Below are 72,089 nucleotides of genomic sequence, written 5' to 3'. Positions count from 1 at the left end.
CTTCACAGAGAAGGGCCAGGGGCCTGCCCAAGTTTCCAAAAGCAGGATGGACTCCAGGGCAGGACCCCCGCATCATGGCCAAACTCAAATCCCATTCTCTCTCCCCTTTCTGGACTGAAACTCTTATGAGTCCCGAACTTTTCAGACACTGGAGCTTCTAGAAAAGGGTCTTATCAGGGGTGTCCTGGCCTGAAGCTTGTTGGTGCCCCCAATCACAAACTAAAACCCAGAGTACAGCTTTGCAGATAGGCATCTGGGCAGTGCCCACAGATGGTTCTGGTTGTGACCGGCCATGGGCCAGGCTTGCCTTCCCTGCTGGCTGATGTCATGAGCTCATTAGAGCGGTGGGGTTTATTGTATGAGGCAACTGTCCAAACAATAAATTAAGCTGCACAGTTTAGCACTTAATTATCCTCTCTCTCATCTACTTCACTCTTGTTCCCTGGGTGTCTGTCTGGGCCCTCCAGCTAGATGGTAAAATCTTCCCGCGGCCTCACACCCCGCAGTCAATCCATCACGAAGCCCCGCCGGTGCCATCCCGGGAACATCTTTCAAATACTTTCCTTTCTCCACATCCCCACGGCCTTGACCTCACCAGCCCTCACTCTCTCCGCTGGATCATTGCCACCCTGGTTCCTCCCACTTCAATTCCCCTCGCTGCTCTGCCCAAGTGATATGAAAAGCTATAGAGAAAGAAGGACCGAGTTAGAATCAGGTGTCTTGAGTCTCAGTCCAGCTGAGCCAAGCCGGTCCAGTTAGACCCCTACCAGCGTCCGTGCTCCTCTTGCTTCTCCCGGGACCCGCTGCCTCCATCCTCCGAGCCCTCCTCGGGGCCAGGGTCTCTGCTCTCGATGCAGACCCAGAGGGCTCCCATCTGCCCATCTGTCTGCTCTAGTTAGGCTCACCTGGCACAGAGTGAACTCCCACTAAACGTTTGCTACTGAATTAACAAGTGAATAAGTGCCGGGAGAGTAACCCGCCTCTCTTTATGCCCAGAAGCACCTGAAGGAATGGCTAGGTACCCGTCTAAGTGCTTTCTGCCCACAGTCATCTCAGAGCCATCCTATGCGGTCAGGGTCATCCCACCCATTTTACAAATGAGAACACTGAGGCTCACAGAGGGGAAAAGATTTGCCCAAAGCTCTGCAGTTAGAAAGCAATTCTCAGCCACCCTAGGAATTAAAACATTCCCCATGTTATGTTTTTTTAAAAGAGAGGATGTTTTCCTTCTGTTGTGTAAACAGGAGAAGAGCTCCCGGAGAAGGCCGTTGTAAATATCATCACTTCTCCTCGGGGCCCTGTCAGCTTACGTTACTTTGTTTATCAACATCCCACAAGGGGTGGATCCAAGAATGTGTCCTCAAGTGGGACACCAAAGATGTGTGCTTATGGGGTGGGGGGGTGGGGGGCTAGGCAGGAGGGCTTTCTGGGCACAAAGTGACAGGCTGGCAGGAGTCGGGAGCAGGGTCCAGGCTGAGGGCGGGCTGGAGCAGCAGGTTGGAGCTCCGCGGCATGTCCCTCACTTCCATAAGGGGGAGCCTGTGCACAGGAGATTTCCTCTCGGCTAGAGGGGCCTCAGCATCCAGGGACCGGCTCTGGGAAATGGCCATCCAGGTGGCACTGCAGGCGTCTGCCCTGAGCACTGTATCCTGCCCTGGGTGGGGTTGGGGGATGCAGCCACAAGCATATATACAGGATGCCCCTTCCTCATCCACCCACCCAAGGAACCAAGGACAATGAGGGGCAAGGCCCCACGTGGAAAGAACACAGCTTTGGAGCCAGACAGGACTGGGTCCAGACTAGCTGCATGATCTTAGGTTGGTCACCTCTCCTGGACCTCAGTTTCCTGATCTGTAAAATGGGAACATTTTCCACTTTAGGAGTTACACAGAGCAGCAACTACACTGCTTAGAGCACCATACATGTTTAAAAATGAAAGGAATATTACTCTGATGATTGTTGTCTGGATTATTTATGCAGGTCCTCATTGCCACCCTTGCCCTCCCAGGAATCTCTGCTTGTTATTCCCCAACCAAACCTTGGTGGTGATTTGCATAGAGTGTAGCCTCCCTGGGACCAGACAGAGACAAGCCCAGCAGAAAGGCATCTAGGGCTTGGATTTGCAAATGCAAAACCAGGTGCTTCTCTGAACAGAAATGATGACAAAGCAAAAACGTTAGACTATTTTAGAAAGAGGAGAGGGAAAGAGAGGGCAGTTACCGTAGCTTAATTTCTCACCAGATTCAGCAACCAGTTTCTCTTCATTTTGAGTGGAAACCTCCTGGTCCACACAGATGTTTTGGTGGGCTTGTAATCCCAGAGACTCTACCAGGTGCTGTTTTATTCCCAACTTGCTGTGGTCTTTGGTCTGACTCACTCCATCTCCTTTCATTTGGCTCCTGCCAGAAAGCAAAGCACATATTTCACGGTCTCCTCTCCCTGGAAGAAGGAATTTCTCCATCAACCTTCCTCTGCACGCACTCACGAAGCTGTATTTGGGGCAGAAAGATGGGATGGCAACACAGTCTGCTGCCCTTTGGCTGCCTTCTTAAAATTCTTTTTCCCTAAAAATGAAACTAGCAGTTTCTCCCTGGTTATCAAAGTAATACATGTGCATTGTAAGAAATGGGGCAGTTCTGAAAAATTCAAAGGACAAAACTCAACGAGAAAAAAAAAAATCACTGCTAACATTTTTATATGTATTTTCAGATTTAGTTTATCCATGCACATACCAACCTATTTACAAGGGACTCTTACAGGATACATTATTTTGTATTCTGATTTTTTTGGTCTACCTATGTGGTTTTACTTGCTTCTTGTAAACTGCTCTCTGCCATTTTATTGTATGGATAGAACACAGTTCATTTAACCATTCCCCTATTGTTGGACACTTCGGTTATTTCTTTTTGTTTCTTCTTTTTCCGTTAACTTTAGTTGGAAATAATTCTAGGTTCATAGGAAGTTGCAAAGACAGTGCAAACAGTGTCTGTGTATGCCCAGTTTCCCTAGTGGTTATGTAGTAATTGCACAATATCAAAATTAGGATATTGATATTGATACAATCTGTGTGTAGTTCTATATCATCACCTGCACAGATCAGTGTAACCACCACAATTGCCAAGATACAGAACTCTGCCACCATGCTATCCTTCAGAGTCAAACCCAGTCATCTCCCTACTCTGTAAACCCTGGCAACAACTAATCTGTTCTTCATCTCTATACTTTTGCCATTTTGAGAATGCTTTATGCATACACACATATGTGTATCTATCTATATATGTGTATATATATATATACATTTTTCCACTCAGCATAATGCCCTTGAGATCCATTCAAGTTACTGCTTATATAAATTTTTCCTTCATATAGCTGAGTACTATTCCATAGCATGGGTAAACCACACCTATTCACCATTTATCTATTTTAGCACATTTTTGTTGCATCTATTTTTTCACTATTACAAATAAAACTGCTATGAATATTCTTATAGAGGTTTTGTGTGGACATATTTTCGTTTCCTGGAATAAATGTGCATAATACAATCACTGAGTTATTTGGTAGGTGAATGTTGAGTTTTTTAAAAGAGACTGCTAAACTATTTTCCAGAATGACTAGACCATATTACACTCCTACCAGCAATGTTATGAGAGCTCTAGCTTCTCTAAGACCTCACCAGCATTTGATATCACCCTCATTTAAAATTCTACCTGTTGTAATAAGCATGCAGTGATGTCTTGTAGGGCTTCCCTGGTGGCTCAGATGGTAAAGAATCTGCCTGCAGTGCAGAAGTCCCGATCAATCCCTGGGTCGGGAAGATTCCCTGGAGAAGGGAATGACTACTCACTTCAGTATTCTTGCCTGGGGAAATCCATGAAGAGAGGAGACTGGCAGGCTACAGTCCATAGGGTCGCAAAGAATCAGAGTTTTTAATTTCTATTTCCCTGATGGCTCATGATGGAGACATCTTTTCATGGGTTTATTTGCCATCCATATGTCCTCTTTGGTGAAATGTCCCTGTATGTCTTTTGAATATTTTCTTATCAGATTATTTGTGACTGTTGAATTTTGGGTATATATATATATATATATATATATATATATATATATATATATATCTGATATCTATTAAGTATATTAGAATATATATATTCTAGATATAAGTCCATTGTCAGGTATGTGGCTTGTAAATATTTTCTCCCAGTCTGTAATTAATCATTCTTTGCGGCAGATCAAAATTTTTTCATTTTGATGAGGTCTAATTGATTGACTTTTTTTCTTTTATACTGCAAGCTTTTGGTGTCATGTCTAAGAACTCTTCAACAAGCCCCTGGTCCCAAAGATTATTTATGCTGTTTCTTTTAAAAAACATTCCTGTGTTAGAATCATGTTCTTCTAAAGATGTACACACCCAAATCCCCAGAACCTGTGAATACATCACCTTACAAGGCAAAGAGAAATTTGTTGATGTGATGAAGTTAAAAGTCTTTAGGGGGAGATTACCCAATTATCCAGATGGGCCATTTTAATCACAGGGGTCCTTACACAGGAAAGAGTGAGCGAGGCAAGTAGGAGGGGACATGAATATGGAAGTAGTGGTTGGAGTGATGATACTTCTGACTAGAAGGGTGGTCTCTCTAAGCTGGAAGGAGCAAGGCCACAGACTCTTAGAGTCTCCAGAAAGAATGTAGCCTGCTGAACTAGTGTGTTTTAAGCCATGAAGCTTGTGATAATTTGTTACAGCAACAAGAGGAAGCTAATGTACAACCCCTGATAAATATCCTTATACATAAATCTTTGCATACTTTCCCAGCTGCCTCCTTAGGATCATATCCTAGAATTCAAATTGGTGAGTCAAAGGGTATGTACTCATGCATGTGCATGCTAAGTTGCTTTAGTCATGTCTGACTCTTTGAGGCCCCATGGACTGTAGCCCACCAGGCTCCTCTGTCCATGGGACTCTCCAGGTAAGAATACTGGAGCAGGTTGCCATGCCCTCCTCCAGGGGATCAAACGCATGTCTCTTGTATCCTCTGCATTGGCAGGCGGGATCTTTACCTTTAGCACCCCATTCACACTTCATCACTAGCTTTTAAGCTAATTACTGGTATTCATCATTACCCATGTTCCTCATTAGCTTTTAAGGATTCCTGTTTTCTTGCTTCAGTAAATACTGGCTCTTACTAATATAAAACACATATTTGGAATTGCCTTGATTCTCTTACGTATGTGTGTGTGTGTGTGTGTGTGTGTGTGTGTGTGTGTGTAGCTGGTAATGGAAAGAAGAGTAAGAAGGGATAAATGCTTCTTCCTGAATCATCCAAACTTGCCCAGTCCAACTAGTAGCCACTAGCCAAGTGTGGTTCTTAAGCATTCAAAATATGGCTACTTCCCTTGAGATATGCTGTACGTATAAAATACACACTGGATTTTTAAATCTCTGGTACCAAGAGAAAGAAAGACTCTTTAAAGATCTAGATGTAGTAATGGATTATGAAGAATCATTGCTTTTTCCTTCAGATAATAACATTTGTTGAATTTGAAGACATTATAGGGTCTCCATCCTAAAGTCTTTAAATTACAAGTAACTAAAAAATTGTCATTAATATTTATGGTGCAAAAAGGAATTCTTTAACACCAAAACAAAGAAGAACCAGAGAGAGTTCAGAAACACTGACTCAAAGAATGGTCGTCAACACCAGGGTTGCTCTCTGTAAAAGTCAAGTCATTCAACAACTACATTATTAGTATATTTTACAAAGAGAAAAGATTTCTATATGGTAACATGGAGTCTCACTTATGCCCTATGAAGTCAATGCAGACTAAAACTTCACTAATTAAGATTATACTAGAATTAATGAAAAATATGAATTAAAAGGCTAATTTTTAAAAGAGAGAAAGAAAAAAGAAAGGAGGAAGAGAGAGAGGCAGGGAGGGTGGTGGAAGGGAGAGAAAGAGGGAGGGAGGAAGGAGAGAAGAGAAAGAAAGTAAAAGAAATCTCAAAAGTGATGTTCTGTATTGATTACATGCTGAAATCATAGTATCTAGATATATATGAGGTTAAGTACAACATAGTAATAAAATTAGTTTTATTTGGTCCTCTTTGCTTTTTTAAAAAAAATGTGGCTACTAGAAATTTTAAAATTACATATGTGGCTTGCATTTGTGGCTCATTCTGTTTCTCCTGGTCAGCATGGATCCAAACCCTCGCGCCCGCAGCCCTTCCTGATCAGCGGTGGGTGGTGACAGTGCAGTGGCCAGGCCGGGGCTCAGCTCTCAGCACATACAGGAGGGCCCGCTGGGCCCCGTGGTCCTGGCTTCAGCAGCCAGTGCTCAACCACAGCCCTGGGGTCAGAGAGAGCTTGGTTTGAATCCCAGCTTCTTCCTTCAGAACTTTGTTGTATAGCCTTTGAAGCCTTCTCCACTTCAGTTTCCTTATCCACAACATGGGAAAATAACTCTGTAATGTATGGAGACCAGTCCTTTATTCAACCAGTGTTAGGCTCACCTACAGTGTGGCTCAGATGGTAAGGAATCTACCTGTAAGGCAGGAGACGTGGGTTTGATCCCTGGGTTGGGAAGATCCCACTCCAGTGTTCTTGCCTGGAGAATCCCAGGGACCGAGGAGGCTGGCGGGCTACCGTCCATGGGGTTGAGAGAGGCGGACATGACTCGGTTACTGACACTCTCACTGTCACTGTGTGCCAGGCAGCTCCAGGCTCCAGCAGCGCAGCAGCCTGCAACCCAGAAAGAGCCTGCCACGGTGCGCTGACACTCAGGGAGTCCTCTTTCCTGCCTCGCTATTGCTAAAAACAATGTTTTCATAGAACAGGACATCCTGCTCACCACTTCTTATGAGCTCACTGGTTCCCTGAATTGGAGGAACAGCCCTAGGCATGGATGTGAAGTATCTTAACCATCACTTTGTAACTTTAAGAACTTCCTTGCTTGATGAATGATAAAGTGTGGTATATATACACAATGCAACGTTACTCAATCATAAAAAGAATGAAATAACGTCACTTGCAGAAATATGGATAGACCTAGTTATTATTATAATAATAATATAAGTATTATTATGTTTCTGACTTAAGCCAAGTAAGTCAGAGACTGACAAATATCATATGATATCACTTAGATGTGGAATCTAAAATACAACACAAATGAACATATCTATAAAACAGAAACAGACTCAACAGACATAGAGAACAGACAAGGGAGGTGGGGTGGGGGAGGGAAGGATTGGGAGTTTGGGATCAGGAGATGAAAACTATTATATATAAGATGCATAAACAACAAAATCCTGCTGTATAGCATGGGGAAATATAGTCAATATCCTGTGATAAACCATAATGGAAAAGAATATGGAAAAGAATATATATATGTTCAACTGAATCACTTTGCTGTACAGTAGAAATTAACACAGTATTGTAAATCAACTATGTCAAGAAAATTTAAAAAAATAAATTCTTGTTCTGTTCCTCATTTCCCCATCTATAAAAGTGGGGATAATAACATTACTCTCCTAGCATGAAATAAGGCAATGTATAGACAGAGCACAATTTCTGGACCTTTGTAGATGTTCAAAGTAGTGGCTGCTGCTGCTAAATCACTTCAGTTGTGTCTGGCTCCGTGTGACCCCATAGACGTCAGCCCATCAGGCTTCCCCGTCCCTGGGATTCTCCAGGCAAGAATACTGGAGTGGGTTGCCATTTCCTCCTCCAGTGCCTGAAAGTGAAAAGTGAAAGTGAAGTCGCTCAGTCGCGTCCGACTTGCAGCAACTCCATGAACTGCAGCCTACCAGGCTCCTCCGTCCATGGGATTTTCCAGGCAAGAGTACTGGAGTGGGGTACCATTGCCTTCTCCAAGTGGCTGCTAGTAGTAGGAAAAGTACTCATGTTATTATTTTCTTTGCCTTAGAATCCCAAGGATTTCAGGGCACTCCTAAGAGAAATGATCCAGAAACAAAAAGAAAGATCTGGAAAGACTGCTCTTGATAAGTCTTTGGGCCTTTATCCAAGTGACAAATACTAATATGTTCCTGGACATTTTGTGGTTTGTGTCAAGAAGAGCTGCCTAATCTTGGTCACTCTAAGAAGGTCAACGTTTTCTTTGGCTGAAAAGTGCTCCCACTGCTGGCTGCCAACCCAGGCTTCACCCTCTGTTTCTGATGCTGTTGGTGCCTCTCCCTAGCCCCCAGGACCCACCTCCACCGCAAACAGCTGCAGTCTTCTGCCCAAGGGTTGTGTTCCAGTCTACGGGAACTTGCTAGGTTGGTGCTCAGGGCCAGCCAGTGTGCTGAGTTCATGGCCCTGGAGGTAGCCCTGAACCAGTGGGAAAGTGGGTGCTGGTGGAAGAACAGCTTCCTCGGTCAGGCTACCCCGAGACGCATTCACATTGTCCTGCAGGTTTCTCAGTGGACTAAGGTCTAGCTCCCCACAGTGGCGACTATAAAGCACCATCATTGGCCATCTTCCATCTGTGCCCCGTTTCCTCATCCTGCTGCTAACGTGTCCTTAGCAGTTCAAATTCGGCTTCTAGAAGAACCCAACAGAGATACATTTCTTTTCAAGAAAAACCGATTTTGAATCAGTTATTTCCCCTCCAGAGAGTCCTATCCCTGGAGAAGGCTGACAGCCCAGTTTTGTGGTAGCCTCACTGTCCTTGATGATAATTGGTTCAGACTATGATGATTGACCAGATAATGGAGCTCTGGACAGGTCTGTGTGAGGACAGGCTTGCTGCTAGCCATAGTTTTCTCCCTCCAAAACACTGAACTTCAGGAGAGGGACTAGTCCTCTGATGGTTGTTTCTATGTTTGGACATGATGCTAGGGACTCCTGCTGCTATCTTGTTTTGACTCTGGGAATGAAGAATGGAGCGTCAGTGCAGACAGCAAAGCAGAGTCTTTGGAAGAATGTGTGCTTCTGACGACAACATTGAACCATTGACTCAACCCACCTGAAAACCACTGAGCCTCTGAAATTCCTTTTACATAAGGTCATGAATTTTAAGGAAACTTAAAGCCACTCTTCAGTCGGGGATGGGGATTTTGTTATTTGCATCCCTAAAGAAAGTATCCAAACTGCTTAATCTTAATACAACTCAGAAAGTCAGCAATTATTATTGACATCCCTACTTTGTAGATGAGCAAACAAAAACATGCAGATTGGATGCAGATGAGAGCCCTCTCCAGATCTGGGAGGTCTTGTGTCCATACAAGGACAATACGCTTGAGAAATAGCAGGTGTTACAAATGGGAGGTCAAGTTCATGGGTTCTGTGTCCAGTCCCTTTAGAAAGTGGAAAACCCTTTCACAAAGTAACAGTCCATTTCCTACTTTAAGAAATAAAACAATCAGTGAAGGCACAGCCCAGCTATCACCCTCATTTCATACTTGAGGAACCTGAGGCTCAGAGAGGGCCAGTCTCAAGGTCTGAGGGCCAGACTCGCTCAAGGTATTATAATTAGGCGGGTGAAACTTCAACCCTTGGTTGATCCCGGGGCCTCTTCCACCAATCCAGGCTGCTCCTGCAGAGTCTGCTTTAGGCTGGAATGAGGGAATGTTGTGAAAGTGCTTTACAGACATGATGCTCATGCCCCAGTTTTCCTGCCATTGTCCTCCCCTCGCTCAGCCCCCATCCCACCCAACCCAGACTTAGCCAGTCCTAGTGAGCACACCCCAGCCCCTAATCCCCTCCACATTTTCCCCTTTCAGAGCCAAAATTCCTGAGGCCATCTCCCAGCATGCTAGATTCCCGTGTGTTCCCCACCAATTAAAAAATCTACTATTTTAGAGACACTTTTTTGGGGGGGTTGGTTGTCTGTAATGTTCCCTATTGCTTCTTTGGCTCCTTGCATTGGTAGGAACAGGGAGAAAGAGGAAAGGAAAAACCATTATTACCATCTGTAAAAAACACGGCTGTTCTGTTGTTTCCACAAGACAAGGCCTAGCAGATAGCTTTCTCATCAGATCTGTATGGTACTATGCAATTTTTAAAGATAAAACTTGTAAGATGCTGTTCTTTGGGTTGGTACCTTTTGATACCATTAGACATGAGCAAGTGACTTGGCTTTCTCTGCCCTGTAGCCTAATTTGAACAGGGCTTGGCTTCCCAGGTAGAGCTAGTGGTAAAGAACCTGCCTGCCCATGCAGGAGACATAAGAGATGCAGGTTCGATCCCTGGGTTGGGAAGATTCCCTGGAGGAAGGCATGGCAACCCACTTCAGTGTTCTTGCCCAGAGAATCCCATGGACAGAGGAGCCTGATGAGCTATAGTCCATAGGGTTGCAGAGAGTCGGTCACGACTGAAGTGACTTAGCATGCATGTGTTCCATGAAGGCAAACCCCCATCAACCCCGATCAATCTTACAGTTTTTCTCCTAGGAGTCCAGGAGGATGTTCTTCTAGGCAAATGCAGGGAAGGTCCATCATTTCACACCGTCATTCATTTAGGACCATCAATGGTACAGAAGGTCAGAAACTAGTCATCTCAGCCAATGGTTCCCCGCTCCTGGGGACTACTTCCTGAAGGGCTCCTTGATACTGGGATGCCATCAGGAAGCTTGGGGTTCCCGCCTTTAATGTGCTCATGCTCAGTGGCTAAGTCATATCTGACTCTTTGCAGCCCCATATGGACTGGTACCCACCAGGCTCCTCTGTCCATGGGCTTCTCCAGGCACGAATACTGGAGTGGGTTGTCATTTCCTCCTCCAGAGGATCCTTCTGACCGAGGGATCAATCCCGGCCTCCTGCGACTCCTGCATTGGCAGGCGCGTTCTTTACCACTGAGCCACCTGGAAAACCATCCCTGATTTTAAACCCAAATTCAAATTTAAGAAGCAGATAAATGGCGAAGGGATATGTAATGGATTGAATGTCTGACACCCCTAAAAAATGATAGGCCCATGATCTGTGAACCTGTGAATGTGATCTTAATTGGGAAAAAGATCTTTGCAGATGTAGTTAAATTAATGATCTCAAGGTGAGTGCCACCTGGATTACCCAGATGGCTTTAAATTCAATGACAGGAATCCTTATAAGAGAAATGCAGAGGGAGATTTGAGACTCGCAGAAAAGTGGGGAGAGGGACTGCTTACGAAAGAACAAACCCCAGCACAGGTGTTTGCTACACTTCTCGAAGGCTTAGCTAATTTGAAGTCAGGACTTTGTTTTCCACGCTAAGCCTCAGTACTCCATAGCAGAGCCCGCTGTGTGGCTGTGAACACGAAATTTGCCTTCTCTGAGCCTGTTTCTTCCACTGTTATAGCAGGATGATCATGGTGCCCACCAGCCAGGGCCCTGATGAGGATCCAGGAGGCAGATGGCATCAGAGTTTGGACAGCTCACAGGCCATTTCAGGACACAGACATCTTTGATTTGTCCCAAACAATTTCTTTCAAAAATTTGAATTTGTTACCAACCTTCAAGCACCAGGAGACTCCACAAAAAAATCCCATGTGCTCTTGAGAAGTCAAAAAACTGCCAACTGAATGTCACCGTGAAATAATTGGCTGGCGCTGCCTCACAGCTGGCCTGGCAAGGACGCCTCAGTTCCCCGCATCCTCACCCCTCACTGTTATAACTGTGGGCTCCCTGCTTCATTCATTCCTCTCACCTGAATGGCCCCGGCGGGCAACTGATTTGTAACCTCAGTGAATGGAGAGCTTTTTATAAACGGTTTGTTAATCTCATTTCTGTTTCGCAAAAGAGAAATCCCAAGCCAGCGTTCTCTTTCAGGACTGTGTCTCCGGTAGGGAGAGGGGCTGATGAAAACCTCTGTCAGACAGAATTTTTTACTTAATAGAATTTGTTGTAACCAGATCAGCAAGCTCCTTGAATCCCAGTCCTCTGACTTGTGGAAATCTCTTTGTTACCCAGAACTGGATACAAATGATGGTACTTGTTAAAACCAGGCATGCTGGTGGAGAAAGACCTGCATTTAGGCTTGTTCTTGCCAAGATGTTGCTGTTCCAGTCCTTCTCCGGTTTAATAGTTAAGTAAACGTTCATTTTGGATTCTGGTTCAAACCAGTTCAAAAGGCACTTTTAGGAAAAAACAACACCTTTTGTTTGCATTTTGTCACCAAAACTAGTTGTGATTTTCTTGGAGTTTAGGGTTTAGAAAGTGAGTCCAGTTTATGGAATCAGACTTAAAACTTGGCTCCGCCTCCTGCTAGCTGTGTGACTTCAGGCTGTCATTTAACCTCTCTGAACCTCCATCTCCTCATCTTTAGGCGGATCAGAGTAATAACACTCCTATCACAGGATCACCATAGGCATGCAAGATGACGTGTGTTAAGCTTGTAGCAAAGGAGTCAGGACACCAGAGACAATTGTTATTATTATTACAATTGACTACTCTATGAGGTTGCCTTTCTTATAGCTTGGGAAATAGAAATATAGCTTGTGAAGCTTTTATTGTTCACACATTCCTACAGAATCCTACCTTGATCTGCAAACCTCAGAAGTAATAATGATGAGCTTGATCATAATTATGAGGACCAATATTTACTGGATATTTCTAGAACAGACAGAATTCTCCTCCCCGTCCCCTTCTTGTCTCTCTCCCCTTCTCTATCAGTATCTTTGTCACTTGCGTGTTACTTGTACATCAACTAATGTGATATCTAGAAAATCTAGAATGAGAAAATATTCTTCAAGTGTACAATTTGCACATCAACTCATGAACTTTCTAAACGTGGGTGCCGCTTGTCTGGAGTCAGATCAGGAGTTGGTACTAGCAGAGTGCTTTTGGCACCCTGAGGGGCCAGTTCCCCAGTCCTCAGTTCTGTGTCTCACACTGCAAGACGTTTAGCCTTCCTAGGACCTGGTACTAAAGTCAATCACTACAACAACCAAAAATGCCTTCCCCTGCAATTAAATGTCTTCAGAGGAGTTTGAGAACCACCTGATGGGAATATTCAAGCTTTCCTAGGCATGAAAATTTGGGTCAGACCCTCTACGTATCTCTCTGAACCTCAATTTCCTGACCTCGGGGGGACTAAGCGGGAGGGTATATGGGAAATGCCTGGCATGACCCTGGCATAGAGCAAGGGCCCAGTGCCTGGGGTGGGGTGGCAGGCACGGCACAGTGTAATCTAGCATCAGCAGACCTGAGCTCCCTGCTTTCCGCTGTTGGTGTCTCTAAATGACAGGCCAGGGTGGGAAGGTGGTTCAAAGCCCTGCAGATTTCGCTCGCTGTAATTAGAAGTCACTGTGGAACGAAGTCCAGTATTTAATTTGGCCTGTGTTTGACAGATCCTGTGTGCACCGCTAAGAGAGCACACACAGGGCCCGTGATACAGGGGGGATTCTTGGCCTAGACTCAGGGCAGATTGGTGGAGAAAATGTCACATTCAATTAAGGCTGATTGGCCCTGGCAGTTGTCTGGGTGAAGTTTATAAGGTACATCTAATCTGGATGCATCTGGTCATAAAAATGCAAAACAAGCCATTCCCACCCAAGTTCTAACTCCAGATGTGGGTTGATTTTCAGTGATTGACACCATATTTTTTGCAGCTGTCCCACATTTCAAATCTTTTTCTATTTAAAATATATTCATCATAATTATGGAATGCAATAAACAAACTTCAGCCTGATGACAAGCATTAAATATAAGAATGTTTCAGCTTAAAATAAATGCCATGATTTCTCAGCCCAGGATGGAGTGTTCTCCAAAGGAGCCCTGACCTTGTCACCATGAACCAGACAGAGTTATTTTCTCTCCAGTATTGACTGATATTTGGAGGCGGGTAGGGGGAGAAAAATAAAAAAAGCTATTTATATCAGATAGAAAAATGTGCATTACCATCAGAAAGTCACCCCTGTAAGACAAAGGGAAAAAGAGCTGAATTCAACACAATCATGTTTGAGGACTCCCCATTGTGCAAGTTCTCCGAGACAGGGTAGAGCAGGGCAGTGGTTATACGCCCTGGGGCCGGGTCCCGGGAGAAAACCTGAGCTCCCACACTCCACACACACCCTGCTGCCTTGAGCATTCCTTTATCACCTCACCTCGCAGTGCCTCCATTTCCTTATCTATGAAATGAAAGACAATTATAGTACTTACTTCATAGTGCACTTATGAGAAGTAAGTGAATTAAGTGTTTAGAATGATGACTGGCATGCAGCAAATACATGGCAATTGGTATCAGCAGACCTCTTCCCCCGCTTTCCTAAGAGAGAAACCCAAGGTCAGCTGACTTGCACGAGGTCACAGACAGCACACGGGAAAAAGCTGGAATGCAAACCCTGGGAAGTAGGTTCCACGAGCAGACATGCCCACCGAGGTCGGCTTTGTTCGTGTCAGCATGTTTCTGTCCCCACTGAAGGCTTCCCCGTGTCTTAACTGATGCCTATTCTCCCTCCTGGTGGCCACTCAGACGTTCCAGTAGCATCCTGTTAAGCCTGGACAAAAGATCACCTTCTGTTTCTGTTCCTGGGGCTCATCTTTTATTTTTAATGCTCTTTAAATAAGCCTGTAATTGAGATAGTTAAATAAACAAACGCTTAGGTTAATTATAGACGGGTCATCCTACGACAAGCTGTTGGATCTTTCTAGCCACTTGTGGACTCCAGCCACGTCCAAAGGGTTCTCCCACAAACATCTAGGATAACTTGTTTCCTCGAGAAAAACGGGAACTACCGCAGTTTGTGTCAACAATCTGCTCCTCTTTAAAATGAGGCCATAAGTCACAAACCCTCTGAGCTCCCAAAAAAGTGTCTGGAGCTAAATTTGTATCCTGACTCTGATGATTGTTCTCCTATTAAGCTGATGAGAGAATTAGCAGTGCCAGGGCCTTCTGGGGCTGTGCCCACAGCTTGTGCCAAAATGGAAATGACTCTGTGAGTTTTATTTCTGAGATGTGTAAAAGGTTTGTCCATCACTGGGCCCATGGGCACATGTTCAATATCAAAATAATGTGTGCAAACTCTCCCGGGAGATGGACTCTGGTCCTGGCAGGCCTTCTGTTTCCCGCAGGAATGAGAACTCTCCACCGGAAAGGGGGTGGCTGTGTCTTACTTCTCCCAGAGCCCTCTGGGTGGCCCCAGTGAAGCCTCTGAGCCTCGCTTTTCCTTCTAGATTCCTGTTTGGGGGAGGTAGTGTGGAACATTGGCAAGAGCAGGCCCCTGAGACCCAGGTCCAAATAGAAACATTGTTGATTGCAAACTGGGTGAACTGGGGTAAGCAGCCGAGCTGCCTTGCAGACTAGCTTGTGAAATGACTGCGTCTGACTTACTTGTAGGCTTGTCTTGAAGATTAGATGAGATAATATGGGACAAAGATTGGCTCAAAGTTGGCGCTGGGGTTTGACCTGTGGGGTCAAGAAGGTGCTTAACATGGTGCCTGGAACTGGGACGTTTGCTTTCCCTCCGTTGTCAGGATGGCAAATAGGCTGTACCCCTCATTTCAATATCAATTGGAGATGCCTGCTTGAAGTGCAGTGATTGATTTGTAATGTCTGCCACAGTCTAAGAGGAAGTAGTAAGATCCTTCCAGGCTCGGGTGTCTCCCTTCTAGAGTGTAAGCTCTGAAGCCAGGAAGTGGGTCTGAAAAATAGTCTCTTAACTTGTACATGCTATTATCTATCATCTCCTCAGACAGGGTATCCTGTGCCCCTCCATCTCCGGTATTAAATCCTATGACAATTATCACCTCCATCTGATGGATGTGGAAACTGAGGCCCAAAATCAAATGCATGATGTGAGCCACTGATAAAACAAGTTAGATTTTTTAAACTCTCTGTGCTACCACTCCAGGAAACTTCCACTCCTACCATCCCCTGCTGAAATCTTGGCACACACCAAAGAGACATGGGCCTTCTGCCTTCATGCCAACCAACTAAGGACTTGGAAAAGTCACTTTGCCTTTTTAAGTTTCAGTTTGCATGCATGGGTGTTAAGTCATTTAAGTCATGTCCAACTTTTTGTGACCCCATGGGCTGTAGCCCACCAGGCTCCTCTGTCCATGGGATTCTCCAGGCAACAATACTGGAGTGGGTTGCCATGCCCTTCTCTAGGGAATCTTCCCAACCCAGGATTGAACTCGTGTCTCTTATGTCTCCAGCATTGACAGGTGGGTTCTTTACCACTAGTGCCATCTGGGAAGCCCAAGGCTTCAGTTTGCCTATCCGCAAAATGGACATAGTAACTATCCCTTGGAAGAAAAGCTATGACATACCTAGACAGCATATTAAAAAGCAGAGACTTTACTTTGCTGACAAAGGTCTGTACAGTCAAAGCTATGGTTTTTCCAGTAGTCATGTATGGATGTGAGGTGTGTGAAAGTCACTCAGTCATGTCAGACTCTTTGCGACCCCATGGACTGTAGTCCATGGAATTCTAAAGGCCAGGATACTGAAGTGGATCAGTTCAGTTCAGTTCAGTTGTTCAGCCATGTCCGACTCTTTGTGACCCCATGGATTGCGGCATGCCAGGCTTTCCTGTCCATGACCAACTCCCAGAGCTTACTCAAACTTGTGTCCATTGAGTCGGTGATGCCATCCAACCATCTCATCCTCTGTCGTCCCCTTCTCCTCCCGCCTTCAATCTTTCCCAGCATCAGGTTCTTTTCCAATGAGTCAACTCTTGATATCAGGTGGCCAAAGTATTGGAGTTTCAGCTTCAGCATCAGTCCTTCCAATCAGTATTCAGGACTGATTTCCTTTAGGATTGATTGGTTGGATAGTCTTTCCCTTCTCTAGGGGATCTTCCCAACCCAAAGATCAAACCCAGGTCTCCCGAATTGCAGGCAGATTCTTTACCAGCTGAACCACAAGGGAAGCACCAAAGTGAAAGTGAGAGTCACTCAGTCATGTCCAACTCTTTGCGACCCCATGGACTATACAGTCCATGGAATTCTCCAGGCCAGAATACTGGACTCCAGGGCCTTTCCTTTCTCCAGGGGATCTTCCCAACCCAGGAATCAAACCAGGGTCGCCTGCATTGCAGGCAGATTCTTTACCAACTGAGCCACAAGGAAAGCCCCAATGGATGTGAGAGTTGGACCACAAAGAAGGCTGAGCATCAAAATATTGATGCTTTCAAACTGTGGTGTTGGAGAAGACTCTGGAGAGTCCCTTGGACTGCAAGGAGAGCCAACCAGTCCATCCTAAAGAGATCAGTCCTGAGTGTTCATTGGAAGGACTGATGCTGAAGCTGAAGTTCCAGTACTTTGGCCACCTGATGTGAAGATTCAACTCACTGAAAAATACCCTGATGCTGGGAAAGATTGAAGGGAGGAGGAGAAAAGGACGACAGAGGACCATATGGTCGGATGGCATCACTGACTCAATGGACATGAGTTTGAGCAAGCTCTGGGAGATGATGAGGGACAGGGAAGGCTGGTGTGCTGCAGTCCATGGGGTTGCAGAGTCGGACACAACTGAGTGACTGAACAACAACTACCCCATCCTCCCGATATCAAAGGGCTGGGTAAGGATGCAGGAAGCAGTGAGAGTCTGGTAAATCAGGCTTGGTAAATCACTCTTCTTGCCATTGTTTGTTAGAGGTGGGAAATGCTTGTTGAAGGGAGTCTTGGAAAGCTTATTTCTGGGGCCAGCAAACAACCTGCCGATTCCCCCAGACTGCCACGTGGAGTGCTTCCATCCTAGGGGTGCCAAAGCTAGACGGACATTGTGACGTTGGCCAAGTCACATCACCTCTCTGACCTGCAGGCTCTTTACCTGGATGATTGGATGGACATCTTCCTGGCAAGGTGCCTGTGAGGACCAGAGTCAAGTCAGAAGTCACATGGAGTGCAGAAAGCACTCAGCAAGGGCCTGGTTGCCTCTTTCTGAGGACCTGGTTGGATAACCTTGGCAGAGAGTCAAGATACAGAATTTCTTTTCTTTAAAGAAATGGCAGTAAGAAATGTGTGAGTGTGTGTGTATTGGTGGGGTCGGGGAGGGGTGTGCATGTGTGCCAATTGTGTGAATGATTGTGTGTGCAGGAGGAGGGGGTTATGGAGAAATAAAATCATAGTAGGGAATAAACAACAGAACATCTTAGTGACTTGCAGATGAAAGCTTCTTTTCTCTGGATTCATTAGCCTTCTAACACCGGCTTAGCTGTGTTTGGAAAAATACTTAACTTGCCATAGGATGCCAAGTCATGACTATGTCAGAGAGTGAGTCAGTTTTAGAAATCTGCATGTCCTTCTCCTAAGAGAAAAAGTTCTATTGGAACAAAGGGCTTGGGGCTTGTTGGTAACATCTCTTTATTGGTTCTTTGTGTGAGGATGCTGGAAGCAAATCAGGGGTTAAAGGTTTATGCAGATTCTTCTGGGAGATGGAGAGTGAGGAGGCAAAGGGAAAGAAGGAAGAAGAGAAAAGACAGACTGAAAAAGAGCAGAAGAGATGGAAGCAGGGAAAATTGCGAGGGAGGGCTAGAAAGGCGCGAGGAGGGAGCCAGAGCAGGGGCAGGGAAGGGGGCCGGAGAGGAAGAGAAGGAGGCTAAGAGTCTGACAGATGCTCAGGGCGCGGACAGACGGAGCAGCAGAGACGAGCGGGAGCGGGCCCCGCCCACCCCTTTCATCTTGACTGGCTTTGGCCACGACAGGTTGCGGTCCTCCTCCTACAGGCCGCGAAGCCTCTCGCAGGGCCCTGCCTGCTCTGCTGGTTGTAATGTTTAAATGCCCGTTTCTCAAGTGGAGCCAGATGGTGAATGTGAGCCAGCCTACATTTGACAACCAGATGCTGGGCTCACACAAAGGGGTTCTCCAGCCTGGCTGCTGGCGGGAGCTGCCATTCGCTTCACAGGCCACCATCCACTCTCCATGCCTGAGACCCAGGGACAGGCCCCACCACAGCCTCGGTCCCCAGGAGGGCCCCGGAGGCTGGCAGGGCCAGGCTGTGGAATCAGACAGAGCTGGGTTTGAATCATGACCCACCCCTTTCAGTGGCTCTGGGCATGTGGTTTTGAGCCTCTGTTTCCTCATCTGTGAAATGGGTCTAAACCCCCCTCCCCCCCAAAAAAGCAGGTCTAATGAATGGTTAGAAGATTAAGGGGGGAAAAAAATGTAAAGAACCTGGTACAGAGGAGACCAGAGGTGTGGACTCAGGTGGAGCAGGCTGACTTCAACCTGAAAAGGGCTTCAGAGTTTTTTAATTAATTGAAAAACAGTGAAACACCAAACCAACCTAGAAGAGGACTTCCCTGGTGGTCCAGTGGTTGGGAATCCACCTGCCAGTGCAGAGGAGACGGGTTAGACTCCTGGTCCAGGGAGATCCCACCTGCCAAGGAGCAACTTAGCCCATGCGCCACAACTACTGAGCCGGAGCTCTAAAGCCCATACACTGCAACTACTGAAGCCCGTACTTCCTAGAGTCCATGTTCTGAAACAAGGGAAGCCTCACATCGCTGTAACTAGAGAAAGCCTGCACTCAGCCATGCCAAAAATAAATAATAAATAGATTTTAAAAAAATAAATAAATCTCTGGGGAAATTAAAAATTTTAAAAACCCCAGGAGATTTCTTTTGAAAAAAAAAAAGTCCATATTACTGTATTTTTATGAAAAACCTTAGTACCAGAGGCTGGAAATAGGCCCCTTCTCTGCCTCAGACTCCTACCCACTCTATCTGCCACATGCCCCTTCCCTCATTTACAGCCCTGAAGTCTTCGATGAATGTCCAGACTACTTTCTAGGCACCCAAGTTTTATCTGTTTGCATTTCTGCGGTGGTCAACACTGTCTTTCATTGAGAAAAGAAAGCAAACATCCCTGAGAGGTGAATTGTCATCTCGTCTCCAAACAAATCTAGATGCTCAGGCTGACCCCCTTCATCTCCATCAACATAATCTCCATCATCATCTCCCCAAGAGGCTGGACCCACAGGGAGAACACCCCGATTGTCCAAGATTCCAATGAGTGGCTGCTTTTCTTTGGAAGAATATGTTTTGATTTAGTGTTTAAATAACATGGCTCTGAATCTAGTCATTGTCTGGCCTTTCCAAGAATCTAGGCATAAAATAGGTAAAACTACATGCCGCTCCTCCTCACCCCACCACCAAATGGCCACATCCTGTAGCTTCCTGAGTACTGGGGACTTGGGGATCCACATCCAGAAGGATACAAGCAGCCAAGAGGAGGAAGGGGCCCAGGTGATGCAGGAAGTTTCCTCCTGCGGGTTTGAACTGTTGTGTCCTACAGCCAGGGATGTGGCCACCACACGTGACCTGCTCGCTCAGCGTTTCCAGCCTAGCATGGAGAAGATAAGAGGTAAACAGACAATGATGAGTTTCAAAGGAGAGCAGCACAGGTGCCGAGGGAGCCCTGAAAAAACACCCAGGTCAGCGTGGAGGAGAGCAACTTGGCTCCTGGAGGGAGTGAAGCCCAAGATAAGCCTTGAGTGACCAGTGGGATTTGGGGTGGGCAGAGGTGCAGATGAGCACTCCAGGGAGGAGATGAGAAAGATGGAGGAGGTCCATTTGCCAGTCTGGAGAGATTTGGGGACGCTGGAGGAAAATACGAGAATTACTGAGGAGGGATGAATGCACAGGGTCCGATAAGGAAGTGTTTGGGCTGCCGTGCTGAAGGCTTGGCAGTTAAATTGGAGATAATCCGGTGAGCAGGGAGCAGCCACAGATAGCTTTTTAGATCAAGAGCGGCATGAGCAGATTTACATGTTACAGAGATGATCTTGGAGGCTGTGTGAGATCGCTGGGAGAGGGTGATCCTGCCTGTAGGAAAACCACAGAGAAGACTGGTGGTGAGGAGGACAAGAGTGGAGGCAGGAGGCGGAGGAAATCCGTGTTGCTGGAAAAGCCGCTAAGACTTGGTGACAGCTGCGGAGTCCCCCAAAGACTCTGATTTGCATAAACTCAGGGTCTCTGCCACGTTCCACCCCCAACCGACGGGTAGTTAATTGCATTCATTCATCCAACAGCAAACATGGATAGATGCTGACTTTGATGAGAGCCCCAGGCTGGGTGCTAAGAGGAAGAGCAGACTTCTCTTTCTATATAGACAGTTTCAGAGGGGAAAGTCAGCACATCTCCAGTCCCAACCACGGACAGGGTGGTTCACAACGCAAATCCCCAGGCCCCATCTCAGATTGTCAGAGCCAGACTCTGTGTGTAGGCTCAGGGTAACGTGCACTCTAAGTCCTGAGGGTGACTCACCCTGATATGTAAGAACTTGGTCTACTGGCTTCTTGTGCGTGCACGCTCAGTCACTCAGTCACGTCCAACTCTATGAGACTCCCTGGCCTGTAGCCCACCAGGCTCCTCAGTCCATGGGATTGTATGGGAAAGAATACTGGAGTGGGTTGCCATTTCCTACTCCAGTGAATCTTCCTGACCCAGGGATCGAACCCAAATCTCTTGATTCTCCTGAATTAAGAGGAGCATTCTTAACCACTGCACCATCTGGGAAGCAGCTTTTTGTGAAAATTAAATCAGCATGCAGTCACAGGACTGTAGGTGGCATACCCATGATTTATGGAGCAGTCCCTAGGAGCAGCACTATTGACCTTCATCCAACCATTGTGGCGACCGGGGAGACAGTGTTACTTTCATTCCCATCTTACAGATGGTACAACTAAGGATGTGAGAGATCCAGATGCTTGTGTGTGTTGGGTAGGTTACCACTGGCCTGTACACAATAGCATCTGGTTCCCCCCCTCTTCGCTTTCACAGTGGGGGCAGGACAGGAGAGGGGCTGTATGCAGCTGTGGGCCAAGGCCAGAGGGCCCCCTGAGGGAAAGTTCAAGGGCTGAAGGGGAAAGGCCATGTACTCATAGGAAATTGCAGAGAAGGGGCCACCCAGGAGGACCTGGTAAGTTCATTGGGGCCTGTACAGCCTCAGGAGGGCTGCACAACCTCTGCTAAGCTGTGAAATCTCAGTGGGTCGTGTTAAATCAGCCAGGGTGTGTAATTCACATGAAAGGATTGCAAGCGCAAAACAGCTTTTCTTCCTTCTTCTTCTTTCAAATCAGGCAATGGGATTTGTCCATGACGAGGGATCCTAAATACCCTGAGTCCTTCTGAGAGGGGGAAATGTGTCTCGGTGAGATCGAGGCTTCTTTGACTGGCATCTTTGTGTGGAGGTACCTGGAGATGTAATTTTTAAAGCTAATAAATCATAAACCTTGTTTGAATCCCAATCCAGAACAGATGTAATACATATGGTCAGTAGACTTGGAACTGCAAATAAATATGTTTGGAGACCAAATATTTGAAAAGCAATTCTTCTTCTCCATCTTCTCTTTTTCAAGTGCCACTGCCAAGATCGGTTCAAGGATTTGGTTCCCCCCAAAGCTGTTGCCACAGCACTTCACTCCCTCAGCCAAAACAGAGATAGGAGAGCACCGAGGTTTTAGCTTGGTTCAGGTTGATTAGCTGTGGCTGCCTGGAGTGCTGTGCTGATAAGGGATCTCAAGCTCAGCTAGAAAGAGGGCCATGATTGACTAACAATGTCTGTCTTAGGACCAGCAGTAGAAAGTGGAGGTTTAAGTGCTACATATTTACCATCCCTGTTCTGTGTTTTGGGATCTGCTAACTCTGGAGTATCTGCTTCTCTAATAAAACTGTGCTTTATTTTGATTGTAGCACAATGAAAATTTTAGGGCACAAAAGAACCAGGGGCATTGGAGGGTCTCGACTACCCTTTAAATGTTAACTCCGAAGTAATATCAAAACGCTCCTCTTGCTAATTCAGCCCTCTGCCTGAAGATAGGAATCTTTAATCATCTGAAGAGTCCTGGGACACAGATGTGGCACTTTTCACAAATAACGATTCTTTTGTTTATTTACCTGTGTGCTTGGTTATTGCCTGCTTCTCCCCATGGTATGAACTTCAAGAGAATCTAGACTTTGTTTTGTTCATTGGTTTATTCCTCACATCTAGCTGCAAGTGTATTGCACATAGTAGGAACTAGATCAATCTTTGCCAAATAAAGTTAATTTCTTTCTTTGCATTCCCTCTTGCATATGCTTGTTTATGCCGCCACTACACTGGGCTCGGCAGGGCCGGGTATGTAGATCCAGATATAATAAAAGAAGTGAGGACCCTCCAGCCTGAAGGGGAAGGCAAATGTATAAACTGATTATTCTAAAGAAAGAAAGAAAAGAAAGTGAAGTCGCTCAGCCATGTCCAATTATTTGCGACCCCATGGACTGTAGCCTGCCAGGCTCCTCCGTCCATGAAATTTACTGGATGTATAGTATATTGGATGCAAGTATTCTGGAGTGGGTGGCCATTTCCTTCTTCGGGGGATCTTCCTAGCCTAGGGAACAAACCTGGATCTCTCACACTGCAGGCAGATTCTTTACCATCTGAGTCACCAATTATTCTAAAACAGCATGAAAAAGGCAACAATAGACACAGATCCTGAGACAGAGGTGATCGACATTATGGAGAGATGATGAAGTTGAAGCGCAAAGAGCGATTCCATAGAGGCTTCCCATTGACCTAGGGTTTTGAAGGATGAATAGAAGTTTTCTAAACAAAATGTTGGATGTGTTCTGCTTTTTTTTTTTTTTTAAGGATGTAGCAGATTTTTGCCTTGTGTGAGAAGGACCGTGTGATACATAATGCATTAGTGAGAAGAGCAGTGTTCTTAAAGAGTCAGACATGAGTAGCTGAGTCGTGGTTCAGCTGTGTGACCTTAGGCACATCACCTATCTTCTCTGAGCCTCAGTCTGTTTCTACACAACAGACTGGGAATTCAGAGGAAATGGAGGCGAAATGCCTGGCACTGGCCCCAGTACCTCACAGACCCTCAGGATGTCACAGCTCTTCCTCTTAGGATGTGATTAGAAACCCATTCTTACCCCAGTCTTTGGAGACAGACTTTGAAGCTTCCCTGGGGGCGATTCAGAGGAAGGCAGGCCTTTCTGGACCTGGCACAATGGGTTTAGTTCAGGACATCCTTTAAGGACCTTGTTAGCAGGAGAGCCTTGTCCCCAGGGGTTCTGCAGTGAGCGTGCCTCCCCCTCCAGCCCTCCCCGCCCCCGCCCCGGGGACACTGTCCTGGCGGCCTCCCTGCCCCGCCCAAGGGCACGTGCAGCCTGTTTTTACAGCTTTGCCCTGAGCTGAGCTGTGGGAAAATGCCAGCTTGATCCATTTTTCTTTCCTGTTCTTCAGACACATGCAGCCAGAAACGCTGGCTCAGCAGACTGCTTCAAGTTCAGAATCTCATCATTGAAAAGACCTGCTGTCTTCAAACATAGTGATAATAAAAATACAACAATTGCAGCTACCACAGATGCCAAGCTTGCTCTGGGCAGGCATTTACACACACTGTTTTGTATAAGTCTCATCAGGGCCCTGTGGCAGCTATTAACTTTCTCTAACACCATCAGTCCAAGTTTATAGACTAGGAATGACATGGCTAGAAAACCTAGGTTTTCAGTCTTCCAAACCGATACCTCCCCATTCCATGATCTGTTTTTCATTTCTTGACTGATACTTTCTCCTTTCAAAAAGATTTGAGGCAACTAGTGGAAACCCAAGCAGCAAAAAAGAACAAAGCCAACCGAGAAAATCAGAATCAAGAGACTCTGAGACAGTCAAGTAAGATGTTCCCCGCCATGGGAGGGTGCAGTGTTCCAAAGACAGCAGATTGCTCGGGTTTGTTGATCGTGTTATTCAGATCTTCTCAACCTGTAATGATTTTTGTCTGCTGGTTCTACCAGGGCTTCCCAGGTGGCACTAGTGATAGAGAATCTGCCTGCGATGCAGGAGACGCAGGTTCAATCCCTGGGTCAGGAAGACCCCCTGGAGCAGGAAATGGCCACTGACTCCTGTAATCTTGCCTAGAGAATCCCATGGACAGAGGAGCCTGGCCATGGGGCTACAAAGAGACAGACACAAGTAAGCACATGCATGCATGCACCTTCTCCCAGTTACTGAGAAGTGCTAAGGCCTGTGTTAATATTAAGGTCTCCCACTATGATTCCAGATTTGTCCCTTTTTCTTTTTGGTTTTTAGCATTTTGCTTTAAGAATTTTGTTAGTAGGTGTGTGCACATTTAAAATTATTGTGTCTCCAGTGGAATGATGCCTTTCATCATTATGACGAAGAATATCTGGTAATGGTTCCTCCTCTAAATCCTCCATTGCTGATAACATAGTGAAGCCTAGATGGCAGATGATTTTTTCCATTTTTACACAATCAACTTTTCTGGGTCCTTACAGATGGGCTTCCCTGGTGGCTGAGATGGTAAAGAATCAATCTACAATGTGAGAAACCTAGGTTTGATCCCTGGGTGGGGAAGATCCCTTGGAGGAGGGCATGGCTTCAGTGTTCTTGCCTGGAGGATCCCCATGGACAGGGGAGCTTGGTGGACTATGTCCATGGGGTCGCAAAGAGTCAGACACAACTGTGCGACTAAGCATACACACATATTTAAGATGTGTCTCTTGTAAGCAGCATATAGTTGTCTTCTTAAATCCTAGCTTGACAATCATAGTCTTTTTTAATTTTATGGAGACAATAATTGATACACAGCACTGCATATGTTTTAGGTGTACGGTTAGGATTTGATGTACGAAATGGTTACCACAATAAACTGAGTGCAGTTCATCATCTCATTTAATACAGAAAAGAAAACAGTTTTTCCTTGTAGTGAGAACTCTTAGTTTACCCTCTTAACAACTTTCACATATTCAGCAATGTCTATTACATTAATCATGTTGTGCATTACATTCCGAGGGCTTATTTATCTTGTACCGAGAAGCTTGTACATTTTTCCCACTTTCATCCAATTCCTCCCCACTTCCCATAATCTTTTTAAAGGAATATTTAGTTCATTCATCTTTAATGTAATTACCCATATACTTGCATGTAGATGTGTCACTATATTATTTATTCTCCACTTGTCCCATCTTTTTTATAGTCTTCTTTTTGATTAATCTATTATTATTATCATTTAAAATTTACCCTCTATTATCTTGTTAGTTTACATTTCTGGTGTTCTGCAGTCCATAGGGTCACAAACAGTTGGACACATCTTAGCGACTGAACGACAACTGTCTTTTGAGGAGTGGTTCTTAGCATTTACAGTAGGCATCCTTAACTTATTTAAAGCCTAATATGTCAGTACTTTTACCATTTATGGACAATAAAATTAAGACCCTTTAATTTATTTAAATCAAATTAAGTCTAATTTTATCCTCTTTGAATTTATATGATACTGCTGTCAAATTTTTTACATGCATTTTAAACTCTACAAAACATCATTATCATTATTTTATACAAACTTCATTTAGATTTATCTATGTATTTATTTCTTGCAGTTCAGTTCAGTTTAGTTCAGTCAGTCATGTCCAACTCCCTGTGACCCCATGGACTTCCCTGTCCATCACCAACTCTCAGAGCTTGCTCAAACTCATGCCCATCGAGTCAGTGATGCCATCCAGCCATCTCATCCTCTGTCATCCCCTTCTCCTCCTGCCCCCAATCCCTCCCAGCATCAGGGTCTTTTCCATTGAGTTGGCTCTTCACATCAGGTGGCCAAAGTATTGGAGCTTTAGCTTTAACATCAGTCCTTCCAATGAATAGTCAGGACTGATTTCCTTTAGGATGGACTGGCTGGATCTCCTTGTAGTCTAAGGGACTCTCAGGAGTCTACTCCAACACCACAGTTCAATAGCATCAATTCTTCAGTGCTCAGCTTTCCTTATAGTCCAACTCTCACACCCACACATGACTACTGGAAAAAACAGAGCTTTGACTAGACAGATCTTTGTCAGCAAAGTAATGTTTCTGCTTTTTAATATGCTGTCTAGGTTGGTCATAGTTTTTCTTCCAAGTAGCAAGCGCCTTTTAATTTCATGGCTGCAGTCACCATCTGGAGAGATTTTGGAGTCCCCCAAAATAAAGTGTCACTGTTTCCATTGTTTCCCCATCTATTTGCCAAGAAGAGATGGAACCAATGCCATGATCTTAGTTTTTTGAATGTTGAGTTTGAAGCCAGCGTTTTCACTCCCCTCTTTCACTTTCATCAAGAGGCTCTTTAGTTCTTCACTTTCTGCCATGAGGGTGGTGTCATCTGCATCTGAGGTTATTGATTTTTCTCCTGGCAATCTTGATTCCAGCTTGGGCTTCATCCAGTCCAGCATTTCGCATGATGCACTCTGAATATGTTAAATAAGCAGGGTGACAATATACAGCCTTGACGTATTCCTTTCCCAATTTGGAACCAGTCTGTTGTTCCATTTCTGGTTCTAACTGTTGCTTCTTGACCTGCATACAGGTTTCTCAGGAGGCAGGTCAGGTGGCCTGGTATTCCCATCTCTTTAAGAATTTTCCACAGTTTGTGGTGGTCCATGCAGTCAAAGGCCTTGGCTTTATCCTTTGCATTGCTTATCAATAATCCTTCCTGCATTTCTGTGCCTCTTTCTTGGATGATATTTCTTTTCCTTGAAAAAAAATCTCCTTTTACAATTTCTGTTACTGCAAATCTTTTAACAACAAATTTTCTGTTTATCTGGCAATGTCTTTAAGCTACATTTTTAGAGGATATTTTCACTGGGTATGAGTGCCATGGGTTTCCCTGGTGCCATGCTGACAGTAATTTTCTTTCAGCACCCTCGACATGTTATTCCATTGTCTTCTGGTTTACATCATTTCAGTTTATCTTAGTATGCTTAAGTGTCATTTTCACTCTGCCTGATTTTATAACTTCCCATCTTTAGCTTTCATCAGTTTTACTGTGATGTAATAAGTTTTTTCCTTATATTTATGCTGCTTGGGATCTGTGGTTTGAATATTTTTACCAGCTTTTTAAAATATTCAGTCATTATTTCCTTAAAGAAAACTCTGCCTTGTTCTCTCTACTGCCCTTTCAGGACTCTGATTACATGTAGGTGAGAACTTCTCACTGTATTTATATATACCCTATGTTCTTTTTCCATGTTCCCACTCTTTTAATCTTCATGCTTCAATCTGATATTTTCTATGAACCCACTTTTCAGGTCACTAAACTTTTCTTCAGCTGTGTCTAGTCTGCTGTTAAAACCATTAACTATTCTTAATTTTAATAGTTGTATTTTTAATTTCTAGATTTTTCCACTTGACCCTTCAAAGATTCCTGTTCTCTGGTGAAATTTTTCACTGTGTCATTTATTTTCTTGAATATATATTAATATCAATTTTTTAAACACCATGTCTGATAATTTTCATATCTGGATTACCCATGTGTCTGTTTCTGTTACATTTTTTTTCCCTCATGGTCTTGTTATTGGTTTGCCTGATGAATTTTTATTAAATACTAGAAATATTATATAAAAATTATAGAGGCTGCAGATGATGCTATTTTCCTCTAAAGAGGATTTTCTTTTCTTTTCTTTTCTTTTTGTTTTTCTTTTTCCTTTTTTTCCATTTATTTTTATTAGTTGGAGGCTAATTACTTTACAACATTGCAGTGGTTTTTGTCATACATTGAAATGAATTAGCCATGGATTTACATGTATTCCCCATCCCGGTCCCCCCTCCCACCTCCCTCTCCACCCAATCCCTCTGGGTCATCCCAGTGCACCAGGCCCGAGTACTCGTCTCATGCATCCAACCTGGGCTGGTGATCTGTTTCACCCTAGATAATATACATGTTTCGATGCTGTTCTCTTGAAACATCCCACCCTCGCCTTCTCCCACAGAGTTCACAAGTCTGATCTGTACATCTGAGTCTCTTTTTCTGTTTTGCATATAGGGTTATCGTTACCATCTTTCTAAATTCCATATATATGTGTTAGTATACTGTAATGGTCTTTATCTTTCTGGCTTACTTCGCTCTGTATAATGGGCTCCAGTTTCATCCATCTCATTAGAACTGATTCAAATGAATTCTTTTTAATGGCTGAGTAATATTCCATAGTGTATATGTACCACAGCTTTAAAGAGGATTTTCTTTACCTTCTGGTAAGTTGTTAAGTAGAAGGTCACTTTCATATAATCAGAGATTGAGATAATTCAAGGCTGACTTTAAATCTTTGTAAAGCCTGGCCTATTTCCAGTTCACTTTTACTCCTAGGGTGTAGGTTCGTATGCATCCATCTGAAAGTCAAATCAAATCAGCTCAGGAAAAAATGAAGGGTTTATTGGATGAGCATTGTTACTATGGGAAGGTAGGAATGCATCTGATCCTCAAGAACAAGAGAGTTGAACTTTTGCTTCTCCATCTTGCATGCCTCTTTCCCCCTGCTTTCAGTTTTTACTCTCTCAGACAGGGTGTGGCTGGGTACACGGTCACCACCAACTCCCAGAGCACATTTTCAAGATTTTCTATGCTAGAAGGACTGAGACTTGCTCCCTCTAGTCTCCAGGTCAAAAATCTCAAGTAAGAGAAATGATTAGTTCCATTTAGGGCAATCATTATAGCTAGGTAGGAAGATTCCTGGGGAACACAGCCTGTTCATCTAAAACCACAAGGTTAGGTGGAGAAAGAAACACTTCTCAAAATAATGAAGGGGGATGAGTAGTCATAAAATTATAGATGTCTAGTGCAGCTAGGCACTGTTTGATATTTCTCAGCTAAATGTGCTTTTCTTAAGGTAAAAGGAAATGAATTTCCTCTTACTGATACACACACTATGAGTATTGAAGTGTTTTCCCAGGCTTCTATAAAAAATAAACCTCTCTCTCATGATAAGAATCATAATAATAACTACTATCTATAAGCAGCCCGAATCTGGGTCAGGAGAGCCGTTTATACCGACCTCATGCGAACATCTCCTACCTGCTTGGACAGAATGTGTAACTATACAGATTTTCTGAGAAGGTGCAGATTTAGAGGGACCTGAAGCTTACAAAATTACCAATAAAAATGAGGCATAAAAGTGAGCATTTATTTAGTGGAAGGAAAGCAACAACACACATTGTTTAAAAGCTGACAGATAACACAAAAATCACAAAACTTCAGAATTTTACCTAATATTTTAAATTAACTATGTATTACTTCTCTATAATGCATTTATCCCTACATTTTTGGCTGCACATTTGATTATATATGACAAGGATGCTGGGCTTCCCTGGTGGTTCAGACGGTTCAGATCTCTCTGCCTACAATGCAGGAGATCCAGGTTCAGTCCCTGGGTCAGGAAGATCCCCTGAAGAAGGGAAAGGCAACCCGCTCCAATATTCTTTCCTGGAAAATTCCAGGGACAAAGGAGCCTAGCAGGCTACAATCCAAGGGGTTGCAAAAAGTTGGACATGACTGAGTAACTAACACTTTCCACTTCACTTTCGTGACAAGGATATAACATTATTTCCTATGGAGAAAACAGAAAGATAATCCAGTCTTCCCTCTAGCATGGTGGGCAAAATATATTTTTTTACTGAGAACTGAAATGTAAAAACAAGTCAATTCAGGTAAGATCATATTAGCTGTTTGTAGTGCTGCTAGAGGTTTGTACTCTGCAAATTTAATAAATGACATTTCACACTGTTCCCACCAAAAGAAGAAAAAAGAATAGTGAGTTTATAATCATATATGCCACACTATTGAGCGTGTTTCTGAGAAGAAAGAATTTCTATTTTAATTAGATATCTATGAAAACCAAATCTCCTGCTTACAGTTTTACATGGCTGATGATTGGATGTATTTTCTGCAGACTAGCCCTTGTCGCCATACATTTCAAACTTTGTTTTTCTTCTGCTACCCACCTGCTCCTGGTGCAAAGCGCTCTAAAGCGTTTGCTACTCAATCGTGTCCGACTCTTTGCAACTCCATAGACTGTAGCCCACCAGGCTCCACCATCCATGGGATTCTCCAGGCGAGAATACTGGAGTGGGTAACCATTCCTTTCTCCAGAGGGTCTTCCTGACCCAGGGATCGAACATGGGTCTCCTGCATTGCAGGCAGATTCTTCACTGTCTAAGTCACCATGCAAAGCTCTCTGGGAAACTGTCACATTTGGGAAGATGCACTCTGGCTGTGCCTCTTCATGCCAAGATTCCTAGCCGTCAGAGACAGGAGTATTCCAAGGGAGGTAGACACATATTTAGACCCATTCACACCCTGAGATGGCAATACACAAGTATATTCCATTAAACTCAAGGCGAATGTAATCCACCGCAGGCTTAACTGAGCCTGATCTCCAAAACGACCATGGCAGAGTGTGAGGAAAACAAGTGGGAAGAGACAGCAGTCCTTGGCCAATAATGTAAAAAATACCTTACTTTTCTAATTTTAATAAAACATGTACATATGTTGCCAGAGCTCCTTTCTGGTCAGAGGATCCATGTGCAAAAGGAGAGCTCTGAAACTTTAGCCTCATCAGCTCCATATCACTGGGTTGAGAAGATTGCCTGGAGGAGGGCATGGCAACCCACTCCAGTATTCTTGCCTGGAGAATCCCATGGACAGAGGAGCCTGGCGGGCTACAGTCCACAGTCAGACACAACTGAAGCAACTTAGCACACATACATATATATGTGTCTGTGTGTGTTTGTATACACATATATATTTATATACACACACACATATATATATATACAATTTCCACTCTCAGATGAAGAAACGGGTTGAAAGGAAGTCATTAGTCAAAGTCATGTGGCTAATAAATGATGACGCTGGGAAATGGCAAATGTGGTTTTTGGAAGATAGCAGAGATCTAAGGCATATCAGTTCCCTTCTCCCAATTTCCTCCCCTTCCACCGACCTGGGAGGAAGTGGGGACACAGGCATGGTAATGAGTTTGTCAAGCTCAAACTAAGAGTGAATGTCTTAGCAGCAACCAGAACCCAGGGAGCCTGGTTCCACCACCGCAAACCGATGTCTGTCTAGACATCAGTATAAACCAAATGATCTTTGATGGAATCCAGAGGACTCTTGGAGGGTCCACCAGGGCCACTGCGGAGAGTCAAAACTTTCGGATCCAGGCCTAAGCAATGTTTCTGATCTCTCTTCTTCCTTGGGATGACTGCTGCCTCTTGTGCCAGAACGTCTCCATTTCCTGGTGGGAAGGGTCCTGATGCAGGGGTGCAGGATGCAAGAACCTCTCCATGTCACCTGGCTGTCATGTGAAGGGGAACATGTGGCCAGGAAGGATGTGTGGCCTCTCGTACCCTGAAGACTTAGGCCTTCATCTCTTTGAAAGAGAAAATGCAGGGAAAGTTTGGAGTCAGGGAGATCACTTTCCTTTCTAAACTCTTCGTGGCATCTGTGTTTGAAAGTCAATGCTCACACATCCATTCCACCATGCCTAAGGGGTGAGCAAGAATCTAGGACAGAACCTTGAAGAGCGTCGTACCCCAGAATCATTGGAAACAGACACGCAATGCACTGTGTAGTGTTAACACGCAGGAGGTTAAGTCAAGCTCTCAGGCTCTTTGATGTATTAAATACCAGGGACTTTAACGTAATAGAACTGTAAACCTCAAATCAAAGCTAATCACACTAATTTGCTGAACTCTAAAACCAAACTGAAATGTTCATTTCTTCTTAAACTGAACCACAAATCCAAGTTGTTTTGATCTACAAATCTATCTAACAAAAGATTTGAGGGGGCTTATAAGAAATACATGCAATAAAACAAAAATCTAAGTAGATAAAAACCAGGATCAGGGGGAAAAAATCAAAACCAGAGGGAATATTAGGACATAGATATGCAAGACCTATATAGTAATATGAGTTCCTGAGCACCCTGGCAGCCAAAGCAATATGGAAGATACATTAGTTACATGACATGCATCATTCACAGAGAAAATAATTTTTAAATAGCAGTTAACTGATTTGAAACCAAACTAAATTTCAGACCGTAGAGGGGTAAAGGTAACAAAATATTCTCTAATGCTTAAAGTGCTTCATTATGTTCAAGATCCTGGTTAACAGGAATAACAGTTTCAAAAACACTAATTTCTTCCTCATTTAGTTTCTAGTTTCTACTGGCTCTCAAACCCTGCTTAGAGCCATTAAAATTCCTGTTAACCCAGTGTGCCCAGATTTTCCTTTTTTGTATTCCTGCCTGAAGTTCTTTCAAGTTCTTGCTATATTGGTCTTGTACAGGACCTGATTGTTTTAGCAATTAAAGAATAAAACTTGCATGAACATCTCCGGGGAAATGAGGATTCAAGAGGTTAAGTACTGGCCTTGCACTGCAGAGTGGTTCCTAAGCCCCAGAGGGTGCCCCTAAATTGTTCGGATAAACTGAGGACATGTCGAGGGGAGTTCTAACACTGAGTACGACATCAATCTTTGTAACCATTCCTCCAGATGTGCACATGTGTTCTGAGGGTGCTGACCATCCAGGTTTGCTGCGGCAGCCCCTCCTCTCAGGGGGAGGTGGTTAGATGACGGTGGGGGCAGGGCAACTGGCTTGGTCCGCTTTCCTGTGTGTTCTCGAATCCTGAGCTCTCGAGAAGGTCTGTGTGCTTGTACTGGCAGAAGTGCTCGTCTTGGTTACTTGAAATGATATGAAAAGCAATAAGAAAATGTTTAACATCTACTGTTAAATGGAAAAGCAAATTGTAAACAATATTTGCAAGTGTGTGTGCATGCTCAGTCACTCGGTCATGCCCGGCTCTTTGCGACCCCCACAGACTCTAGCCCACCAGGCTCCTCTGTTCATGGAATTTCCATGCAACAACAGTGGAGTGAGTTTCCATTTCCTACTCCAGGGGATCTTCCCGACCAAGGGATTGAACTCAAGTCTTCCGCATCTCCTGTGTTAGCAGGACTCTTTGCCACCAAGCCACCTGGGCAGTCCATTTGCAAGTGTAGAGATGGCTCTATCTATACCTACATGAAGATATAGATATATTGTTTTCACACTTGAATGATAACAATATGTTATAAATGCTTATTTAAAATAACATTAGTTTTCTCTGGGTGGAAAGATTTTTACTCTTTACATTTTTCTAAGTCTCCTATAACAAATATACACTGCTTTTACAATGACAGAAAAATCCAATAGCTGTTTCTTCTATAAGCCTTATACTTAGTCATTTTAGGATATCCAAAATGTCTCATATCTTTTTGTGGCAAAAAGTTCTCTATGCAAATATGATGGGTCTATATTTTTTATTCCTAGTGTCCATAGTCAGATTGTGGCCAATATTTACTTGGGGACACATGCACTCCAGGCAAGGGATGCATTAATGCTTTCTAAATAGCCCCACTTTTAAGAGAGATTGGAATTTGGTCTCAGATTATACATTTTCTCTTATTGCTTCTGGGGGCTCGTATCAGTTTGCAAATATTGTTGAATTTAGAAAAGAGTTTAATACCCACTGTGTAATTTGTCCTCACCCCATCTGTCAAGTGCAGAAACAAATTAGCTTCTCTCCACATGGCCTGCCACTCCCCAGCTCCTTCTCCATCCCCCACTTTCCTGCTATAAGCCCTTTCCACAAATCCAGGACTTGGAAAGAAATGCTGAGTGCAAAAAAGGCAAGAACTTTTCTTGCCAAGACAATAAAGCAGAGTGGGCAGCATGTGAAGGCACCTCTGTGTGTTATGTCTATGTATGTGTGTGGATGTGGATGTGTGTGTAAGCATGTGTGCATGTGTAGCGTATCTCTATGTGTATATGTGTGCATGTATATATATGTCTGTGGATGTATGTGTGTAAGTATGTGTATATATCTGTTCCTATATGCATACATGTGCATGTTTATAAATGTGTTAAAAAGATCTGTGTGTATAGAAATTCATGCAGGTAACCACTATGTCCATTTCTCCACCTCAAAGCAAAAAATAAGGTCACATATCTCTTAATGCCCAAATTAGAGCATCTTCTGAAAAAGTCCTTCTTCTCCAGTGGCCCTTCTGTTATGAGCAAGTGGTCCAAGGCCTACTTGGTCCAGAAGGTAAGACCTGGGTACTATCTTCTAGAAGAGGAAATGAGGAAGTCTGACCACGGCCTCAGCTGCAGCTGTTAGCACGTGGTGTTTCTGCAGAAACAGACTCTGCAGCAAAGTCTCTTGGACCCCATGCAGTGTGGCAGGAACTCCCACCCACCACCCAGGAAACCAGGACTATGCTGGCCTTGTCTGCGGCATCCATCACTTCGGTAGCTCAGACCCCTCCAGTCAGCCTTCGTCGGTGTGGGATGGGACAGGAGTTCCATCCTCCTGGCGGTGTGCACCACTGGGGGCTCTGCGCCGAAGGACGTGGTGGCAGTGTCTGGACTAGAAGGGGCTGTGCCCAGAAACGGCACCCTGGCCACCCTCCCCGCCCACAGCATTGTGCCCTGACTCCCAGGCTAGACCCCCTCTCTGGGGAGGGGCTTCTCATCACATGCCCTGTCCCCTCAGAGGCCTTTCCATAGCTTTGAACCTCAAAGATGAGTGTCAGGGGCCTCAGTCGCCTTTCTTGCAGAGACCCTCTTGGCCTATCTACAGACTGACTCACCACCTCCCACAGACCCTTGAGCACAGTGGATGAAGTAGGTGGGGAACCTGAGTCCCCGGGAAAAATGAAGCCCAGGCTTCAAAAAGATAAATAATGAGCTCCCACCCAAGTCCCAACTCAACCCCAAAGGCGAGTATCTATAAGTCTAATGTCCACATAATTTAGAATAAAATTAGCACTTTTGGCTTGAACACAAAAAACTGTTTCTGCTGGCAATGGTACTGGTTGACAATTTTTAAACGACAGTTATTGCTTTAAAAATAATAAAATAGAATAACTAAAAAACCCCACCCCCACAATATCTCCAGTACATGTATATGTGAATATCTGCCTGTAATAATCCTTATCATTTAATGAGCACCACGTATGTGCCAGGCATTGTGCCAAGCCCTTCATCGGCAATGTATTCTTTTATTCTCCAAACAACCCAGTGAGTTGAAAAGTCCTCCACTGCAAGTGATGAAACAGAGGCTTAAAGGGGTTAAAATAATTTGTCCAAGGTTATACAGCCAAAAGTTGTATCAGTAAATCAAGCCGTAAACCCAGGTTATCAGATCCAAAGTCCTCATGGTGTGCATGCACTTTTTTAGTGAATAGACTTTATTTAATTATAATCTTAATTTTTTTAGAACAGTTTCAGATTTACAGAAAAACTGAGCAAATAGTAAAGAGAGGTCTACACCACCCCCTCCCACCTGCATGGTTTCCCCTGTGATACACTAGCATTGTCTATTTGTTATGAGAACAAACCAATACAAGTACATTATTATGAATTACAGTCCATAGTTTATTCAGATTTTTAGAGTTTTTACCTAATGTCTTTCTTCTATTCCAGGAAACCACCCAAGATATCACATAACATTTAGTCATCATGTCTCCTTAGACTCTTCTTGGCTTTGACAGTTTCTCAGATTTCCCTTGATTTTTCTTTTTCTAATATTTATTTATTTGGCTGTGACAGGTCTTAGTTGCAGCACATGGGTTCTTTTTAGTTGCAGCATGTGGGTTCTTTAGTTGATATATGCAAACTCTTTGTTGCAGCATGTTGGGTCTAGTTCCCTGACAGGGGTCAAACCTGGGCCCCCTGCATTGGGAGCTTGGAGTCTTAGCCACTGGACCATCAGGGAAGTCCCTCAGACTTTCCTTGTTTTTGATGACCTGACAGTTTTGATGATTCCTGGTCATGTGTTTTGTTAGAAACTCCTCTATTGAAATTTGTCTGATAGTTTTCTCATGATTAGACGGAGCTGTAGGTCTTACAGAGAGATCATGGAAGTAAAGCACCATTTCCATCACACCCTGTCAAAGGTGTGGACTACCAACATGGTTTGTGACAGCTGATGTTGACCATGACCACATAGGCGAAGTAGTATGCGAATGTGACTTTGAGACCCAATCCGAAGGAACTCTTAGAGGTGGTATTTGTTGGTCTCTGCTCAGGATCCTACAGAACCTTCCAGCCGACGTCATGTTTGTCCTCGGGGCAGCGTTCATGCCGCTGCATCATGGACCCCCAGACGTTTGTTCCTCCACGGGTTCTCCGCAGCAGGACCAGGCCCCTGTCTCCATCCTTGAGACTCAGGGGGATGGTTCCTGCTTGCCTCAGGTGTCCCATCACTTCCTTAGTAACCACAAACATTCCAGCCTAGACACCCCAGAGTTCAAGAAGGCAGTGACGAGGTCTTGAACTATCCTTTATTTCAGAGTCTCAAGACTGCCACTTAATCCCAGACAGGGTGCTTGGGCTGTGGCCTAGAGCTGTTTCACCTCTTTATGGCTGCTTTTGTTACTTTGGGCCAATCAGGGCATCTGACAGGCAGGTACAGGCATCTCTGATTCTTACCTAATATGTGCACTTGCTGGGAAAGATTAAGTCTTGCAGCCAAGTGGTACTTGGGTTTGAAGAGGCAGGGTCAATTTCTCAAGGGCCTCATGTTGGTAGACAGTAGACCCTCAGGCCATGTGCAGCCCGTAGGCAGGACATTGTTAATTTTTTTTTAATTGATAGATTTTACCTTTCAGAGAAGTCATATTTCACAGCAAAATTAAGCAAAAAGTACAGAGAGTTCCCATATACCCCCTGGCCCCTGACACACATAACCTCCTTCACTATCTGCATCTCCTACCAGAGTGGGACGTCACTCTGTGGGATGCACAATTATCACACAGAGTCCATAGTTCATGGTTTAGGTTCACTATTGGTGTTGTACACTCTATGGATTTGGAGAGATGACAATGACATGTGTCCACCATCATAGTTTCCCTGCCCTAAAAAGTTCTCTGTTCTCCATTCATCCCTCCCTCTCTCCAAAAAGCAGAGACATTACTTTGCCTACAAAGGTCCACCTAGTCAAAGCTATGGTTTTTCCAGTGGTCATGAATGGATGTGAGAGTTGGACCATAAAGAAGGCTGAGTGTCAAGGAATTGATGCTTTTGAACTGTGGTGCTGGAGAAGATTCTTGAGAGTCCCTTGAACTGCAAGGAGATCAAACCAGTCAATCTTAAAGGAAATCAACCCCGAATATTCATTGGAAGGACTCATGCTGAAGCTAAAGTTCCAAGGCTTTGGCTACCTGATGTGAAGAGGTGACTCACTGGAAAAGACCCTGATGCTGGGAAAGATTGAAGGTGGGAGGATAAGGGGACAACAGAGGATGAGATGCTTGGATGGCATCACCGACTCGATGGACATGAGTTTGAGTAAGCTCTAGGAGTTGGTGATGGACAGGGAAGCCTGGCGTGCTGCAGTCCATGGGGTCGCAAAGAGTTGGACACAACTGAGCGACTGAACTGAACTGAAACAATTATGTGCAGGATATTTGTGGGATAAAAATTTGGGTTAATGGAAAAAAATTGGGTAAATTACAAGGAGCATGATTCCTGGGTTGTATGGGTAGAGTACATTTAGTTTTGTAAGAAGCTTCCAAACAGTCCTCCAAAGTGGCTGCACCATTTTGCATTCCCCCCAGCAATGTATGAGAATTCCTGCTGTCATGTTAGGATGATATGACCACACGTCTTGGCCCTGCTCTTTGCGCAGGGTGAGTGTGTGACTCACACAAGGTCCATTCCAGTTGTTCCGCATGAATTTGAAATTTGGAATTGACGTGGTAGTTGTTTGAACTGCAGAGAATGGTAGCTATTGGAGCAGAATCACATGAAAGGTGATGGTAGGAGGAGAAGAGTCTATGAGCTCCAAACATTGATGTCTGCCAGGCTCGTCTGTCCATGGAATTCTCCAGACAAGAGTACTGGAGTGGGTAGCCATTCCTTTCTCCAGGGGATCTTCCTGACCCAGGGATCGAACCTGGGTCTCCTGCATTGCAGGCAGATTCTCTACTCTCTGAGCCAGCAGGGAAGTCCCATACAGCACAGGTGATGCTGTTCAGTGTATTGCGGTGACCCAAAGGGAAAGGAAACCCAAAAAAGAAGGGATGTGTGTGTACGCACACCTGGTTCACTCTGGCGGACAGCAGAAACTAACACAGCTCTGTAAAGTGCTATGTTGTTGCCATTTAGTTGCTAAGCTGTGTCCTGCTCTTTGCAGTCCTGTGGATTGTAAACCGCCAGGCTCCTCATTCCTTGGGATTTCCCAGGTAAGAATACTGGGGTGGATAACCATTTCCTTCTCCAAAAAAAGCAACTATACTCCAACAAAAATTAACTTTAAAAATGCACTCATTCACCTCACTCTCAAATTGTCTATGAACCGGACTCACAGGTATAGGAATCAAGATGAAACTGCCCAAGTTAGCTGGGAGACCAAGAGAAGAACACAGAAAGCAGAGTCTTACAGCCACCAGTATGACTGAGCACCGCCTGGCATTCCTGTGGCCCCTGGTATTCCCTTATTTGCCTCCCTGGGAATCTGTGAGCCCTATATTGACAGTGGCCACATCTTCTCAGGGCAAAAGCATCAGCTCTGAGAAGGAGAGACAGAACCAGCAGGCAAAGACAAGCGATGTAGGGAAAGACTCCCGGCCATGCCTAGGGCCATCCCAGGATTTGGTATTCGATGACAATAACGTCCCCCCGGTCTGAGCCAAGCTAAATTTGGTTACTTGGTCCCCAAAACTTCTGATTTAGGCAGACCTTTCTAGCAAGAATGATCCTAAGGACAGGATATCTCTTATTATCATAGGACTTGGCACAAAGGAAATGGCAGCCCATTCCAGTACTCGTGCCTGGAAAACCCCATGGACAGAAGAGCCCAGTAGACTGCAGTCCATGGGGAGACACGACTGAGCGACTTCACTTTCACTTTCACTTTTCAGGCACTCAGTGAACATTTGTTGAATGACTAGACGAGTGAGCAGAATCCAGCCGGCAGCTTCCTGCTCCTGGGGATTGCCATCATTGGAAAGGCTAGGCTTAGGAGGACCGGTGAAGAATGGGCAGAGAAGATGACGGACTTTGGAAAACCTCCTTCCCCCAGACCTCCCCCACAGTTAGAGAAATTGCCCATTCCAGTCAGTGGGCAGAGGCAGAAATGGCCATTGTGGGTGTCATAGAGGTGATTTCTGGGAGCAGGGTGCCTTTGCATCACTGTGCTTGGCAGGCACCTGGCACAGTGCCTGGTACCTAGTATTTGCTCACTATGAAGTAATGAGGGCAAGAATAAGTGAGTGGGCATCCGTGAACTCAGCCCGTCTGCATGACAGCATGGCCTCGCATACAAGGGAGAGAGGAGACAGACACCTCACCCTCCAGTTGAGGGCGGCAAATTAAAAACCATATCCATAAAGCAAGAATTAAGGGCTAAGCTCCAGTGGCTAAAGGCACAGTAAGGGACTGACTTATCCCTTCAACATATACTGAGAGAGGACCTTCACTGTGGGTCCTGAGCTTAGCACCAGGGATTCAGGTATGAGTAAGATACCATCACAGTAATTATGGTCTGAGTAGGACAGTCCCATAAAGATACTAATACAGTCATTTGTTCATTCATTCAAGATATCTCACCAGACTCCTGCTATGTGTAGGGAGGATGCTAGAGGCATGATAAGGGGCTAGGGTGGCTCCCTCCTCTTCCAATCTTGGGAAAACCCCTCTTCCTCTCTGGGCCTCAGTTTCTCCATCTGTAAAAATCAGGTGACAAGACCGAATCATCCAAGGACCCTTCCATTTATGACTATTAAGAGATCCCCATGGGTAGAGTTCAGCTGAAATCTACTCCTCGATTTCCTCACCTATGAAAATGGATTTATAGCAAACAGCACATACTCTATTGCATTTCTGTGAGAATTAAAGAACAGATGTAAATTTCTCAGGTCCATGGCTGGCCCGCAGGCAACGCTCCCTACCCAAGAGCCTCAATCATTATTATCATTTTGGCACCTGCCTGTGCCCCTCCATTTGCCCATCACTGAGCTAGGCCTTGTGGAGGGGAGCCTGCAAGACTCTCCAGGACCCGCTCTCTAGGAGTGGAGAGCGTGGAAGGAAGGAATTCAAATCCAGAATAGGAAGGTGAGTCTGGGGGCCTGCTAGGGGCCAGAGCTGCACAGGAGCAAGAAAGGAGGGACGGAAGGCGGGGAGCCTGGACGGGAGGCGAGTAGATGGGGATCAAAGGATGTCTCTGCGTGGGGGAGGGCCCGGGCCCCCGCAGCCCTCTCTTCCAGGAGCCCGTGGTGGCTGGCTCTGGGCTGGGGGTGCCGAAAAGTGGCCTTGCGGGTAAGTCCTTCCAGCTGCGGACAGGTAATCCCTGGCCTTCGAGCGGGAGAGATGATACCCCCCGAGGGCCAGGCCTGGTCCCGCTCAGGATGCTTTCCCTGCGAAAATGCTCAGCAGCCCTGGCGTTTAGGAGTGCTTAGGTCCAGTATGAATCATTCCTTTTTGAACTTGTCTAAATGTGTTTATAAAATAAAGCTGCGGCCCAGGGCTGCTCCGGGCGGAGTGGGAAGGTAATATGTTTTTAATTGGAGAGATTGGGGGAAGGAGGCAGTGGGCCAGAGTGAGCTCAGCCCGCATGCATGCGGTTGGGCGGAGAACAATGTACGTTCACATTCCTGGACTACACGGCCCGGCTCGGTGGGCAATCCTCACAGCATCTCAGGCCATCGCGCACACACGCAGTGCGAGGTTAGCCAGGAGCCTGCGGCCAGCCTGGGACTGGGGAGCCAGAAACCCTGGGTGCGATGTCAGCTGGGTCAGAGCAGGGGTCGCCAACTTCAGTTCACCGGCAAGCCAGGCAGGAACCGGCAACCTGGACGCACTCTTCGAGCAGACTTGGTGGATTGGAAATCCGTGGCTCTTGCAAACGGGCCAGTCACCATTCGACTCTCCCTCCCCTATCACCAGATCTAATGATTTCTCAAGAGAAACCAGAAATCATATGTGGATGTGAAATCTCATTTTCAGTGTTGGCTTTATTTGATTTTATTCTATTTTCTTACTTTGGCTTCGTGGGCCAAATAAAACAGATGTGAAGATCATATCCTGCAGTTGCCCAGTGAAACTCCATTTTGAGACAGTGTTGTGAACCTCACTTTGTCATTTACTGGTCATTGTGACTTTAGGAAAGACATGGCTTCTCTGAACTTTGGTTTCCACAACTAGAAATCCAGTATTTTAAAACTACTTTTCCCAACTTTTCAAATGGTTTCTAAGTTGAAGATAAAGAAGGAAGGAAGTAATATTCACCAGGTAGCTGCTGGCATGGTGTTAAGTGATTCATATATTTTTATTGTTGTTATTCTTTTCTTTTTTTCAATCATCACCATGATTGTCTAGGTTAGGTATCATTCCCATTCTACAGATGAGGAAACAGAAACCTGAAGAGCTGAAACTGGAATTTTAACTAGTATTTCCAACTTTGAGAACTTGAAATCATCCTCCAAATTTAACAAACACTTGTCATGATAAGAATGGGGAAACTGAGTCAAGAGTTAACATTGCACAGCCATGCCTAGTGAAGGTACCAACTACTTGGGATCTTAGCTCAGTAATAAAAATTCATGTATTCAATGGCGACATTTTTTTTTACAAAGTGAAATAGGCAGAGCCATCAAGGGTATAATGAAGGAAGCACTCCACAAGTGCTTCAGTTAAGAACTTTCCAGAGGAATGCATGACAGTATACAGGGAAACATTTGTACTCTCTAAAAGATGTATATGCTTTTACCCAGCAATTAATCTTGAAGGACTCAAACCTAAAGAAATAAAAGAGGTGTGGGCAAAGATTTTCAAAAAAGGATTCACAGGGACTTCCCTGGTTGTCCCGCGGTTAAGACTCTACATTCTTAATACCAGGGGCCCAGGTCCAATACCCGGTCAGGGAAGTAGATCCTACATGCCACAATTAACACTTCTCAGCCCCAACTAAAGATCCTGCACGCCACAATGAAGATGGAAGATCTCGAGTGCTGAAACTGACTGGGTGAAGTCAAATAAATAAATAAATTTAAAAAAAAAAGAATTCACAGAAAATCAAATGTTCATCAACAATGAAATAGTTAAGTTATATAATACCCATCCCAAGGAATATTATGTAGCCTTGAAAGATAAATGTTTATGGAGAATATACAATAACATGAGAGAATGCTTATGATATGATCTTAAGAAAACAAAATAGAATGCAAAATTAAGTAAAATATATATATGTTATAATCAAAGAAATGCAAAGAAAAAAGACAAGAAGGAAATTCACTCCAGTGTTACTTATCTGGGTAAAGGGATTTTAATTTGATTTCCTTCTCTCTTTTTCTGAAACTTTTAGATTTTCTCTAATGAGCGCTGAAGAATTGATGCTTTTGAACTGTGGTATTGGAGAAGACTCTTGAGAGTCCCTTGGACTGAAAGGAGATCCAACGAGTCCATCCTAAATGAAATCAGTCCTGAATATTCATTGGGAGGACTGATGCTGAAGCTGAAACTCCAATACTTTGGCCACCTGATGGGAAGAACTGACTGATGCTGGGAAAGACGGGAGGAGGAGGGGACGACAGAGGATGAGATGGTTGGATGGCATCACCGACTCAATGGACATGAGTTTGAGTAAACTCTGGGGAGTTGGCGACGGACAGGGAGGCCTGGCATGCTGCAGTCCATGGGGTTGCAAAGAGTCGGACATGACTGAGTGACTGAACTGAACTAATGAGCATATTGGATTTTATATTTAGAAAAGTATATGGTTTCAGGATGGAATGGGCCTCATCTCATCCAGTCTGGGAAGTGCATAGGTCTGGAGCCAGGTATCACATTTATTTTAAAAATAAAAGCCCAGAAAGAAACTAGAGAGAGAAATACCACAACATAAAGTGGTTATTACTGACTGATAGGATTACGGGTGATTTTTTTTCTTTACTTCTTTATATTTCTATGTGTTTTTCAAACACTCTACGTTCAGATTTCTTTGAAACTGGCAATCAAAGAGACAAACCATAAAATACTCGCTTGTACTGACAACTGTTCCAAGCAGGGAGATATTCTTGGCAGGAGAGCTGTACCAGAATCCAGAACTGCTCTATCTCTATTCTGGGCTTAGTACCTGTACCCCCAGCTACCACCACCACCAGTTATGAATGTTTTAAATCCTTTAAGTATCAATTTAAACCTAAAGAAGTATGAAATCTGGATTCCTTTGTAGCTTACAGAGGAATGACTTGATTCAGTCTGTTCTTGAAATCTGTTTTCTACTGTTCTGCCAAGTTAAAATGGCCTAGGGTGGATTATATTTAACTGAGGGAAACAGGGCTGTAATCAGGACCCTGACCTAGGGGATACATTTCTCTGACACTGCCCAGAGATCCAAACTGTATCCACGCTTTAAGGAAGTTCCTTGCTTCCTGTATTCACCTTTTCAGGGAGCTGATCACTCTTCTGGCTTGGAAGGCCACAGCCTTCCTGAGCATCCTTGCTAAGAGGGAAGACCTTCCATTCTCTGGTCAGAACTGCCTGGGATCCCTTGTGGGATTTACCACCCGTGTTCTCTGAGATCCTCTAGGCTTTACCACCCAGAAGACCTGGAGTTGAATCCAATATGGACTTGAGCTGGTTGTTGAACTTCCCTCAGGCTTCTCCCTACATCTACAGATGGGAATGTAATACTGACTTGATCCAGTTGTTCAGAGGATCAAGCAAAGACACCTTGTTATAAACGCCTTGAACACAAACTATATCGTCCTTCTTGCCTCTCTAGCACCTTCCTTCTTTTCCTGACTCAGGAGACTACTTGTCTGCTTTCAAGCACACATTTTTGGCGAATTTCAGCTTGTCACCAAATCCTCATAACTGTGCTGTCCTCATGGGGCCACCCAACAACAACAACATTGGACCACTGTGGGAATCACCTGGGAGAAGGCAGCAGGAGCTCTTAATTCAGGCCCAGGCACACCTGGATTCTGCCTTAAGGATTCCACTTTACATTGTCCTCAGCGTGAGTAGTTCTGTGAACCAGGGGTTATAACCATCAGTTCCATTTTGCGTGCATGCCTGTGCGTTCAGTCATGTCTGACGCTTTGTGACCCCGTGGAATGTAGCCCACCAGACTTGTGGAATTTTCCAGGCAGGAACACTGAAGCAGTTGGCATTTCCTTCTCCAGGGGATCTTCCTGACCCAGGGATTGAACCCATGTCTCTTGTGCCTCCTGCATTGGCAGGTGGGTTCTTTATCAGCTGAGCCACCCGAGGAAGCCCCAGTTCCATTTAACAGGACGCTGAAGCCCAGCAAGTGGTGTGGCAAGAGCTGCAGGCCCCTTCGTGGGGCTTTTGTGTTTGTTCATGTTTTCCCACCTTGTTTCTGTTTAGTCCTCCTTTCCTTCCCTTCGCTGAGGATCTTCCAGGTTCACAAAAACAGAAATCTTCCTAAAACAGGAACACAAAATAAATCAGTCTCTATTCCAGGCCAAATCACCCCATTTATTTAGACATGAGTAAGTTCTTGATTACTCTTCCTGGAACCAATCTTTCTAAAAGCCAGATAATATAAATTTCATCTTTACCAAGACACCAGTGGTTATTGGTCGATGGAATGGTGCCAACCTCTTTTGGGAGTTTCTAGGTCCTCTTTAGTGTCCTTTTCTACTTTTGGAACACTTGAACATTTCAAGGTTTTCTGTTTGTTTGTTTCTAAAGCTGATCATCTATACCTTAATTTCAAGAAAACAAGCACATTTTAAATTACCAACTAGAGGGCAAGTTCATGAATAACCAGAGGAAGTGAAGAAAAAACAACACTCACCCTAGTGTGTGATCTTGGGCAAGTTACTTAAACCTCAGTTTTCCTCATCTGTAAAATAGGGGCAATAATTTCTATCTCATAGAGATGTGTGATGACTCATTCTAGGTGTACAAAGCACAGAGAACTCTCCTATACAGTAAATGTCTAATTATGCACAACAACAATAATCTCTTTAATTAGGAGGAAATATCCACAGCCTTGCCTGCGTTCCTGTAACTTATGGTATCTTTGCTTTTAGGCCTGGAAAAGAGAGAAGCAGCTGAAGAAGGGCGAGAAGGAAACTTGCACGTGTAAATGAGGCCCCCTCCTCCTGCAAATTATAGACCTTTCGTATCATACCACAGGCTGAAATGCATTCCAGATGTACTGAAGAATTGAATATTTTCAAAAAATCAAACCATAGAGGGGAAAAGATTTGAATATTTATCAGACCTCTAGGGAGAAAAGGCTGGTTAAACTTAGATGCATCAGAAAAGATCACAAAGAAAGAGATGGACAGAATTGACTACAGAAAAATGTAGCACATCTGTACACAAAAAAGGACAGTAAAATGTATGCAGTCAAAATGTCTGGCAAAGGCATCATATCTCTATTATATAAAGAACTCACACTGTATGTATGTATATATGTATGGAGAGAGATGAGGAAGTTAGCCAGACCCTACTAGACAAATGAAAAAAGAATTCAAATAAATAATTCACAAAGGAAGAAGTATATTTGGGGATAAAAGGGAGAAAGCAATCTCATTGGCAATCCAATAAATTTGTTACCACTTTTCTGTCTTCAGAGAACTGATTTTAAAAATCACAATAATGCCTAGTGTTAAAGAAGGTGAAGTGAAATTGGTACTCTTGCACAACAATAAGAATGTAAATCAGCCTAAACCTTTTGAAAAAAGATTTATTGCATCAGGTGTTATAAAAAATTATCTACCATATGGTTTGGGAAAAACTGGAGAAAAATAAAACTGGACCCCTACCTTAAAGCATGGGAAAAGGTGGATTAAATACCTAAATATGAAAGGTAAAATATGAAGTTAATTACAGACGATGTAGAAGATAGGTTTGTTCTGTCACTTACCAGCTGTGTGGCCTTGGGCAGGACGATTTCACCCCTCTGAGTCTCAGTTTCTTCTTCCACTAAGTTAGGGGTTTAACACCCAACATACGAAGTGATGCGTGCAAGGCACTTGGCCCAGGTAGGTGCAGGTGTCTTTGACAAAAGCAGATTTTTCCTTTTCTCCGGGGTGCACAACTAGATTCCCTTGCCTGGCCTTTCTTGCACTGGCGTGTTCATGTGAATGAGTCCTGGCCTCTAGAAGGTGAGTAAAGATGGTGAGTGCACTTCCAGGTCCCATGCATAATCCTATATTGTCTTTCCCTATGCACTGGGTGAATGGAGAGGATCTGGGGCCATAGATCTTCTATGAAGGATGTGCAACAAGATAGAAGGATCCTGGGTCCCTGAATCACCACCTTGAAGGCTATTTGGCCAAGAACTGCTGAAAAGACTTTATGTGAACCAGATATAAATTTCTGCTGGGTTAAGTCACTGGAATGTAGAGTTTCTCTTCTATTGCAGCTAGCAATACCTATCCTAACTAACACAGAACTCAGTGATTATTATGCCATTTGACCAACAGATTTCACTTCTGGGAATCTAATGGTCGAGGTTCGTTAAATCTGGTTCCTGGTGCAGCTCCTGGCGGGCAGCAGTGAGGTTTCTTAATCCAGTCCCTAATTTAAAGTGCACGTTGGAGGATTTCCAGAGAAGTGGCTAATAGAAAAATCAGGTCTGTTGGTTGACTTAAGGTTTTGTTCTAAATTGTTTAAGTTGGGTTTTTGCACTCTGAGGTTGGGATTGGCTGGAGTGTTTTGACTAGACTAGACTAGAGCTCAAAAAATATTCCAAGGATAAGCCAAAATAAAAGTAGAAAAGGGAAAATATGGAAGTAATCAGATTGTCTTTATCAGCTGATAATAGTCTGTCCCAAGGCACACAGCCAAAAAACGTTAACCCTGGCCAGCCGCTCACACACTCCAGGTGATCTGCTAAGACAGAGACCTGTGACAGCTAGCCAGAGGGAGGGCACAGTTCCAGGGCACTGAGATGCAGATAATTCCTCTGACTCAGTGCTTCCAGCCTCAATTCGCAAGATAAAACATGGCGCTTAAGGGAATGCTGAGGTGCATGTATCTGTATGTGTGTGTTTGTGTATGTGTGTGTCCAACCACCTTACTAAGGAAACCATCTTATTTTTATTTATTTTTAAAATTGATGTTTTTTTGCCACGCTGGGCCTTTGTGACTGTGCAGGCTTCCTCTGGGTGCTTTGAGCAGGGTCTACTCCTGGACTTCCCATTGCAGTGGCTTCTCTTGTGGCAGAGCTCAGCCCTAGGGCGTGCGGGCTTTAGTAGCTGTGGTGCATGGGCCCAGCTGCTTTGAGGCATGTGGTATCTTCCCTGCCTGGGAATCAAGACCCGTGCCCCCTTCATTAGTAGATAGACTCTTAACCACGGGACCACCAGGGAATTCCAGGAGACCATTTTAAATGTGGGGAAATCTTTATGCAAAAGACTATTTGAGGCAGTATTAGTTACACTGTGAAAAACTTCCAGAGCAGCTGAAGGGCCTGTGGAAGGTACCCACCAAGAGCCAGTCCAGCCTCGTCCCTAGAAAACAGTATCCCGATGTTGCTCTGCTTCCAAAATTGAGTCAGGGTCGTTCTAAGCCAGTTTTGGTTCCTCCATTCCTTCTTTTCAGTGACTGATCTAGGACTGGACATATGATTCTGGTCAAGCAGATGTAAGGGAAAGCTTGCTAAGGGCTTTTCAGGAAGACAGAAGACAGAGGCATGCAGCCTTTCCTCCCACACCTCCATCCCCTTTGCACTTTGGACCCTGCTGATGACGATATGATTCCTGGAGATGCTGGGCCTTCCTCTACTGCGCTTTTATCACTCTGATTTCCTGCTCTGGCTCTGACAGTCTCCTTGTCTGTGAGCTCCTTGAGGTCAGGCGCCTCTCCTGATTCATTTCTGAGCCCCTAGTGCCTGGCATAGAGTCTGACACCATGAGCCGATGGGTCAACTGGATGGATCAATAAATGCATTAACAGAGAGCCAACAAGTATGGTATTCAATGTCATGCAAAGCAAGGAAAGACTGGGGAGCTTTCACAAATTGGAGGAAACCAAGGCGGTGTGATGACTAAATGCAACGTGGTATCCTGGATGGGAGCCTGAAAGAGAAAGAGGACTCTAGGGAAAAAACTAGCAAAATTCAAATAAAGTCAATGCACGGTGAGTAGCTTGTTTCCAGGGGATGTCAACATTCTTAGTTGAGATAAATGTTATGAAAGATGTTAACCTTAGGGGAAGCTGGGTAGGGGGTTTGTGGGGACTTTCTTACTATCTTGACAGCTCTTTTGTAAACTTAAAGTTATTTCAAAACAAAAACCTAAATGCCTAAATGCTGAGGAAGGACAGAAGCTAGGATTATCTAGGGATTTACTAAGTTGGTGAATAAGCTAGGACTTGACAGAAGATAAAGAAACGTGGGATCAGGAACCCACAGGGAACAAATATATAATCAGGACCCAGTGGAAGGAATGCACCAGTTTTGCTGAGTTTTGACAAGCCCTCTTGTCTCACCATCTGTAAAATGGGTGAAAACCTATATGTCGGATGGGGAGGTTTGATAGCTACTTAGGTCTAACCAGGATTGCCTGAAACCCCCAGGCCCAATGGCCTGGAGCAGTTTAGAACTTTCTGAGATTTGCGCAAATTTTCAGAGGTTTGAGGTCTCGTCATCTGCCACCTTCGTGGCTTCTGCACTCTGTGTTATGTGTGTGGTCTGAGAGCATCATCTGCTGAATCTGTCACGCACACACACACACACACAGGTAAGTTTAGAGGAGTATCTGCATACTTGGGAATTGCAGGGCAGAGAGACACCCAACACAGCAGAACCTTCCCTTCTCTTGCTGACTGACGTCCTCAACCCCTCTCCTCTCCTTCCCCTCCACTCCCCGCCTCTCCCCTCACCTCTCCACCCACCCCCAACCCCCAACCCCATCCCCGTCTCTGATGGACAACCAAGCTCTCCTCTCAGAAACCCCCCCACCCCCAGGACCCTCAGCATCCTACCTCCTCTGATTCAGTCAATGTTGAAACACAATTCCCTTCTTAGGAGGAATTTTGATACCAGCTATTAAAATGCCATCTGCTTTCGCTCCTTGGTAAATCTAAAGCCAGGGCTGTCTCCCTTTGGACTTAAGACAGCTGTGGCTTTGATCCACTGTGTCTAGACAACCTTGTGGGTCAGAATCAGTTGGGAGAAACCTGGCAAGGTAATTATGTGCTAATAACAAAGCCCTGGTATTTCACAGGATTTGAGTTAAAAATCAGAGGACTTAGTTTCTCCAAGGTTAGCCCTTGGACAACGTCATCCTTCCTTATTTGCATGCTAATGTGCTCTCTTGAGTGTGAGGGAGGGAGATAAAAGGTGGGAGTCCTCCAAGGGATCGTGCGTGGGAGAACACACGTGTGTGACCACCGTGGAACAGGTGCACCAAGAGAAGCACCAGTTGAGAACTGCTGGGTCAGAGGATCTACTAAGATCTCTACAAATTGTAAAATACTTAAGCAAAGTTAGTGACGGAGGTTCACATATGCCTCGGAAGATAATGATTGAGGTTCATATATACGCTGGAAGAGCCCTTCAAGGTGAGTTGGTCTAGTGTCCACCACTGTCATTTTAGAGCCAAGGAAATTGAGGTCCACAGAGGGAAGTGACATGCCATGAGCTAAGGACAGCCTGGGAGTGGATCCTAGGGCAGCTCTCGGCACCTTGCCTCCTCTCCTTCTACCTAGAGACGTTCAGATGAAAATGGGACAGCTGACAGCTGTGGGGAGGGATCAGTGGCTGGCAGTGTGACCCTCTTTCTCCCCCTAAATTTCTAAGACTGTTGAGGGAAGAGCACTGTTCTTGGTCACACAGGGACAGCCTTGCTCTGTCACACTTTTGCTTTCTCTTCTCATGGGAGTGTGTCTTTAAAACAAATTATGTATTAGGCTGCATCAGGTCTTAGTTGTGTCATGCAGGCTCTCTAGTTATGGCACGAAGGCTTAGCTGCTTCATGGCATGTGGGATCTTACTTCCCCGACCAGGGATTGAACCCACATCCCCTGTGTTGCAAGGCAGATTCTTAACCACCGGACCACCAGGGAAGTACCATGTCTTGTCTGACAATTTTCGGGATCATTAGAACCAGACACATGGAGTCTGCTAAGCCCCAGGTGGGAAAGGACGCTGCATGCTGGGACGTGTTGGGATCTTGGCCATGTGGTGTCTGCTGCCTGACCTTGGCCCAGCGAGTGGGTCTGAGCAGGTCTTGCTTTCCTCGTCTGCAAACCTGAGACACTCATTGCTTTTACAAGGGCTGATGTGAAAAGTGAGTCTCTCCAGCACACAATAGGTGCTTCCTTAGACTTTCCACTGTCTGCCCCAGCCCAAAGCTCACAACTTGGCTATTTATGAGATGGGAGCCTTTCTGCACCACTTTCTTCCACTTCCATAGCTGTATAGGCGACTTTTCTTCCTTCCTTCTCCTCCCTCCAAAATTCCATAAGCAGTGAAGTCACCACAGGCCTTCTGTTCCCAGCACAAATGTCTAGGGTAGGAGGACAGTCACACGGAGTTGGATTCCTTCTTTTGTGAGAGACAGAAGCCCACTCTGGACTACTACATTCATCTCCTCAAGCACATCCCTTCTCCCCCAGCCTAATATTTGAGCATCATGCCTTGCAATCTTTGGCAGTTCATTGGTATGTTAAATAATGGTGCAACTTAGAATCAATGGCATTTTTAAGTCTATGAAGCATGGTACCTGCAGCAACCCAGGGGGTGCATTGGGTCCTGCACCTAAGCCATGGAAAGGAGTGATCACCAGGAGACACAGGAACTTCAGGACTTTCTCTCCATCTCCTTTCTCACTCCCTCTCACCCTCCCCATCCCACTCCCCATTCCCTCTTCTCTGTGCCCTCTCTCCCTCTCACCTCTACTGCCCCAGCTTATGTTGGCTTCCTTCCCTCAGATCAGCTCCCCCATAAAGCTGCAAGCACGGCCCAAGCAATTTGAGGCTTACAGAAAAGACAGCTCTTCCCCATCATCTTCAGTAAGAAAAATCACAGCAAGGGGCCCTGATTTGGTCACATGCACATCCCTGGACCAATAATTTCTGAGCTTTGGCCACATTCCCTTTCATCCCACAACTTGGAAAGTGGGATGTGATAAGTGCCAGCCTACATCAGACCCACATGGCCAAGACTGGGTTTGAAGGCTATTCTTTTGGGCAGACCACACAAAAGAAATCCACTCTCTCAAGGCCTGGACCCACCTGCTCTATGACAAGCAGGAGTCTGGTTCAAGAACTCCTGGTACCTTGCCTTTTGCCCTTCACCATAAAGGAGGTTGAATGCAGAAGAATTGATGCTTTCAAATTGTGGTGCTGGAGAAGACTCTTGAGAATCCTTTTGAACTGAAAAGAGACCAAGCTAGTCAATCCTAAAGGAAATCAACCCTGAATATTCCTGGGAAAGACTGATACTGAAGATGAAGCTGCAATACTTTGGCCACCTAATGTGAAGAGCTGACTCATTGGAAAAGACCCTAATGCTGGGGAAGATTGAAGGCAAAAGGAGAAGGGGGTGACAGAGGATGAGATGGTTGGATGGCATCATTGACTCAATGGACATGAGCTTAAGCAAACTCTGGGAGATAGTGAAGGCCAGGGAAGCATGGCATGCTGCAGACCATGGGGTGACAGAGTTGGATACAACTTGGTGACTGAAGAACAAGTCAAGGTAACTTGGCCACTCCTGCTTTAAAACTCGGTATGTCAATATTGTTACGGATCAGCATGGCTCCCGTTTAGACTATTCACATACATAGGACAAGCACATGTTCCTCCATCTGAGATGGAGGTCTCCTAACGTGATAGGCACTCACTATATCATGCTAGAAATTACTAACAGTTGATATTTACTGAGCACTTGCAATGGGCCAGGCACAGCTCTAGTATTTTGCTCTTATTTAACCATTTAACCCTCAAGCCCACCCAAGGGGGTAGATGCTGTTATGATTCCCATTTTGCAGGTAAGGCAACTGAGGCGTGGGGAAGCTGAGTAGCTTGCAGTGGCAGAGCTTGAATTCAGAGGGGTACAGCTGGGCTCCAGCGCCCATGCTGTCCACCACCACAGTGCCCTGAGGGGAGAGGGCTGAGCTGACGCCCTGCAGGCCCATCGTTAATCCAGATACTCACTGCATTCAAACGCCAAATGGCCACCAGGTGACAGGACAGCAGGGGCTTGGAATCCTCACAGAATTTGTTTTAATCCTTGACAATAATCCTTGTTGGCACTGCTTTAAGAGTTTAAATTACAATCTCAATTTTCTTGTAAACAGCTCATTCTGCAGATGAGGAAACAGACGTTCACAGAGGATAAGTAACTTGCCTAGAGACACACACTGGGAGCATGGGGAGTCAAGGAGGTAACCCAGGCCTGCCTGAGTCCAGCACCTGAGCTCTAACCATGCACCTCTCCCCAGATCTAGGAGCCCTCAGTCTGAGTCTGGAGTGAGGGTGTGGGGGTGCTGAGCCTTAGGAGAGCCTTTGGGAGGGTGGGCTGTCTTCTGCCCACATTCCCATGCCCATTCCCAGCTTGTGAACTGCCATGGCCTCAGGGCAGTGCTGAAAGGAGCTGCCCATTTCCTCCCACGCTCCTAAACCTACCCCAGCCGGAGTCTCCAGGTGTCCAGCAACGATGCCGCCAGCGCTTAGGGCAACTGTTGGGGATGCCTGTGTGCACGCCGTTCCCGGCCCTGGACTGCGCCGCTGCCGAGACGGTCTGTGATATCCATAGGATTGCCTCCATGGGACCCGCATGTAATGGTCATCATAGCTACCACTTAGGAAATGCCTCACAGAGGTCAGGCACTGACTTGAGGAAATTCCCTCACTCATTCTTTCCAATGACCCTTTATAATGAGCATTCAGGAAATTGAGACTCAAGGAGGTAGAGTGGCCGAAGCTGCATAGTCAGTGGGTGGCAGAGCCAGAACTTGAACCTGAGTCTGATTGACTTCAAAATCCATGACTTTAATTGCCAAGTTTATGCTGCTTCTCATCGCATGCCAAGACAACATAGATCTAGAAGGTATAGTCTTTGTTCCTAAGAAGTCCAGAATCCAGGAGCAGAGCCACATGAATATGCCCAAATTGCAGCTGGGTGAGGGGAGGGACGATGGATGTGCACGCTGGCCCTGAGGCTGCACAGCGGAGGGAACTGTCATCATGGATGATGTACTCTTTGTGACTCATGGCAAGTGACAGGAGTCCCACTCAAACTGGCAGTGGTGGGCCGGAGAGTAATTGGCTCATATTTTAGATAAGCTCAGGGAATGGCTTCAAGCATGGCTTGATCCAGGAACTAAAGAAACTTAACAGGAATCTCTCCCCAACTTCAGGCTGTGCTTTTTTGGCCCTGACTTTAGCTTAAACTTTAGTCTTTGTTTGACTTTAGTTGTTGGGTTTTTGTTGTTGTTGTTGTTGTTATTTGTTTATTTTCAGGCTGGGCTATGTGGCATGCAGAATCTTAGATCCCCCTTCATGGACCGAACCCGTACCCTCTGTGGTGGAAGTGTGGAGTCGACCTCACTGGACTGCCAGGGAAGTCCCTAGAATGGAGTGTCTTTGCATTTGCTGGAGTGATGTGCCACTGTCTCCCATGGTCAGAGGTGGAATCACTGCTCGGCTGTTGGCCAGGTCTGGGTCAACCACTCACTCGTGAAACTGAAGGAGAGAGCCAGCCCTCAGCACGTAGCAGTGCTGGCACTGGAGAAGGAGTAGCAGAGGCTGAGTTGGCAGACGGGCAGTGCCAACCCTGGGCAGGTCAGGCCATGGAGGTTCACTGAGGACTCCTGCAGGGAGCGTGGTCCTAAGCGACGGGCAGAAGAGCGCTGAGCAGAGCTGGGACTGGGAGGAGAGGTGCATCTCCTTCCAAGGGAACAGCCTGTGCCCGACCATGGACACATGAACTAAGTGTCTGGCAGCACTGGAGGCCAGAGAGCACGTGGGAGAGGACTGTGAAATGTGGCTGCAGGGGGACAGGCCAGGGCCGGCAGGCCTGGGGGCCCCTTCAGGCACCTGGGGAGGGAGGGCCTGATAAACAAGAGCAAGGGCTCTAGGCTGGACCTTCCGCCCTACTGAGAGGGGAGACTCCCTCTCTGGGAGACTCTGATTCTCAGTCTCCTCCTCTGTGAAATGGGGAGGATATGACACAGGTTTTGCAGAATTGAAGGAAACCCATGATGAGCACAGAGATGGTTTGCTGGAAGTGCTCAGAAACAAGCCATGACTGTGGACAAGTTTCAAGCATCAGAGGGACATGCTCCGATCCACACTCTAGAAAGCTCCCCTTGGGACAGGGTGGAGGATGAGAGGCCAGGAGACCAGTGGGAAGAGGTGAATGTGACGGCTCCATTCCTGGTGAGAGACAGGACGGCTGTGGTGAGACAGAGAACACGGGGCTGATGGGAGAGGGCCGACGGAGAGAAAATTCCACTGCACTTGGCAAAAGATGTGATGTGGGGAGAAGGAAGAATGCAGGATAAAAATAAACAAGAAGACAAAAATCTATCCTTGACCTTGGATCCCTTAACTTTTTACTTTTGAACAAATAAATTTTCTCACATAAAATTCAACCATTATCCCTAGTCTTTTTTTTTTTCTTCTTCTTTAAAGATCTCAAAAATATATCCCCAGATGACTTGATTCCCAGGTTTGAAATCTTAGAGTTTTGTTTTTAACCTGAATATGCTTTGAATGTCCTACCTGCTCCCACTTGCTTTGTTAGGGAAAGCGCACTGACCGAAACCGCCCACCCTGGTCAGGCACCGTAGTAACCATTTGCATGAGTTATTTTACGACAGGAGGTCCTGGTAAGGAACAGGGAACTAATGAGCCACCGCTAACCAGAAGAGTTCAGGAAAGGTCAAAAGGAGACATCACATGTCCTACCAGCTCCCAGAATCCTCCTTGCTGGCGTCCATGTTGGCTGAGCAGTGCGTGTGCCACAAGGAAGGGCCCTGAGTCGGAATGATTGACCAGAGGCGACCTGGAAACTAACCCCATCACCATGAAACCCGAGACAGCGAGCCACGTGGCAGGGCAGTCCACTTGTGTTCCCTCGGCCCCTGCTCTCTGCCCAGGCACCTCTTTCCCGTAAAGTCTCCTGCTTTGTCAGCACAGGTGTCTCCTTGGACAATTCATTTCTGAGTGTCAGACAAGAGCCCCCCTTCAGGCTTGGAAGGGGTGTCTCTTCCTGCAACAGCTTTGCCTGAGAAGTTTGCCCAGTTTTTTAGGTCATGAGTGTTTTCAAGGGTTTGTTTTTGTTTTTTTAATGTGGACCATTTTTTTTAAAGTCTTTATTGAGTTTGCTACAATATTGCTTCTTTTTTATGTTTTTTGGGTTTTTTGGCTGCAAGGCATGTGAGATCTTAGCTCCCAAGCAGGAATCAAACCCACAATCCCTGCATTTGAAGGTGAGGTCTTAACCATTGGACTGAGAGGGAAGTCTCTAGGCCACGAGTGTTTTGTGTGATGGGAACTTGGGCTTGTTTAGGTGAGTTTACAAGCAATTTTATTCACCAGGATGAATCTAAATCTTAAGTAACTTTCCAGGACTCAAGTTCTAATGAATCCTCACCAAAAAATGCAAAAGAGGAAAAAAAGGAGGAGGATGAGGAAGTGGAGGAAGTGAGACAAAAAAAGAAACAGCAGCAGCCATTGAGAATTCAAAAAAAAGAAAAGAAACTTAACCAGAAAAGCCCCTGAGCCAAAATCTTTCACAAGAGCCATTTGATGTCTAAGTGTTAATAATAATGATGCGGAGACTTTGTACTAAACTTTGTCATTTCAAAGCCATTTTTTACAATCATTAGTTAATCAGGAAATGAATCAGAAACATATGGATCATATTTCACTGGAATCACATGATTTTAAATCAGAGGAAAACTGCTGTAGGGAAAACAAACAATAAAAAGGGCTCAAGAATTTCTAAAAATTTTTTGGTTTTGTTAAGGCAGATAGTTTGATAACTGGGTGAAATGTACATGGATGCAAATAGGATCAGGTTGTTCATGGAGTTTAATGAGAACATAAACCTTGGATTTCCATTACAGCACCCAACTTTCCCTGGGTGGAAACGCTAGAGGGAAGGAAGAAATAAACAGGTATGTTTACCTGTCCATGTACCCAATAAATCTCAGTGAGAATTTTCCCTGGGGAACCAGCGGTTGGGTACAACAAAGCAAATGCGCCTCAGACATGCCGATGTCAAACTGCAGCGCATGTTTCAGGGAAGGACTCATGGCCCTTCCATGCATCGCTCTCTGCTGGCGGGATGTGGGCAATTCCGCAGACACCTGAAGCCTGGTTATTAACGCCAGAGACAAAAGACGACTTCCCTGGCAGCCTGGTGGCTAAGACTCTGTGCTTCCACTGCAGAGGGCATGGGCTCAATCTCAGGTTGGGAAACTAAGATTCCACATTCCATGTGACATGCATGGCCTAATCATAATAAAAGCGATAATATCTGAAGCCTATTGAACTGTTACTATGAGCCAGGCACTGTTCAAGAACTTGACATTCATTAACTCATTTCATCTCATGTTGACCTTATGTCTTATTTTCTCCTTTACAGGAAAGGAGGGTGGCAAGTGGTCAAGTCAGTTACTCACGATCATTGATAGTCACATGGTGAAATGTATCTTCACACCCAGGCAGTGGTCTCCTAAGCACTAAGCTAGACTGCCCTCCTCAGCCTGTGGGTGTCTGGGGAGCCTTCCTCCTCTTGTCACCCAGCACCCAGGGGTTCACTTAGAACATTCCTTTGTTGCGTTCCCCAGGGCGGTGATGTGCCTGTGTCTCTCCTGAGAACGCGATCTCATGGAGATACCAACTCCAGGGCCAAGCGTGGAAACCCCTTGCTCCTTCCGGGCCCTGGAAAACGAGGTCCCCACTGGGCGTGGCCTCCCACCCCCCTGCACAGAGTGCTGGACAGAACAGACAGCCCACTGTGGGGTAAGGATGCAAGCAGCCGGCACCACACACCTCCCAAGAAAGCATCGTTGCTGTGCAAAGACCAGGGTCTTCCAGGGCAAGAAAGGACCTGCGCTCCAAGGAAGACGCGAAAAGAGCCCGCTGCGTGCTTCTGCACATTCCCCCTGCTCCTCCTCCCTCACTCCACTCCAGCTACGCGAGCCCCTCTTCTGTTTCCCCCAAGAACCAAGCACTTCCTCCCTCCCAGCCTTTGCCAAGGCTGGTCACTCGGCCTGGAAAATCCTTCCTCGAGGTCTCCGTGCCTCAGCTTAGCTGAGGAAGCTCCCCCAGCCACCCCTGACCTCACAGTCCTAGTAGGCCCTCTCTACCCCCTCGCAGCCCATGGCTTCCCCCTTCCATGCCTTATCCCAGCTTAATTGCACATTTATTTGCTTATTAACTTGTTGACTCTCCCCTTCTCATCTCTCCCCCACAGGAAGCAGTGTCTCTTGGCACCTCCCTTAAAAGCGTCCAATCAAACCACACCTAGCCCAGAGCTCTGTACGGAGACTAGATCCCACAGTATGTGTTCAAGAAATACTTAAATTGAATGAAAAAGTATCAATCAGAATCCGATCTCATAGTGTCATTCTGATGAGAGAATTTCCCCTTCTTCCTTTTCTACTTCTGGCACTTAAACCCCGTGGCAGCTGGACTGGAGTCCTGGGAGATGCACAAAAGAGTATTTTCCTTTTATTTTAATTTGACAAACTTGCAGTGCTGGGAATCTGGGACAGAACCTGGAAGCCAGGCCCTGTCTTCAGGGGGCTCCAGTCCATTGCAAAGCAAACACTGACTTCTGCCAGGGTGAGGGAGGCATCCAAGAAAACTGCAGGAGAGCTGGGATGGATGAGCAGGACCTTTCTGGGCAAAGAAGGGGCAAGGGCACCCTAGGCAGAGGGCAGAGGAAGCAGAGGCGTAGAGGTGGGAGAGATCGTGGCATATTCAGGGAATTTCTCCTGGGTTGGCATGGCTGGCATGAAAAAAATGGCAGGAGATTAGGCTGGAGGGAGCCAAGCCATAGCCAAACCCTCAAATTTGTCAGGGTTATGCAGTGGGGACCCCCTAGAAGATTTTCACGCAGAAGTGTGGTTGGGACCCCCTGGTGGAGGGGGCAAAACAGAGGGCAGCGAGACCGAGAGCACATGAGTGAACAGATCTGAGGGTCTTCAGAGGCAGAGCTGGCTGGATGGGGCTTAGATTCCAGCTTCAGGGAGAGGAAGAAGTTGTGAGAGACTCAGGAGTGCCTGCAGGAGTGTTGTCTGCAGCATCCCCACGTCCCAGGGGCACGGGGCTCCTGCTGCAGACTCTCATCTGGATAAGCGTCATCCTCATGGTCTGACCCCGTGTTCACTGGCAAGTTTCCCACAGCACCCAGCTTCATCCTGCTCCCCAGAGAATTTCTGAAAAATTCTCTGAATGTCCAGGCCTTCTCAATTCATCAATGCCAGGGCGAAGCCGCCCAGCTCTCACCCCCAGCAATAACTCTTGGGTTCAAGGGCTGCAGGGAGGATGATGTACTGGTTGGCAGCTGAAATGGCTGTTTTCCTCACGATATCGAACCCTCAGTTCACGAGGGTGAGTGGGCAGCGCTCCAACAGCAGAAGGCCGCTTTCTTGCTCTGGGTTCAGAGCCAAGATTTAATTTTTAATTTTCAAAAACATGAGTGGTCAGACCATGGCTGGAAAATTGAAACCATCCTCTGAGCACCGCGGCGTCTCCCACGAGAGCCTTCCCGATCGCAGAGCACGATGGAGCTAGAAGCCACTTTCCAGCTTCCTAGCTGATGAATGGTGGAACTTCAGGTTTTCTTCCTGGGCTGTAACTGACAATACCTGCCCAGCTTCTAATTCTTGAGCTCTGTGTGATCTCAAGCGAGAGTGCAATTCTGAGCTTCTTCAAACCTTAGTTTTCTCATCTGGTAAAAGGGAGCAGGAACATATCACCTTACAGAGCTGTTGTGAGGACAAAGGATGTTAGCTCTTTAGACCTTCTCTGTCATAGATTAGGTCTGTAACAGGGCACAATCTAGATTTCTCTCGGTTATAAACTGAGCCAAGGCTTTTAATTTAGAAGACTGAAAGTTTATACCAACGATAACTGTGCCCACTCTTGCCCTCATATCCTCCCAGGTCTAGAAGGGAATGGCTACCCACTCCAGGATTCTTGCCTAGAGAACTCCATGGACAGAGGAGCTTGGTGGGCTACACTCCATGGGGTCACAAAGAGGAAGACACGACTGAGCAACTGTCACTACTGCTACACTGTGGGAGGCTCTGTGATCTTTAGCAAGTCTCTGAACCACTCTGGGCCTTAGTTTATTCATATGTAAAATGGGAGCGTGAATCCCCACCAACCTCATCGTGTGCGTTGAGAAGGGAGTTATGATTACCCAGCGCTCAGGGTGAATTCTCTGATGGAGGGATGAGCTATGTGAGAGGCTCACGGATGCTGACCATGAGATGATAAGAGGATTTCCCTCTTTTTCCCTTTCAAGAAGGAAATGGTGTTTTGTCCCCTAGAGAATGAAGATTTCCCTGGTCCATGGGAGAGATAAGGGGCTTTGCTATTTTCAAAATGTTAGGATTGGAGACACCAAGAACTTGCTTGTCTGAAAGGGGTTGGGTCCAAGTGAAGGGGGTGAGATTTGCAAAGATGGGTATGTGGTGGAGGGCAGTGGGCACCACATGTAGCAGACAGGGGCCTCCTAGCCCCACAAATGGCCCCAGGGGAGTACTGTCTCCAACAAGAACAACACAAGACTGGACCTCTTGAGCAGGCCCCGCTACGTGATCTGCAGGGCCCACTGCAAAGTAAAGTAAAAAGTAAAAGTAAAAAGTAAAAAGGAAGATCATTCATTCAAAAGTTATTCAGAATTGCAAGATGGTGACAAGAACATTAAACCCAGCGCTGGGCCCTTCTGAGCACAGGGCCATGGGCAATAGCACAGGTCAGACACCCATGAAGGTGATCTTGCCTTGCCTTGGTGTCAGAAGCCCTTGAAGTTTCCATGGCCCAGATGGGCATCGAGGAAGTAAATGTTATAAGCAGAGCAGCCCTTGCCCTCCATTAGACCTGGGAACTCTGGAGATGTGACGAAGACCTGATGCCTGGGTCTGACGCTTGCTCTGCATAAAGTTACCAGAATTTTTCACCGCTTTAGGAAAACAAAGCTCCTCCCCATTCTGTACCCCTAAAAAGCCAAGATTGACTATCCTGCCAGCCAACTGGGGATGGAGCCAGATTTAACGTGACTTAGAACAGAGAAACGTGACCATCCTTGTGTCAGAGGGCCATGTGGCAAATGCATTGGCTGCTCGGTCTGAATTTCATTTAATCCACAGAACAGATGGGATGCAGAGACTTGGAGAGGTTAAGCAATTTGCCCAAATTCTAAGAACCAGTAAGTGGTGGAGCTGAGATTTGAGCATTGCTATTTGACTTCAAGAGTCTCTGCCTCACCACTCCACCACACCCAGGACTAAGCTAGAATGGTGGTCTTCTTTAGCCCTTGTGATGTAACTCCCCTGCTCCCCAGTTCGCTTTTGTCTTTCACTCTGCATCCCTCAAACTTTGTCTCTACTGCGCTTGTGTTCTTACTGCCCGTGCCTCCAGTCCTGGCTGGAAGGGGATGGAGTGACCGGAATGATCTTCCTGGCTCCCTGCAAGTCACCCCTCCCCTTCACACCCAACACAACTGCATGAGAGGTGGAAGGCCGGTGCCATGTCACATATGAGGAAACCGAGGCTCCAAGAGGTGAAGTCACTTGGCCAAGGTCACTCATCCAGGATTAAACCCAAATCTGGGCAATCTCAGAGTCCAGCTGTGACAGGTAGGGTACAGTTTCTGTGGCAGTTAGGGGAAGCAGGAAAAAAGCCCAGACTTTCTTTTTAATTGGAGGATAATTGCTTTCCAGTGTTGTGTTGGTCTCTGCCGGACATCAACATGGATCAGCCACAAATATACATGTCACCCACCCTCTTGAACCACCCTCCCAACTTCCACCCCATCCCACTCTTCTAGGTTGTCACAGAGCACCGAAGCCCAGACTTTTTCACATCAGCAAACACATGTTCTCTGATGTCCTGCTGTGTAGAATAATTCCATCTTCATAATTCCATCTTCTTCTGGCCTCAGTTTCTCTGTCTATAAAATGGGAAGCATTGAGCCACTTACAAGAGCACATGTTCCACTGTCCAACTTTCCAATTCAAATTCCAGCATTGTTGGCTGTGTGATCTTGGGCAAGTGACTTAAGCTCCCTGTGCCTCAATTACCTCATCTATAAAACAGAGGTGGGGATAGTTAGGTCTCTACCTCTTAAAGTTGCAAAGTCAGAGGAGACTAAAGTGTGAGAAGCATTTAGCCCAGTGCCTGGCACACGCTAGGCACTGAGGGAAATGTTAGATCTTCTCATGAACGTGAAGGGTGGGCTGAGATCCTTTTCAGCTGGGTCCTAAACACCCCCCATGCCTGGCGCCTAAGAAGTATGGACCCGATTCCCTGCAGCCTGGGCACAGAAGCACAGCTGGGATTGGCGTGCTCGCTGCTCCGGCGAGGGCACTGCTGGGGGGGGCAGATGACACCCTGAACACGAGCCTGGCCAGCGAGCCGGGAGGTGTCGCCTGGGCGTGAGGCAATGGGAGATGGGCTCGCAGCAAGTGCGGTGGCCCATGTCATCTCTTGAGTGGCAGGCAGGAGTGGCTAGGCACACCGGGAGTCTCCATGGGGGGCAGCCGGGCCCCTTCTCGCTGCCCATCACAGTGTGCCCTTGTGCCCTCCCTCCAGCAGGGGGCCTGGCCTGGAGCTGAGCCAGAGACCCACCCCCTAGTCCTGGGCGAGCCAGCGCCTTGTGCAGCGAGGCTCCACCCCATTTCTCCATCCTGAGAGAGGAAGGGAAAGGAATCAAGTCAGGCTAGATGGGTGGAGTGAGCTGAGACTTTCTCAGCTGTCATGCTTGCAGGTGTCTGACTCCGAGCCAGACCCTTGAGGTTCAAGAGGTAAGAGGACCTGTCTCTGACCCACCAGGTGTTTGGGGCATGGAGGGGAGACACCTCAGAAAGTGCAGCGATGCTGTTGGTGGTGATTTGGAGGGAAGGGAATAGCAACCCATTCCAGTATTCTTGCCTGGAGAATTCCATGGACAGAGAAGCTTAGAGGGATACAGTCCGTGGGGTCGCAAGAGTCAGACACGACTGAGCGACTAACACACAAAAAGAGAAAGAAGCAGCCAGTGGGAGGAGAGTCACAGAGGGCTTCTCAGAGGAAGTGACTCCTGAGCTGGGTTGTAATTACAGGGTGAGCAGTCTGCCAGGCAATCAGTCACAGACTGAGTGTGCCACGTGGAGGCACAAAATAGTACCAAGCTTCCCAGTTATCTACAAGTGCTAGCTGCAAAGGACACAGGTAGGTGAGAGAAGGGTGATAAAGTTTTCAGGGGCCACAGAGACGTTACTTATTGGAAGCTTCCTGTGACATACAGGCATCATCCCATTTCCTGTGCCCACTTGACAGATGAGGAATCTGAGGCTCAGGAAGGTACCGCAGTTTCTCTAAGACTAACTAATAGTAAGTACGGCATCTTAGACTGAAGCTCAAACTCACCCGCTCTAAAGCTTAAGGTCTTCACTACCCTGCCCACCGCTTAAAATGTTGGGGACCCTCAAAAGCCACTTGGTAAGGAGCTGTGGGCATCTGCAGAGCCTTCAAGCAGGAGAATGAGGTGTTTACATTTGCAGTTAGCAGGCTCACCATGGGCTAGAGCAGAGAATGAATACGAACCATCCAGATGGCGTTAATTCAGAAAATCAAGCCAGCCCAGTGTATACCAACCCTGGTAAATGGGGATTCTAAGGAGGCAACGTCTCCTTAAAGAATCCTCAATCCCATCACCTACCTGAACCACTCACTCACATCCAACGTCCATCCCACATTCATTCCCCACCTCCCTCCCGGCCTTAGAGACATTGTCTAACAAATCAGACACCCGAGAACAGTTTCAAGCAGTTTCCAATTGTTAGGTCTGGGCAATTGTGTTGTCTTAAGAGCTGAAGGAAAGTGAGTCAGTTCAGGAGTCTTGAGCTGAGTCTCAGTCTGAGAAGACTGACTTGTCCACTCCCTGCTGTCTGGCCCCTCCAGGCTCAATTTTGGTCTCTCCCAGGCTCCTCCAGCACCTGAACCTTCATCCCTCTGGGTTTGCCTGCCCCCCTCTCCAGCCAGGGCAGGTCTTGCTGATTCTGTGTCTAAAGCCTGGCACATGGTAGGTTCTCAGTGTCTGCTGAGCTAATTATTGAATGAATGACCTGAAGATCAGCTCAGACGGAAGGATGCCCAAGTTAGGACTGTGGACGCGGAGGCCGCCTGGGTTCAGCATGGAGGGACTTGCGCGCATGCTCAGTCGCTTCAGTCGTGTCCGACTCTGCAACCCTCCCGACCGTAGCCCACCAGGCTCCTCTGTCCATGGGATTCTCCAGGTGAGAATACTGGAGTGGCTTTCCATGCCCTCCTCCAGCGGGTTTTCCTGACCCAGGGATCGAAGCAGCTTCTCATGTCTCCTATATTGTCAGGCAGGTTCTTAACAACTAACGCCACCTGGGAAGCCCCATGGAGGGACACAAGGTCCCATTTATAAGCCCACTTTATTTCTGATCAGGGACTAGGATTGGCCGTGCCTACAGGTGATGGCGACATGCTGGGACAAGGTAGGCACCTCACTTCTTGGGTGCCTCCTTGCTCCTGGGGGGCTGGTTACTTGCATCCTTGATCCTCATCTGAGGGGGTCATAGAATATCAGCTGCCTTGCTGATCTGAAGTAGGCACTTGCTAACCCAGGTGCTTAGTCCCTATCACAAGGGACCCATAATCTTGCCCTGCTCCATCTTGGGAGGCGGGGGGAGCAGAGAATGCCCGGGGCTACTTATTCCTAGAAATGCTGGGGGTACTCAGTGCTTGAAGTGAAAAGAGTGAATTTTTCCATATTAGCTAGATGATGAGAATTAAAAATCTGTTAGCATCTCTGATGTGCCAAAAACTTTACGTACCTTGTCTCCAATCTTTACACCTGCCTTAAAATTGGATACCGACCTTCCCCCATATTACAGATGAGAAAACTAAGGCTCCAAGCAGCAAAGTGGCAGGTCCCAGGCAACATGCTGAACTGATGGTCTAGCAGGGCTTGAACTAGGTTCCATCTGGCCTGCCAGTGCCACCAGGGACACGTCAGCTGGTTGGACCCTGACGCCTCGTACTCCGTGCCCCCCCACCACAAGACGGGGGTTCCTGGCCTTCTCCACCCACTCAGGGCTCATGCTGCCCAGCCCTCGTTATGACTGCCAAGTGCTGGGACCTGATTCGAATTTGGGGTTCTCTCCACTGCAGCCCAGCAAAGGTTTTTATTGGAATGCCCCTCAGATTTCCAGACTTTGAAGATGTTTCAACAATGCAGTAAAAGGCAGGTCTTTGCCACAACAAAAGGCAGAAATATCACCGAGGAGTAAACAGAATTCCTCGGCCTCTTCAGAGCATGTGTCAACATCTTTTCTTCTCCTTTCCCCCATTTTTCTTTTCTTTTCTGCAGATTCAAAGCCTTCCGGGGAGGGTGCCTTCCTGGCACTGATGGGGTGGGCCACAGGCTGCCCCAAGCTCAGTATCGCCGCCTCAGAACAGATGCTGGGGCTTTGGTAAACTGAGAAAGCGTAAACTGCTGTGAGATGCCTTCCTGACGACCACAATTACCCACATGGAAAAGCCATTCACAGTCCCAGCCCCCTCGCCCTGCCCCCTGGCACACACATGTGGCGTGCCGCGGCTCCAGAAACAGGCCTTCCCAGAATGAAAATGTATGTGACAAGTACAAAACGGCTTGATTTCAACTGATGGCTGGAAATTAAATGGATTTGAAATGTACATGCTTAAAAACAATTTTGGCCGAAAGCATACCCATTTAATATTGCGTCTCTAAATGAGACCTCGCTCCCCAGGCAGGCTTGTAACGTGATGAAAACCAGCAGTCAGACCCCACCTGAGACCCCCACTCACCAAGGACACGATACCCAGGGGTAGGGTGTGTGTGTGAGTGTGTGTGAGCGTGTGAGCCCATGAGTACGTGTATGAGTGCATGGTGGCATAAGTCCATGTTTCAATGTGTGTGTGAAGGGATAGAATGGGGAGCAAGAGACACTGCCCTTACATATTTTTTAAAGTCAGCAAGTGTCATCTGAATACACACCTTGAGTCTGAACAAAGGAGAGGGCAGGAGAGTGTTGACCATAGGAAAGGAGAGGTTGTGACCTCTCAGAGCTTACAGGCCATTTGAGACACTGCAACCAAGTCAAGGAAACAGAGCAAGTCAAGACCATTTTCCGGTGTGGAACTAGAAAGGGGAAGGGGAAATGAACTGATTAGCCATAGACTGAACACTGGTGTGGAATCGTGAAGAAGAGCTGAGCTCTGAAACAAGTGAGCTGGCTTCATCTCTACAAGTTCTTGACCATGGGATCTAGAGCAGATCACTTATCCCGGGGCCTCAGTCTTCTTGCTGATAAAATGGTTCTAATAGAAGGTATTGTGTTCATGCCATGCATTCAAAAATAATGTCCACATTATAATCATTTTCCCGGGATGGCACCGACGGAATCTTCCCCAACCAGGGATTGAACCTGTGCCCCCTGCATTTGGAGCACAGTGTCTTAACCGTGGGACCACCAGAAGTCCCATCTGCCCATTTTAATATTCCTAGTTTAAGTTTATTTATTTTAATTGGAGAAAAATTGCTTTGCAATATTGTGTTGGTTTCTGTCATACATCAAAATGAATCAGCCATAGGCACACATATGTCCCCTCCGTCTTGAACTCCACTTCCAACTCCCACCCCATCCTACCCCACTAGGTTGTCACAGAGCACCAGATTTGAGCTCCCTGAATCACATAGCAAATTTCCATTTCCATCTGCCCATTTTAGAGATGAGAAAACCAAGGCCTCCCAATCGCGCAGTGACAGAGGCAAGACTGGAACCCAGAGCCATCTGGCTTCACAGCACACCCTGTCACTCCCTTGTTGAGGCTCTGACCTCCAGAAACACTGTTTAAGAGTGTTTCCTGTTTTAGAGACAGGAAAGCCAATTCAATGGGGCAGGAAAGAGAGGCATGGCAGAGGGGAAGAGCTTTCCCAGAGAAGAACATCATGGACCCAGACACCCAGAAGGACCTCTTTCTCAGAGTGAGGGAGGTGAATAGTTCTTCTCTGCAGAATCTGAGAAAGGTCCTGGGGTTTGAGTGGTAGCCAAGACACAACGCTGGGCCTTATAAACTACCATTTCATCCTGACCATATCTTCTCCCTGACCAGGGATTGTTCAGTAGCATCTCTTGGCCCCTTCCCAAGAAGAGAGGCTCCAGATCAGAGTTAGAAGCCATTACCTTTTCTCATGCTCTCATCCATCAAAAATAGAATGAGTTCCCAGGGAGGGAAAGAGGCCCCCATCTACAGCTGGTCTGGGATATTGTTAGAGACCTGAATAGATCAGAGAACATGCAACTGTTCAGTACAATCAAGTGTGACACTGTATAACATCCGGATACTTGGCAAACATTTATTAAGCACTGACTGTATGCTAAGACCCTGTGCTGTGTACAGGGGATTCAGAATTAACATAACACAATCCTTGCCTTCAAGAAGTTCCTGTTCTAACTTAATTTTCTCTCTGCCCCTTAGCCCATTTCTGATTTTCCAGTTTGTTTTGGCAATGGACTATGGTTTATCATTATCAATTGATAAGCAAGGACATTGAATCTTTGGTCTTTATGATTCTTTTTAAAAAGTCTTTCGAGCAAGGCATTTTAGGTTGCTTTAGATTGTCCTTACTAGCATGAAGCCTATTTTCTTTTCCAGCAGGGCTCCTCAGTGTCAGCACTAGTGACATTTGGGGTTTGGGGCTATATAATTCTTTGTTGGGGTGGGGGGAGCTGTCCTGCGTTAACAGCCTCCCTGGCCTCTACTCACTGGATGTCAGTAACATCCCTCTGCCCAGTGATGACAACCAAAATGTCTCCTCAGTCATGTCCAACTCTCCAGGCTCCTCTGTCCATGGGCTTCTCCAGGCAAGAATACTGGAATGGGTGGCTATGCATTCTTCCAGGGGATCTTCCCAACCCAGGGATCAAACCCAAGTCTCTTATGTCTCCTGCACTGGCTTATCCACTAGCACCAATGTCTCCAGATATTGCCAAATGCCCCAGGGTACAAAATGGTTCTCAGTTGAGACCAACAGTCCTAAAGGATTCTCTCCAGGAATACAAGGACCAAAATAAGATCAATTAAAGAAAGTCAGGGTCCCTGCATCCCAAGAACTTTTAATCCTGTAGGGCCTACACAAAGTAATCACATGGAAAATAAAGCCTTACTAAGGACCTACTGTGCCCGAGGCATCCGGCAAAGGGGGCTGCTGGGGAGGAGACAGCCCTTGTTCAAGGTCAGATAGCCTGATCATCAAATTCCCTAGAAAAACCTTGGGGTTCCAATACCAGTCTCCTCATCAGTAAATGGTATTATTGTGAGAATTGGCATGAAATAGAATTTGTACAAAGCACAAGGTAGGGACAAAATAGGTGTCCAGTTGATGTGACTCTCCTTTTTTTTTTTCCTAACCCTGTCCCCACTTTTCCAGATCCTGGGGTCAGTTGCAGCAAATGCATTCAGCTAGCTCATCTTCCCTGTTCCCGTCCATACCACATGGCAAGGTAACACAGTGTCCCCTCGGGAAGCCTGGAGAACGGTTACCTCAGTATCTCCATGTTTGCACTTAGAGGGTCTGGAGTAAACCCATCACCTCCCCAGGCTGCCAGTCTTTTATTCCACTCACACAGCATCCAAAAAGAGAAAAGATGGTTCCACAAGGCCAGGCCTCGAAAGCATAAAATTAATGCAGAAAACTCCTAAACTTTAGCTAGCGTGGTATCGGGCAAGTTTGGAGAGCTGTTTGCATTCGTTTCAAACAGCTCTTGGAGGCGTTCTGGGAAACCTGTTGGGCAGTGATTTAAGGTTTCATTAGTCACTGGATGTACACGTATTGTGGAGCTCTGAGCACCAGGGTTCGTGAGCAGCTGAAAACCTGAGATCAAGTGCAGGGAGGATTCTGGCTGCCAAATTTCAGGGCAGGGGAAAAAAAAAAAAAAAAGAAATCTGGAATGTGTTTCTACTTACTGTCCATTCCAGTAAAATGAAACGGTCTCTCCTCCAAACATGTGTTACTGCTTAGGCCAGAAACTGTATATATTGGTCTAAATCCAGAATGGTCTATGTGACATATTACTCCATATGACAAAACTACTACAACCTGCATTCTCTCTGCAGAAACGCCTGTTGCAACAGTATAGGACGATAATTTGTACAACAAAAGTACATAATAATTTCATGTCGATGTGGGCCAGGCCTTGGGATTTTCAAAGGGAAATTTCGGGTGCATATGGACCAGTGCTGAATAGGTACTCCTCCCCAAACCCCCACCTTCACCGCCCACCCCCAACACACACACACACACACACACACACACACACACACACACACACGGCTCATATGGTGTGTGATCAGGATGGGAGAAAGTGGGGCTTTATTTATAACACACCATATTCTACTTGAAAGTGACAAGAACACACACAATCAAAAACCTAAAAATAAAGCCAAATGGAAATCTGGTGTTCTCATGCGTGAGGCACCAGTGGCCAGAGCGGGTTCATCTACCAGCGCGGGAGGAGAAGAAAGCCAGGCGTGTTCATCTTTCAGCGCTGAGCTCTTTCGAACCCGTCCGAAGCGAAGCCACGTGAATTCCTCAAGACCCCCCAAACCACAGCCTCCTCTTTGGCCCTCGTCAGGGCTAAGGTTTCCTTACGAAGCCTGGGCCGCGTTCCAAGCCTCTCATCTGTCCTTCTAAGCGGCTCCGACAGATCCCTCCGCAGTACACGGATTCTCGTCGGGATAACGTCTTGGAGAGGAACAAGCTGGAATCTGATCCAGTCAGAGTGCGTTAGCAGGAAAGCATTTCTTTATGACACTTTTCACAAAGCAAAGATTGCAAGCCGGGGAGAAATATATGACTAGAAAAATTGAATGCAGAACATAAAACAGCTCAATTGCTAATACATTGTAGTGTGACACTGTTTTTCCTGCTGTGGAAACTTCGGTTATGGGATAACGTTAAAAGGTTCTTTTCTCTCCCCTCCCTCCGTCATTCCCGAAATTCTTTCCCTTTCTTCCTTCTTTCTCTTCCTCCCTTGCTCTTCTTCTCTTCTCTTTTTTCCCTTTCTTCCCATTTTCTTTCCCAGTGGATATATTTCCAAAGTTGTGGTTGGGGGAGGGGAGTTTTCTGGGGTGCTTTTGCAAAGTCCCCTTTTCTGAATGGTCCTCACAGAGAAATGGGACACCCAAACACCACTGATTCCTCCCACATCACTTCTGAATTTCAAACCTGCTGTTCTCCCAGAAAATGAGTTGGTCTCTTCTCAACACTCTGAAAAGTGTTCTTATAAAGAAAAAGATCCAGTAAAAGCCCTTTATGTCTCAATTACATCAGAATCTCACTTGAAGTGCATCTGCTATCAAGGGCCATGGTTTAAGCTACTGTGGCTTAAGGAAAAAGCTTCTCTCTCCAGTCAGCCTGGAAAACTCGACCTGTCTCCTGGGTTGGGTGACCGTCGAAAATCTATCTTCTTAGGGTTTTTTGGTTCAATAAAACCTGAAACATATTTTGCCTGGCATTTTTCCTCAGGATTTTTAAACCCGTGTGCACTTTATGGCAAATGAGATCCATATGGCCCTGATTCATTGATGCTTAAGCCATTAGGATGCTGTTTTGTAAGAACACTTTGATGTCCAAGGGCCATCGAGCTGTTTGGAGGGCTTTTTTCTTCTTCACAAACAGGAAGTTTTCCCTTCTCGAGGCATACACACAGTGAGAGGCCAGTTCCCCTAGAATGGGCGACAGTGAGCAGGAAGTGGTTCCAGCCTGTCAGGATCTGTTTGTCCCCGTGGCCACGGGACAGCCCCCAACCCCGCCTCGGGTATGGGCTGGGAAGGGTCTTGTGTAAGGAGCCTCGGAGCCAGGAAGAGGCTTGGCCCTGGCGCCTGGGTCATTAATGCACTGCCCACACCCCTGGGACTCCCATCCATCTCCCAGTGTGGACTCAACATGCCTTGGCATGTTTATGGCTTTTATGGGACATCAAAATAACATGTGACAAGAACAAACAGCAAAACAGCATGGCTGGGGAGCAAAGAAGGGTGGCATTTGCCCTCCTTTCTCCTGGACTGCTGTGGGAAGGGTGACATGGGCTTGGTTTGGGGATGGGGAGGAGTCAAGAAAGGAAGTGTGGGGAAATCTCGGGTGGCTCAAAGGCCATCTCCAGGGCACCTGAAGACTGCGTATTCGATGTGCTGATAGGGGCCTGGCCCGCACTTGCTCGGTGCCGGTGGGCCCCACGACTCCCAGGGCAGGGAGAGCAGGCCAGGGCTTTTCCCATCAACAGGGAGGCCCAGGCTGGGGAGGCCGGCTCTACCACCCGCCAACTTCACACTTCAGAGCCTCCGTGTGCCCCTCTGTCAGCAGTAATACCCAGCCGAAGGGTTGTTAGGAGAAGTCATGAAAATCACCCCAGGTGTCACTCCCACCTCCAAAGGACGTTTGTCACCTGTTGGGTGTTTTAATGTCAGATTTGCACTTTTCTTTCTGCTCACTGCTCTCACTAGGGTGTTTCCTGGGTGGGAGTCTCCTTCTCCCAAGAGGCCACATTCTCCTGGTCGCCACACCAGTGTGGCCAGGGGACAGATGCATGACTCAGGCGCAGCCAAGAGGGTGCTTTCATCTGTGATGTTGAATCCTGAGCATATGACAAGGGGACAGCTGAAGGTCAACTCACTGCAGCAGCCATGGACCCGGAGACCATTTGTTTCCGTTGTGTGGTCCTGTGCGGTGATCCAGGGACACTCTTGGTTTCTACTCCCAGTCTAATCCTAGCTCTCTAGCCACCTGTTAATTCTGGGAGAGCCCAAAGTTCTTCCAGTGAGGGTCCTTTTTGTTTAGAGGGGATTTTTATTGCTTGCAGCTAACATGCTTGTAAAGTGCAAACCCTGAAGCTCAGTCCTCACATTTATTCTGAGGTCTGCCCTGATGAGAATCCTCATGCATGCTAGTTTCCCATCTAAACTGATTCCTCCATCTCAGCCTCCCACCCTTCCTGCTCTCTGTCTCCCTTGCTCCCATCACCATTGTTTCACACCTTTAGCTTGTGGCCTGTCTTCCTCTCCTCCTCACGTGTAGAGGATCCTGCCTCTGTCTGTGTCTCACGCGGGACTAACTCCAGAGATGAATACAAGATCTCGACCTGGACAATCAGAGAACTGGCTTCCCCTGGACATGGTCATTGGTTGAGGAATGGCACATGACCTGGCTTGGTAGACTGTGAGCA

The sequence above is a fragment of the Odocoileus virginianus genome, chromosome 14, assembly GCF_023699985.2.
Source record: "Odocoileus virginianus isolate 20LAN1187 ecotype Illinois chromosome 14, Ovbor_1.2, whole genome shotgun sequence".
NCBI classification, from domain to species: Eukaryota; Metazoa; Chordata; class Mammalia; order Artiodactyla; family Cervidae; genus Odocoileus; species Odocoileus virginianus.
This window is presented reverse-complemented; position numbering follows the sequence as displayed.